The sequence below is a fragment of the Xenopus tropicalis genome, chromosome 2 (genome assembly GCF_000004195.4).
Source record: "Xenopus tropicalis strain Nigerian chromosome 2, UCB_Xtro_10.0, whole genome shotgun sequence".
NCBI lineage: Eukaryota > Metazoa > Chordata > Amphibia > Anura > Pipidae > Xenopus > Xenopus tropicalis.
This window is the reverse complement of record NC_030678.2, coordinates 106,076,676-106,148,764: the sequence shown is the minus strand read 5'-3', so window position 1 is coordinate 106,148,764 and position 72,089 is coordinate 106,076,676. Positions and strand designations below refer to the sequence as shown.

The 72,089-nt window shown below is 39.8% G+C and overlaps 2 protein-coding genes across 3 annotated transcripts in view; both read left to right on the top strand.

The window, feature by feature from the left end:
• Nucleotides 1-16,568: 16,568 nt before the first annotated feature.
• On the top strand, nucleotides 16,569-45,655 carry prps2 (phosphoribosyl pyrophosphate synthetase 2). 2 transcript variants are annotated; one of them, NM_001011074.2, is given in 8 exon segments: nucleotides 16,711-17,024; nucleotides 36,723-36,906; nucleotides 39,058-39,156; nucleotides 39,949-40,073; nucleotides 42,026-42,199; nucleotides 42,610-42,769; nucleotides 43,624-44,612; nucleotides 44,960-45,633. In NM_001011074.2, coding segments are annotated over 7 exon segments (957 nt in total). In that variant the 5' UTR covers nucleotides 16,711-16,902; the 3' UTR covers nucleotides 43,717-44,612; nucleotides 44,960-45,633.
• A 26,343-nt stretch (nucleotides 45,656-71,998) lies between these two features.
• tlr7 (toll like receptor 7) overlaps nucleotides 71,999-72,089 on the top strand; it is an 8,644-nt gene continuing 8,553 nt past the window's right edge. Inside the window, exon 1 of the mRNA NM_001127411.1 lies at nucleotides 71,999-72,042. Coding sequence (NP_001120883.1) covers nucleotides 72,022-72,042 — 21 coding nt within the window. The 5' untranslated portion in view covers nucleotides 71,999-72,021. The remainder of the gene's footprint in view (nucleotides 72,043-72,089) is intronic.

The window sequence follows — 72,089 nt, the reverse complement described above, 5'->3', positions numbered from 1 at the left end:
TATTATATTATAATTACCACATTATGTGCTGCAATGTCCCAATTTCTCAGCAGTCAGCAGTTTCTCCAGCACATCTGTGAGGTATTTGGGTGTATTTTGTACAATTTTTCTGGTGTGTAGTACCAAAAGACTAAAGTTTTGTAAATACTTTCTACATATGATACATTTCGCCTAGCATTATCCCACATTTTCTCCCACTCCTCCAATGGTATTTCTGTTGCACATATCCTTTACCATTTAAGCATGTAGCTGTATTTTGGGATCTGTAGGTAAATCATTTAACATGATGTAGAGAATGGAGATTAGGGCTTTCTGTGGGAGACCTTGTCTACATAGATTTTCAAAACGTGTGAGGGGGGGTCTTTGGGCTTGCTTGGATATGAAAGGTTGAATAAAGTGGGTTATTTGTATATACTCATACTGAAAGGCATGTGGAATCTGGTGTTTCTGGCGAATTGCTTCAAATGTAAGAAGCTTATTAGTGAGTGGGTTTAGAAAGTCTTGTATAGTATAGTATAGTAGTGCTTTCTGCTTCCAGTGCATTTGGAACATAGTTGACATCCCTGGGGGGAAAGAATGATTAGCTATTATTTTGGTTAAGAGTGTTTTTTGGCTAGGTGGTATTTATTCTTGCAGCATTGCCAGACGTGCAGTGTGAACTTAATTGCACTCAGAGCATCAGACTGTACTTTATACATCCCAAAAATAGACACTAGGGTGGATTGGCTTCACCCATAGTGATTCAATTTGGGTCCACCTTGTAAATGTATGGAGGGTTGTCCAGCCAAGTAATTGGCGCAAGTGGGCCGCTTCGTAGTATTTTAGTATATTGGGGGCTGCCAGGCCTCCTTGTCTCTTGCTTGCCATCATAACAGTTTTAGTAATCCTATGGCTGGACTTTCCCCATAAGAACTGGAGTATAGACCTTTGTATATCTTGTAGTGCCGTTTTTGGGACAGAGATGGGAAGGGTCTCGAATAAGAATAATAATTTAGGCAGCACAGACATTTTTACCGTTGTGATCCTACCCAACCATGAGATTGCCTGGGAGTTCCATTTATTGAGCAGATTCTTAATAGTCTGTATAAGGGGTGGATAGTTGTCCACTAGTGTCAGGGGCAGGCACTAGTGCTAACATTTCCTAAGTGCTAATATTTCGCTAGGAAGAAGGAAAATGGCAGTTAAAATGGTAGTTAAACAAGGCAGTTCATGGAATTAACTCACATCTCTTTTCACTTCTACAGGTAATTCCCATCTGTGTAACCCTCTGCTGTATACTGCTATATAAGCCATTATATTGCAGCCTCCCTATTAATGGTAATTCTCATCTGTGTAACCCTCTGATGTATACTGCTAAATAAGCCATTATATTGCAGCCTCCCTATTAATGGTAATTGTAATTCATCTTGTATCTGCTATGCCAATAACTTTTTCTGTTAGGTCTACCTTGATTTAGTACTTGTGATAGCTGTGTCAAACTCACATCTGTGGCCACTCCTCAGTGAGCAAGAGATGTTTATACAGCCCCAAAACCTGGTTCTGGTGCTTGTAAAACTCTCCCCCTTCCTACACAGCCTATTTACTTTGAACCCTGATTAATTGATTAGACTCTGGCTTTCCCCAATCAGCTGCATATAAATTCAGATGCAGCCATGGGGATGGCACTAGTGTCAGGGGCAGGCACTGGTGCTACCTAGTGCTGGGCGGTATACCGTAAAATACCGAATACCGTTTTTTTTTTAAAAACCGATATTCATTTTTGAAATACCCCCATACCGGTGATGATCGGGTTGCGCCCCGTGCGTACGTGACGTCAGTACGCACGGGCGCCCCGCGCGTACGTGACGTCAGTACGCACGGTGCGCCCGTGCGTACTGACGTCACGTACGCACGGGCGCAACCCGAAGCGGCAACAGAAGCGGCACGGTCCGCATCGCTGGCCGCAGCGCTGGCCAACTGTATGGGGGGCTGTATGGGGGGTGGTGCTTATAAATAATAATCGTAATTATAAGGGGAAAGTTTCCTGCTGGTCACAGCTGGTTACATGCTCCCTCTACTTGCGCCTCACTGGTACAAACCTCCCAAAATTGCACATTCCAAGTACAGAACTGCATGAAGCAGTGCTTCATATACCGATTTAGAACCTCTGAGGAATTGTACCAACATGAGCCTTTCCATATATTTTCAACTTTGTTCCCTGTGGATTAAATACTAATTGTCTCAATAGCAATATTTAGGGGCCCTGGCCACCAATGTTAATTGGAAAAAAAAATACCGTCAAATACCGTGATACCGATATAATTTTGAAAAATACCGTGATATAAATTTTTGGTCATACCGCCCAGCTCTAGTGCTACCATTTCCTAAAAATGGCAGATAAACAAGGCAGTGCTAATATTTCAAGTGCTGGGAAGAAGGAAAGTGGCAGTTAGACAAGGCAGTTGGACAAGGCATTGACAAGGCTCCGAACTATCTCCAATCAAAATTGAAGAACATTGAATCGCAAGAAAACAACTTTGAGTGTTCCTGGTAGTTTGTTATTTCCTACCCCAAAATGTTTTATCCTGCTTTTCTCCTCTTCGCAATTTCATGTTTCTTAAAACATCTCCAGCCACATCCTCCATCTAGTCAGAAAGGTATAGAAATCACTGCCTCTCCTTCCCTCTCAGCACATGAAGTTTTTAAAGTGCTTTGCTCCATAGCTCCAGTTAACTCTTTCTCCTCACATAAAACAAGAACATACTAATCCCACTCTCACCTTGTATTCCTCTCCTTCCTGTTACTTGCTGCTGGTGACATTTCCCCCAACCCTGGCCCTTACCCCATCCCTGTCCTGTTAGGGTCACATTCTCCAAACCCACCTTGTACCCCTTCAAAGTACAGAACCCTTACCCCTATACCCAAAGCCTCTGTTCAAATTTCATGTGCCCTCTGAAATTCCCGCTCCGTCTGCAACAAGCTCACCTCCATCCATGACCTTTTCATTGCTAAATCACTTACCGTATATACTCGAGTATAAGCCGATCCGAATATAAGCCGAGGTACCTAATTTTACCTAAGAAAACTGGAAAAACTTATTGACTATAAGCCGAGGGAAATGCAGCCGCTACTGCAAGTTGGAGGGATATCACCTCCCTCCCAGCAGCCGATCAGCAGAACAATGGGAAGGGAGCAAGATAGCAGCTCCCAGTAGGTATCAGAATAGCACTCAATAGTAAGAAATCCAAGTCTGGCTTGGGACTTCTCCAGTTACATGGAAGTGGGAGAAACAATAGGTTAGCTGAAAGCAGTTCTAATGTGTAGCGCTGGCTGAAAGCTCAGACTCAGGCACACTTTACTGCTGTGCTGCAAGTTGGGGTGATATCCCCCCCTCCCAGCAGCCGATCAGCAGAACAATGGGAAGGGAGCAAGATAGCAGCTCCCAGTAGGTATCAGAATAGCACTCAATAGTAAGAAATCCAAGTCCGGCTTGGGACTCCTCCAGTTACATGGGAGTAGGAGAAACAATAGGTTAGCTGAAAGCAGTTCTAATGTGTAGTGCTGGCTGAGAGCTCAGACTCAAGCACAATGCACTGAGATAGCGCCTACACACCAATATTACAACCAAAAAATACATTTGTTGGTTCAAGAACACAATTTTATTTGCTATGTAAACAGTGTAATTTAGAATTAAAAGTATACCATAAAAATCATGACTGTATTTCTTTAAAATTTACTTTGGGTTGTGCGAGAAAGTGCTTGGCAGCATCTAGTACACAATCTCCAGCCTGGGTCTCCCACTTCAAAGGCAGCAGTGCCACACACCTACTGCTTTCTGTGCCACTCCAACCTGTTCATTAGATATATGCCTCATCCATTATTAGCACTGCTCACTGTGACACAGGGACAATTACTGTTTTGATATATTGAACATATTTCCAGGCTCATGCTGTGTGTATAGAGAAGGGGGGGACGGGACACTGAGCCCCCCCCCATCCTTTCCTCTCTGTGCCGCCTTTCATAATACACACACAATTTTAGCTGCTACACACAACAGCGCATCGTTACACACAGCTAATGGCCGCAATATGCATTTATCCCCTACCCCATGAAGCGCCACATAAGATGCCGCCATGTATGATGCCGCCGCCGATGCACGTTGCATCGGTGCCCTGGCGATGCTCATACCTGTGAGGAGAAGCCCATTTTCAACAAAGCCGCGTGTACGATGCCATGCCGATGCGCGCCAATACAGCCGCTGCTGTCAAGAAGCCGTGCGCACGTTAGGTCGTCACGTGCAACGCTCACATTTCACATCTACCGTATATATGCAAGTATGAGCGCGAGTATAAGCCGAGGTTCACTTTTTAAGCACATTTTTTGTGCTGAAAATCTCGGCTTATACTCGAGTATATACGGTAACTTATTTGCAATAACAGAGACTTGGTTTTCCTCTACTGACACTGCCTCACCTGCTGCTCTGTCCTTTGGGGGGCTACACCTTACTCACACTCCCAGACGTGGAAACAGGGCGGGGGGTGGGGTAGGACTCCTTCTCTTCCCCAGCTATTCATTTAAAGGCCTTCCACCTGCTTGTCTTTCATTCTCCTCATTTGAGGTTCACTCTATTAGGCTCTTCTCCCCTGCTTCGCTTCGCATTGCGGTCATATACCGACCTTCTGGACCAACCTCACAATCCTTTGACAACTTTTCTGCCTGGCTTTCTTACTTCCTTTCCTCTGATTCCCCATTCATTGTACTAGGTGACTATAACATACCTGTTAACAATCCTCATGCCCCTGCTGTCTCTAAACTCTTTTCACTAACATCCTCCTTTGGGTTATCTCTGTGCTCTGACTCCCCCTCTCACTCCAATGGAAACTTCCAGGATCTTATATTTACAAAATGTTGTTCTATCTCAAACTTAACTAACTCCCCTTTCCCCCTCTCTGATCACAATCTGCTCTCATTTGAACTCTCGCTAACTCCCTCTACACCCTCTGCTGTCCCCCAAACCGAGACCTGCAATCCCTAAACACGTCACATCTCTCTTCTTCCTTTGACTTTGAACATCCTAACTGTCTCTTGTCCTAATCAGGCTACCTCTGTCTACTACAGCACACTCACCACTGCCCTCAATGAGCTTGCTCCTGCCAAGATAAAATGCATGAGGCCCAAACCACTCCAACCCTGGCACACTGCTCATACCAAATCCCTCCAAAAACAATCACGTGCACTTGAGCGTTGCTGGCGCAAATCAAGGTCAGAATCAGATTTCTGCAGCTACAAATCTGCTCTGCTCTCCTATAATACCACCCTCCGCCAAGCTAAACAAACCTACTTCACTGCACTCATTAACTCCCTCTCTAAAAAACCTGCACAACTCTTCTCTACCTTTAACTCTTTGCTGTCCCCTTCTCCACCACCTCCGTGTGCTTCGGTCTCTGCTCAAACTATTGCAGAGCACTTTAAAAATAAAATTGACACCATCCGAAGTGACATTGCACAACTTAATCCCCATAACCATTCCCCTCCCTCCCTACTTGCTACCCAGTCTCTTCTTGGATCCTTCTCCCCAGTGACTGAAAGGAAGTCGCAAAACTTTTGGCTTCCTCTCACCTTACTACCTGCCCATTTGATCCCATTCCTACCAAACTTTTACGCAATGCCTTAACTCATCTATTCAATCTCTCGCTCTCTACTGGAATCTTTCCCTCCCAACTGAAGCATGCACTTGTAACCCCTATTCTGAAAAAACCCCTCCAATCCTAGTAACCTCCAACTTATCTCTCTGCTCCCATTCATCTCCAAACTACTCAAGCGCCCAGTCTACAACCGACTGATGCTATTTCTCTCTGACAATAACCTCCTGGATCCCCTATAATCTGGTTTTAGACAACAACACTCCACCGAAACTGCTCTAACACGACTAACAAATGACCTCCTATCGGCTAAAAAACACTACTCGCTACTAATACTTCTCGATCTCTTTGCTGCTTTTGACACTGTGGATCACCCTCTTCTCCTCCAGTCTCTCCGCTCTCTTGGCCTATGTGATGCTGCCTTATCCTGGTTTTCATCTTATCTCCCAGATTGATCCTTCAGTGTCTCTTACAATGGGGAATCATCTTCTCCCTTGCCTATTTCTGTCAGGGTTCCTCAAGGCTCTGTCCTGGGCCCCTTACTATTATCCCTCTATACCTCCTCACTTAGCAAATTAATCAATTCTTTTGGCTTCCTCTCCTAATCTCAACCCAGAGCTTCTAAATCGTGTCTCTTCCTGCCTGTCCGCTATCTCCACTTGGATGTCCCAACGTTACCTAAAATTAAACCTCTCTAATACTGAATTGGTTCTCTTTCTTTGAAATTTTTTTTTTAACTCTGTTCAGTTCCATAATGCTGTCTCTCTAAGAACACTTAATATGAGTTCATATTTCTAGCACCCCAAATCATTTATCATTTCCTTAATCATAAAAAAAACTATTTATCTTCAGAAAGGGTTGTTTCTGGGGTCTATGCTGCCCTAGGGCAGCCTTTCAAATGCTGCCTCCCTCGCAGAGGTGTGAAGAGGGGGCCACATTGCTAGTACAGAGTAGAAAATGTGATTTAAAATCAGAATATCAGCTCTTAAAGCTACCAGGAGCAGCTTTTTGCCGCCCATAGTAACTTGCAGGCTTATGGCAGCAGCACCCCTGTCTTTAGAATATTCAGCTATTGCTGATCTGCAACTGCTTCCCAGTGGACTCTTATAGTGGACTCTTATAGTGAATATCACAAGCATCAGGAATGTGTATCAATTGACTTCTTATTGCCAGTGGAAAGAAACTGATTTTTCCTGTGACAGTTGCTTGAGCTGCCATAGACAGCTCTGTTCCACTGACTGTGACAGGGACAATCAGCTATAATTAAGGCAGGCAATTTCATAGCTGGTATTATAAATCATTAGCTGCCCTTGCAAATACAAAAAGAGGATTGGTGGGGAAAGGTAAATGTAGCCACTGAAAAAGTCAAAAAATAGCTCTCAAGCCACCACGTGCAGCAGAGCCAGGACATTGGTATGTGGGTTAAGCGACTTGTCCAAGGTCACAAGGTGCACCTAGGGTGGAATTGAACCTGAGTGGATCACCAAACTGAAGGCTGATTCCCTAACCACTAGGCTATCTGAGTCCTCCCACTTAAAGGAACAGTAACACCAAAAAATGAAAGTGTATAAAAGTAACTAAAATATAATGTGCTGCTGCCCTGCACTGGTAAAAGTTGTGTGTTTACTTCAGAAAGTCTACTATAATTTATATAAATAAGCTGCTATATAGCCATGGAGGCAGCCATTCAAAGGAGAAAAGGCACAGGCACATAGCAGATAACAGATAAAACACTATTGTATTCTACAGAACTTATCTGTTATTTGCTATATAACCTGTGCCTTTTCTCCTTTTTTCCAGCTTGAATGGCTGCCCCCGTGGCTACACAGCAGCTTATTATATAAATTATAGTAGTGTTACTGTAGCAAACACACCAGTTTTACCAGTGCAGGGCAACAGTGCATTATATTTTTATTACTTGAAAGCTCTTCATTTTTTGGTGTTACTGTTCCTTTAATGGAGGATCTTTTTGGTCTGTTGTCTTAGATATGACAGTTGGTGTGTCCTAACTGTGTGAAGGAAACATGCAGGGTTAAAGCCTGCTGCTTGCACCAAGACCTGTATGGGGGGACTGTTAAATAAGTAGAGAGAATGAATCTGGAAACTGTGCTGCACTATTCATAACTGAAAAATAGGCACAAGATCTATTTGAAAAGTGTTTGACCTGAAAGCAGGTGCTTGTATGGCTATTCAAGCTGGACCCAATAAAGCCCTATGTGGGTTATATGAGAGACTTTCCATACAAGGCTGGCTGGCCACTCATGTATGTTTTCTGCTTTATAAATGTGTATATTGACAGACATATTGGTAGATAGTTTAGAAGCAGGATGGGCAAACAGGAACAGAGCTGCCAATCAGTGGGAATTGCCAGAACATAAGAGACTTTTATCAGGGCTGCCATCAGAAACTTTGGGGCCCCATACAAGTTATTTACATGGGTCCCCCCATGAACACAAGGATGGCACTGGGCAGTGAGTGTGGCAGTGAGTGACACACAGGGAATAGCATATGGATGAAAAGCCTGTTATGACCGCCATTACATGAGGGATATATGGGGATAGGAGAGAGGGTGGGGTTAATAAATGAAAATAATGAAGAAGGCAGTAAATGACACATAGTGGTTGGAAGAGAGTGACATATAGGGAAAGGAGGTGGCACATGAAACACATGAAAGATCCAGCAAAGGGAAACGCAGGGAAAAACACTTGTCTGTAAGAGCCATGAACAATTTTTAACTCTGTTCAGTTCCATAACGCTGTCTCTCTAAGAACACTTAGGGGTATATTTTTCATGCTGTGTAAAAAATGGAGTGAAGCATTACTGGTGATGTTGCCCAGGGCAACCAATCAGTAAATAGATTTTAACAGAAAACCAAAGAAAAGCATCTGATTGGCAGCTATGAGAACATCACTGGTAATGTTTTACTCCACTTTTTATACAGCATGATAAATATACCCCTTATGAGATTAATTCTAAACCAACAGCTGCCTTACAATCAACTCCCAGCATTCATTTTTAAGTTCTACAGATTGTCTCTTGCATTTTTTTGTCAACTCCCAGCCAGTCCAGCCATTATCAGCTTAATATCTACAGTTCCAAAACTTAAGCCCCCCACAATAACCAATTCCAGCTGAACATTTCTACCATAAGCTTTAACAGAGTTCATATTTCTAGCACCCCAATCCTTTATCTAGAAAGATTAATATAGGTATCCCCAAAACAATCAGTTTCCACCTCAGACTTAACTCTTGGGTGTACTTCTAATTTATATGAGCTGAACATTAGATCTATTACAGCTATGTAAAACTTTGCCAGCACTCCTACAGTTCTGATATACAGTAGTACAAGACTATAAAAATAAATGATATATAAAGGAATATATGTGTGCTTATCTTACTAATAAGGTAAAGCAGCACCTTCTCCAGCTCTCTGCATTGCTTTCCCTCAGTAATTTCAGCTCCGTGTAGCCACTCCCTCTGCTGGATGGGCTAATGTTATACTGGGAAGGAAGACAGGGAAGAGTAGCAGGCTACGAGCAGAAACTAAGGAAGATTGTACTTAGCCTGAAAGGTGGAATACATTAAGCCTGGATTATTATTGCCTTATACTTGCACCCCTTCACATCACAACTCTCCTTTCCCCACACAGCCCTCCTAGTGATACGCTGATGTCTGATCTCAACCTGCAAACTCCCTCATGTTCAGTTTTCAGTTAGAAACTTGTACAGCATTATATTGCAAACAAGTTCAAGGTAAATGTACAAAGAACTTAGGTTTGGGGAGGCTTAGCCTCCCTAAGCCTCCATTAAAATCCGCCTATGGGCAGGGCTCTCTTCACCTCTTGTATCGGTTATTGATTGCTTTATATGTTACTCTGTATGTCCAATGTATGTAATTGTACAGCGCTGTGGAATATGTTGGCGCTTTATAAGTAAATGTTAATAATAATAATAATAATACAACTTGTTATATGTGTTTGTTAAATGAATCCCCAGGTATTTGAGGGAATGTTCTTTCCATCTGTAATGAAATTTTGCTGAGAGTGAATTTTTCGCTTCTTTGGCTATATTGAGGGGGAGAACTGTTTTATGCATGTTTAGTTTATACCCTGATATCTTGCTGTATGTCCCTAGGAGGTTATGGAGGTTAGGTAATAAGATTGCTGGGTTTGTAAGGGTTAAGAGGATGTCATTCGCAAATAGGCATATAACAAATTCTTGATCTTTGATTTTGGGGCCTGTGATATCTGGGTGGTTTCTTATAGCTGTGGCAAGAGGTTCGATGCTTAAGGCATATAAAAAAGGTGACAGGGGACAGCCTTGGTGGGTGCCATTTCGGATTGAGATAGTATGAGCAGTCACTCCTGGTAATTTAAGTGTTGCTGTGGGGGATGAGTATAGTTGTTGGATCGCTGTAAGGAATAGTCCTTGTAGGCCTATACCCTGAAGGAGCTCTAACATATATTCCCAGTTGAGCCGATCGAACGCCTTCTTAGTGTCTAGGCTCATTATCAATGCGGGAGTGTGTTGTTTATTTATGACTTCTATAAGGTCTATTGCCCTCCTTGTGTTATCTCCTAATTGTCTGCCTTGGATAAATCCAACTTGGTCTGGGTTGATAAGTTTTGGCATCATTTCTGCTAATCTATTAGCTAATATTTTGGTAAATAGTTTTAGATCTGAGTTCAGAAGGGCTATAGGTCAGTAGCTGCCGCATATACTGGGATCTTTCCCTTTTTTATGTATGAGGGTTATATAAGATGAAAGCTTTGAATGGGGGGTTGTCTTACCCGTCATAAAGGAATTAAATAGTTTTGTAAGATGGGGTGTTAGAATAGCTGCAATTTTTTTGTAGAAGGAATATGGAAAGCCGTCTGGACCTGGGGACTTTGTTGTGGGAAAAGACTGAATGTTAGCTTGTACCTCCTCAGTGGTTATAGCCCTATTCAGGAGTTGTATATCTTCCTGTGTGAGTTGCGAGTGAGTATTGTCTTTAATGAAAGTTCTTCTCTGTGAGGCTAAACTTGTGCGTGATACCCTCTGTGGTTCTGGCAGATTGTACAGATCGTTGTAGTAGATCTGAAATGCTTTTGCAATCTCCACCGGGTCATATAGTAGTGTATTATCTGCAGTTTCTATGGCCAGAATGGCAGATTGTGTTTGTTGGTCCCTTAGTTTCCTGGCTAAGAGGGCATGCGGCTTGTCTCCATATTTCTGAATTTCTGTTTAGTCCAGCGCAATGCCTTTTCTATAGCCTTGGATGCTAAGGTCCGTAACTGTTTGCGTATATTGGAAATTTCCGTCAAGAGTTTTAGTGTAAGTTGTTGAACAGCCCGTTTCTCTGCCATTTTAAGCCTATGTTCTAGAGTTTGTATAGTATGAGAATTCCTTTTTTTTTAATGTTGGTTGCATATATATTAGCAATTGTGAGAGGCTTTCCTGCTATGGATCCCTCCATTATAAGGAAGCGGCCCTTAGGGTTAGATATGGTATTGGCAACTTCAAATGGGCAGTTTTTATGGATAAAAGTTATAAGGCCTGCTTTTTTAGTAGAGTTACAGGCCTGGTAAATTTTTGGGTATTTATGAGTTTTGAGCGTTTGATTCTCGGAGGCTTTGAAATGAGACTCCTGAATTAGAGCTATATCTGGGTTAAGCTTACATAATTCTCTGACAACCATTGACCTTTTCATAACACTGTTCAAACCATTAACATTAAGAGTCAAAATTTTTACCATTGTAAATGTTTAAAGAAAAAGCAAAATAAACATCTATTGTGACACCTATTGGGTATCATTGTATCAAGATGGAGATCACCCCAGGTGATCTCCAAAAAAGGGTTACTTAACATTTTTGGGTGTGGGCTCTGTGGGCTGTAAGGTGCATTTCAATAAACAGACGTGGTCCTGTCATGTCTGCTCTTTAGGGGGGATTGTAGGACCAACGTGACAGCACCCTAGGCTTGTGGTTGATGGCACCCCTGGAAAAAGCTGTCAATGCAGAGAGAAACTGCAACGTTAAACTGATCTTTTAGTAGACTGAAAGTATGGAGAAAATGCCAGGTCCAGAGTATCTAGATAACAGGTCCCATACCTGTATTCAGATAATATTGAAATATTTGGTCCAACAAAAACAAAGGACAGAACAATTGATTATTCTGTATCTTTAGATGAAGGTTTGGAGTGGAGATGGCATAGTATGCTTTAAAAAATTAAATGGCTTAAATAATTTAGTCTAATATAAATCATATACTTGTAAAACATATCTGATACTCCTTTCTATAAAGTGCTAATACAGTCCCAATAAGTTCATCCACATGCTGTGGCCTTCCAAAACAACATAACCTCTGTAGGTATAGGATCTCTTATCCAGAATGCTTGGGGGCCTGGGGTTCTTCACATAAGGGAAGTTTCCTCGCAAAGGAACCTTGTGTATGCCTTCTCACTGGCGGTTAATATTATTGCCAGTGAATAGGCATTTCTGGGAGATTAGTTGTCAGCAGTAGCAGAGATATATTGTGGACAACTAATCTCCCTGTGGGACATTAGCCTAAAGGTAAGGGGGTTGTTTGATTATACTTCCTTTAACCAAATCTATAATGGATCAAACACTGATGTTACATGTATGAAACCCATCTTGATTGCAAGTTAGATTAAACTAATTATTTTATCTCAACTGAACATCGAAAAGAAGTTATATATCCAGTTAAATCTAAATTAGAGTGTATTTGGCAAAATAAATTAGGTTCTGCTTCCCAATGATGCAGCAAAGTAGGGTTAAAGTGGTTATTTTTTCACATATCGCTAAGTATAACAAACTGATTGAAGATAACATACTGTGACAATACATGAGAATACATGAATGTGAGAATCTGAGTTTTGGGTGGTTGGGTGCACACATTTTAATTAACTGTCTCATCTTACTAGTAAAATTTTTTTTATGTAAACGGAGAGGAATCTAATTAGAAAAAAAAATTCCAATCTAAAGTTACATTTAGTGAAAGGGGGCCAGGCTGGCATGGCAGGAGGTGCTGCCAGGTTAGTATTTTAAGTATCATAAGAATGAATCTTCTGAATGTATATTATATAGACATAGCTATCTCTATCTATGAGTTTGTTTTAAAATAAAAAATGTTATTCAAATACGATAAGGATGTTAATCTCTGTGAATAAAGTTGCCAGCAAGCTTGTTCATGGGGATCATTGTCTTTATAGCTGAGAGTGATCATCTTTAACTGCCAAACAATAACGGTGGCTTTGTCAGATTGATTATATAGAAAGACCTCTAAAGGGGCCTAAGGAAGAGGCAGTGAAGAAGGAAGATGAGGGTTCCAATAAGAACTGGACCACCCCACCCCAAAGTCTAATGTCTTGATACATTTCCCAGGCAACCCATTATCAGTGTGGGAGCCAGACTGCCCTGTCGAGCACTATGCAAAGGAGTGTACACTGTGTGAAATTTGTATTGAGTGCTTATTTGGTACCCTGAGTACCCCTGAAACTATAGCAGGGTAAACGTTGTCCAGTCTGAAGGTCAATTTGGGAAAAATTGGGGATTTTTATTTGCTTAAAAAAAAAAAAAAGGCCATGCACCTCAACAATAATTCATTAGAATTACAAGTTTATACAGACCCTTTTTTTAGGCAAAATCTGTGGGGTCTGTATATTTTTTACATTATGATCTAAATAATCCTGTTTAGGTGCAAAACAGTAATTCTGTGTGTTTGTCTGTTATGTAACTCAGGTATTTTTTCAGAATGTTATGACAAAAATAAAATGAGCCATTTAAAGATTCTTCATGTCAAGCTTTTTAATTTGGGTTACTGTATTTTTTCTTTGATTGCCTTTGAAGGGTCATATTGGACATATTGTTCTCTGAATAATAATAGCTTTTTGAATCTACATAATTTATCAAGCATTCTCTTTCAGAAATGGAGCATCCAAAAATATTCTCAGTTTTCTCTGTAAACTGTAATCAAGTGATTTTCTTTGATTAAATGTTATTCATTTTGCTTTATAAAACTTCCATACACAGATCTGGCTCCAGCATCCTCCAAATCCTTATTCCAAAGTGAATCAATGCCTTCTATATTTGACTTATAGAAGCAGAGACAAACACATTTCCCCAATTCTACTTCTATTTTGCACATTATTTATTAAACAAACATAAATTGATGGGTTGCTTGAATATTTACATACATTTTTTCCAATACGTTAGGTGGCCAGTTTTAAAATACATTAGTATTAGCCTTAAATTAGGTTAAAGCAGGTTATTTGGCCTATGTTAGCTTTTAAAATTATGTCACAGGAGCTTTGTACCCTGTGCATAACCATCATTTAAATCCTTAAAAGACTTCCAAAAATTATTATATGAACATAATACAAATATAAAAGAGAGCTAAGAAAATATTTGTCAGCTGTTACTGTTGGCCATGGGCAAATCATCACTGAATGAAATGTTAATTCTTGGGATTTCCTGGGCTACCATTCAAACTACCATCAAACAGGCCTGAAGAATACAAGAAGTTGAAAGGTGTTCCTTGTGGGTCTGGTTAGTGTCCACAGTGTTCTTCTGACAGTGAGTGATATCAGTTCAGTCAATGTAATTGATAAATATTCACACTACAGGTTTAAAAAGATTTTAAATCCACATTCAGGTAACCAAAGAGAACTCTTGTCTACACTTTGGCTATGCTATGAAATCTTTTTTGGTACTGATTTCTGTAATTCATTGTGGTAATTTTGTTCTTCAACTGTAACCACAAGAAGCAAGGACTTGATCCTTGTCTGCTTTGTAGATACCTTTGGGACTTTTAGAGGAATCATTAAAACATGTTTTTTTCTGTTATACAGATGATACTCACAGGGTTTTATTAATTTTAATGGCGCACTAATGACCCTCACTCCTGGACTCTGTCCCTGTACCCATCAAGAAGACGGGAGTCTCATATACAACAGTGAGCACAACTGCTAATTTTCCCTCTCAAAACCCTACACTGTGGGGGAAAAAAAATATTGAGGACTTGACATAGAGCACTGCACCATTTTTTATTATTTGTCAATAGTAGTAAATTAAGCCCTGGGTACCATAAACAGAAGCATTTTTGTTTCCATTGTATCTTCCTGACCTTTATCCATGATGACAAACAGAAATTACAAGCAGTTCTGGGGTTGGAGGGTTAATTAGATGATACTCTACCACTCCAGGATAATGACTACCAAGTTAAAGGAGAAGAATATCACTGGTGGCTGCCAAATGTTAAGAGAAGGAAATGTACAATCGCTGGGGGGTGCCAAACGTTACCTGATACCCTGGGCTGGTGCCCCTGTCAGCAGAAAACTGCACCGGCTCCATGTACCTGGGTGCAAGCAATCCTCTTCCTCCTGTATTCGTTCTTTGTGATCCCAGGGCCAACACATGCGCAGTACAATGAAAAATGTTAAAGTTTGGCTGTCCATTCCACTGCACATGCGCAAGTGGCACAAAGACAGATGAAGAAAGAAAACCTGTCTTGTCTTTTGGACAGGTGTTTCCATGTGATACTGTCATGATTTTTATGATATCCCTTTTATATCTAAATTACACTGTTGACATAGCAGTGTATCATTCAGCAGAGAAAAGTATTATCCTTTCCATAGATCTTCCCATTCATATTTGTTCACAAAAGATTTACTGGACAAGGGGTGTTTCCCAGTACTCACTGCCTGGCTGTCCCATCTGTCCAAAAACACAGCTTTTTCAGTGCCCAAGCAGTGGCATTTAAAGATCCTACTGAGAAGCACTTAGAGGTTAGTTTTCTGGTCAGCAGGATTTACCTTTAGGCCTGTTATTGTCAGTAGGGGAGCAGTGCAGTGCCCAGGCTCTCCTGGATGAAATTCATAATGCTAACCTGCATGTTCCTATTTGTCTAGATCACAAGTAGCTATGATTTGTTTTCCTTCAAACATTACTAATTTGTGACTCTACCATGCATTCTTAGTGCCTCGAGGTTTCCCCATGATTGTGGTGACAATGATAGTAGTTCTTTGACTTCAGATCCATACAGTAGACATACTTGGCTCTTCACCAGAACTCACTCTACTAGGGCTCTAAATAATATGGTCTTGTGCAGTGGCATATAGATATATATGAGTTTGATTTTTGTTAATGTGCCTCCCAAATGACTTGAGAGAAAGAGACAATGTATACACATGCTAATTCTTGTGCAATCCGGTTAGTTAAACAAGTTAACGTGTTATTTATATAGCATTATCATTCTCCGCAGGACTTTAAAGTGACAGTGACAATTAAAACTACTTCAGAAGTTATCATGTTGATATAGTGTGGTTAATAATAATAACATTTTTCCAAGTGACAAATTGTACTAAATGATCTTATCATGGAAAGAAGCCTCTGACACACATATTCCTTGGACTTTCTCATGATATCCATCCTGCAGCAAATTCCAAAATCCAAAGTGTACATTGGACAGGTAAGTCGATTTTAAGTACTTGAAAACTTAAATAAACTTAATTTTTTTTTCTGCAATCATATCGTTATTCAAAAACTTCTAGTGCAGCGAGTCACCTAAACACCCATCAGTAATATTCAGTCGAATGTTCAAGTTAGAGTAGTATTACGCACCTGTTATTTGTATACTTTGGCCCAACAGCTTTTACTTTTTATTTAGCCTATCAAATAGCTAGCACTGATTACTGGGAGCTGCCATAACATTTGTTTTGCTCTCCTATACTTGTTCCAGTTTTATTCGCTTTTCTGGCCCCAATAAACAAGTTAGCAAACATTTCCTTCAATTACGGACACGTCAGTGTGTTGGGAAGTTGGAAGTAACTTTCCTCAGACATTTCTTGCAGTTCTGCTGTGCGGGCCACATACGTGCCCAGTTTCCGAGCAGACGCGCCAGTTCTGAGGGAAGGCATGCTATTAGTAGAGGTGACCTGTAACTTTACGCCCCGCTATGGCTCTGCTACTACTCGCACTCGTGACTGGAGCTCAGGGAGGAACGAACCCACCTTTTTGGGGAGGAGACAGGGAGCCGAGGGCCGTCTGAGCAACAGGACACTGAGGCGGCATCACTTCCTTTTCGCGGCAACTCCCCCCTCCTGCCGCTGCTTCCACGGCAGCCACATGACACTGAGATACAGAGAAACTGAAGGAAAGAAACAAGAACCGTAACGAAGCGATTTCCCCCGGTCACAAGCAGCCCGTGCTGTGCAGCTCCCGCCCTTCTCTCTCTCTCCGCTTTCTACTATCGCTCTCTCCTTTCCGTCTCCCGCAAGTCGCCATGCCTAATATCGTGCTCTTCAGCGGCAGCTCACACCAGGATCTGTCCCAGAAAGTGGCGGAAAGGCTGGGACTGGAGCTGGGGAAAGTGGTGACAAAGAAATTCAGTAACCAGGAGACGAGGTGAGTCCGGGGGGGAAGGGGCTGACTGTCAGTGAGTAGCGGCGCTTCATGCCATGTTCTTCTCAGGAGGTCACAATACATATAATACATATAGCACATGTGCACCTCATAGCGCTACTAAATTTGGTGCTTAGTGTAGTGTGGGGCTTGGACATTTCCCCCTGTGACACATGGAGCCCAGTCACGTTGTCCTAGCTGCCAGCTCCATTCATTAATGCACTTCTTCCTCCCTATACGGCAAAACCAAAACATTCCCTGTTAAACTGCAGCTGCTAAGGATTGTGGGAGTTGTAGCAGCGCAGGATGTGCTATGGAGGGAGCAGGGATTAAGTGGGTTATTTTCTTGTTAACTTGGAGGTTTGTGCGGTCAGTTCAACAGTGTTATATCATTTGTGAATGCAGAATTTGTATCTAAAATGTGTATTAATCGTATAAGGAGATATCTTATTAAGTGGATACTATTGCTAGTGCTAGTTATCATAAATAAGTATTCTGAACATTCACTTCTTATCAGTCATTTATATAGCGGCAACGTTTTCATCATCATTCACGTCAGTCCGTGCCCCAGAGGTGCTTACAATTTAATCTCCCTATTACACACACACACTAGCATCAGTATTATCAGAAGCCAAGTAACCTTCCTGTATGTTTTGTGAGTGTGGGCGGAAACAAGTATACAGAGGAAACCCATGCAAGCATTTGAGAACTTTAATTTTTTTTTTTAACCATTATTTCTGTTCTATATAATAGAGGTCAAACTAATGGCTAATGGGGTGTCAAGTGTTGCTGGGAGTTGTAACTAGGTGAAAGTCTACATGTAGAGTGTTTCTATTTTTCCATTGTCTTCTATTTTCTTAGGCATATAATTGTCCCTAAGGTAGCTATGGGTACATGGCTGTTGGACCTGTTTCCTGGATCGAGCTGGCTGATGCTGGAATTTGTCTTCTGTCAGCCCCAGGGGGTTTGCTGCACAGCGTCTGGTTGCTAATGCTGTTCTCAGGAGAGCCATGTATATGCAGTGGCGTTAAACAGTGATAACAGTGCTTTAGAAATTAGTACACATGGTGCTACTTGTAGTCAGCTACTTTTTGCAACTACAAAACATTGCCTCTGCTAAAACACACATAGAGACAATTATCAGTATTGTCTATTTTGTAGCCATGACAAGTAGCTATGTGTGTCATTGCCCTTAAGGAAGTTTGGTACATGATGAAGATTAACTGAGTCACAGATATTAAGAAAAACATTTACTTACTGGCAATACCAGCCCATACAAATGGTTTTGGGTTTTATAGATTAATTGCTGCCATAAGACTGTCTGTTTTGCCCAGTTTAACTTCTTTATTGTGGGCAAGTTTGTCATTGATTCGTCTATTTACCAATCAGACTGTTTGTACCAGCTTGATAGCTACCCTGTTGCCTTGCTAGCTGCAAGGATGCAAGTTGGATTTTTTGTTTGGCTTTAAGGGCTCTGGCACACGGGGAGATTAGTCGCCCACGACAAATCTCCCTGTTCGCGGGCGACTAATCTCCCCGGATTGCCATCCCGCCGGCAAAAATGTAGGGATGGCACATGCCTCGCGAGGCAACTTCGGCGATTTGCCGAAATCGCCTGCGCAGCGTGTGCCATCCCACCAGCGACTTACATTTTCGCCGGTGGGATGGTAGTTCGGGGAGATTAGTCGCCCGTGACAGGGGAGATTTGTCGCGGGCGACTAATCTTCCCGTGTGCCAGAGCCCTAAAGGAGAATGCAAGTCAAAATTTAAAAAGCATACTGCCCAATAGTCCTCCTATTGTTTAGTAAAAACCCCACACTTTTGGCTCACCTAATCAAATATTTACTCAGTCACACTTACTTCACATTTTCTAGAACAGGCTGCCATCTCTAAAAAGGTATTCTCCCTTCCTTTCCCTCCTTGCTTCATACTGCACATGTGTTTCATTCCCTCCCCCCCTCCCCTCTGGCAGATCCGCTTCTGATTGACTGGTGGGCATGTGTAGCTCAGAACAGCAGACAGGATCAAGTTACACACATGCTCAGAGAATAGGAAGGCTGCCGCTGGCAGCCTACAGGCAGGACAGAGAGATTTCAGTGATGTCACTGTAGTCTTCACACTGCTGTTGGCTGCCAGAGAAGCAAGCAGGGATCTGGGCATTTAGATATGCAGTAAGTACTTAAAAAGAATGCCTTTAGACTTTTAATTTATATTAACCTTTCATTGTCCTTTAAGGTTATGTTGTGAACTGTACAATTACAAAGCTTGCGTTTTTAAACTCTCTTCTATACATTGGCTACAATATACATTTGACAACCAAAGAAAATCATTTTTGAAGACTTCTAGTAAAATTATAACACACTCCTCCCAAAGTACTATTCTTGTCACACCACCATATTGTTGACTTGCCAGGGATCCCTTGTGGTTGGTTTAGGCTGTGTGCATGCAGCCAAGTTTGTTCTAAACCCCCCAGTTGATTAAACCTTTTTTTGTAGCTTTTTATTTTAAATAATTTTTAAACTTACAAGTACCCTGAGTATTTGTCCATCTTAGAGCCCAGGCTACTTATTCTAAAAATTAAGATGTCTGTTCTAAAAACCGCATAGTTTTAATCCTTTTAAAAATGAGAACTTAATTAAGCACTACGATCCAAGAAATAGGGTGCTTTTGGGGGTTACTTGTGAAGTAATGTCTTCTTTCTTTCTTTTTTTTTTTAATCTGTGTATATTGAGAGTTCCTAATGCAAGCACTGCTCATTTTTACTGATCTTTCCATGGCATTGCGCAACCATTCATTTACTGAAGTGTCAAAGGTGATGAAATGATAATCTCTCAACCAGTGATTTGTGAGGGTTTGGGGTTTAGTCAGATAACAACTGAGGCTGTTATGTGTTGGTTAATTTCTTTGTAAAAGCAGAAATTTTGACAAGTTTAGGCAAGCTGGCCACAGGACCGTTTCCGCAGGCAGAGAAGAAGCCAATGCAAGGTGTTCCGCTCCTTCTTACAAGTGCACTGATGGGAATAGCATCAACCTGAGCACTCAAGGACCAAATTTCTGTGTAAAAATGCATACTTTTGCATTTACATATGGGAACTCAGGTAGAGAATTGGCCCTGTGGTCCACTAGCCTTAGGGTAATGCCAGACATAACAGTTGTGTTTCTTTTTTGTGTTTGTATTCTCCCAAGTGATTTTTAGCCTTGGCGACGGTAATTGACCCCATAAGTTAGTGTCTTTCAACAAACTAGCTTTTATCTTAAGGCTGGCAGCACACAGGGATATTATTTACCTGCGATAAATCTTTGATACCGCAGGCAACTAATCTCCCCGAATGCCTTCCCACCGGAAAGTATGTGAAACGCTGGTGGTATAGCACATGCGTTGCTTTGGTTTACCATAGTCGCCCGAAATTGCCTCATGAGGAAACTTTGGCCTTGGTAGCAAAGGTTTATAATGGGTGATTAATGTCCTTGTGTGCTTGCCCTCTTAGGGTTGCTCTGATACTGCCCCCTCCTTCTCCTATCCTACAGGTTAGTATATAAACATTGCAGCTAGTTTTGACCCTAAACCACCTGCGTCCAACACAACGCCATAAGGCAGCTGTATTTATACTAGCGGATATTTCTCCTGCTATGCCCACCTAAGGCATATTGGGATATTACAATGACGGGTGTAGGAGCCATCTGAGTGAGGACCACATCAACAAGCCAATGTGTTCCCTAATCTGACAGGAAAATCAAACCTGCCTGATTGACACAGGCCAATTTTCAGCCAGTTATCATTCGGTTTGAAGGACTTGAATTGGCAGCTTAAATTTGCCTGTGTATGGCTTTTACTTTTAGAATGTTGCATTCTTCCTAAAGTGCAGTGTTTTATCCCAATACAAAGTATATGTCATAGTTGTAATTTACAGGGTTATATCATAAAAGGTACAAAGCTTACCCACATCGGCTAACCCATATCAACCAATCAGATATTAACATTTAAACAGCTGACCAGCAAATGTTACCTGCTGACTAACTGCTAAAGGTTACTTGCCCATGGCAAGCTTTGCATCTGTTTTTACATTAACGCCTTTGAATGTAGGCACACATAACAAATTCAAAACCACATGCATGTGTTGAGATTAATTTCTTTACCATATGCTGTTGCATTTTCCTGGTGACTCTGTGTGGTATAAATTTGCAGTCTTGCTTGGTGATATGAATAAGGCAGTGCGCCACATGAGCACCTTATGGTTTGTGTTGGTGACTCAGCACCAGTGTGCCATTCTTAACCTGGCCATACTTGTCTGATTTTGGTCATACACCAGTTTTATCTGTACTGCCCAACCATCTGAGTATGTTTGGCCAGTTGAAAAGACCATTTAAAACAGTTAATCCTGCAATCCTGTTCCAGTTTTATAGGTTGTAATGGAAAGTTCTTCTGGGAAGGAAATTAAGTTAAAGTGATTGTCATGATTTTTATGGTATAATTTTTATTACTATATTACACTCTTCACATTGCAAATCATTCTACCATTTTACGTTTTTGAACCAATACATTTATATTTTGTTTAGTTGTTATATTGGTGTGTAGGCAGCCATTTTAGTGCATTGTGTCTGAGTCTGAGCTTTTAGAAGGAGCCAGTGCTACACACTAGAACTGCTTTCGATAACCTATTGTTTCCTCCTACTCCCATGTAACCGAAGGGGTCATAAGCCAGACTTGGATTTTTAATATTAAGTGCTCTTATCATATCAAGCATTAGGTGGGGCATGGGAATTTTTTTTAGCAATATAGGTGTCAGGGAGCTGCTTTCTTGTTACCTGCCCATTGTTTTGCTGATCTGCTGTTGGGGGGAGGGAGAGGAGGGGTGATGCTACTCCAAGTTGCAGTGCAGCAGTAAAGAGTGACTGAAGTGTATCAGAGCACAAGTCACATGGCTAAGGGCACATGAGAACGTAAGAATATGTTTAGCCCCATGTGAAATTTCCCAATATAAAAAATCTGTTGGGTCTTTTGAAAAATGAATATCAATGCACAATTCTGTTGGAGGAGCACTATTAGCTGATGCATTTTGGGGGAAAAAATGTTTTCTGTGACAGAATCCCTTTAAAGGAATACTGTCTCGAGAAAACATTTTTTCTTTGTTTTTTTTTAAAAATGCATCAGTTAATAGTGCTGCTCCAGCAGAATTTTAGAATTTCACATAGGGTTAGCCATAGTCTTCATGTCCCAGGGTGCCACAGCCATGCGACTTGTGCTCCGACGTCAGTTACACTTTACTGCGAACTGCAAGTTGGATTGATATCACCCTCTCCTTTTTCCCCCCCAGGGGCAGATCAGCAGAACAATAGGCAAGTAACCAGACAGCAGCTCCCTGACACCTCTGCTAAAGGATTCAGCTGCCTGAACTGATAATGCCTCCATGGGCTAATAGCACTGCTGGTAATGTCCTGAATTTTAGCAAGTGAGTAAACCGGCAAAACTGCCTATACTGCCTCCCAATAATATAGGGTGGCTTTAAGCAGTTTCTGCCAGCTAAAGTACACTGCCCCATGTGCTATTAGCCTCAACTAGCTTGTACACTAAATGAGATATATATATATAGTATGCCCTTGTAAATAATGTTACATTGGCTTCTATAAACAATAATTCCAGATCCTTAATGCATTATGCATTGAGGGGCAGAAGTAGTGGCACCCAGAATACATAAAATACAGTGAAAAGCAGTTTTGGAAGCAGTCCCAAATACATTAAAGGACAATGAAAGGTTAATATAAATTAAAAGTAAGTCTAAAGGCATTGTTTTTAAATACTTACTGCATATCTAATTTCCCAGATTCCTGCTTGCTTCTCTGAGATATGGTGCTGGCAGCCTACAGCAGTGTGAAGACTACAGTGACATCACTGAAATGTCTCGGTCCTTCCTGTAGGTGCCAGCGGCAGCCTTCCTGTTCTCTTAGCATGTGTGTAACTTGCTCCTGTCTGCTGTTCTGAGCTACACATGCCCACCAGCCAATCAGAAGAGGATCTGGCAGAGGGGGGGGAGGGAATGAAACACATGTGCAGTATGAAGCAAGGAGGGAAAGGAAGGGAGAATACCTTTTTAGAGATGGCTGCCTGTTCTAGAAAATGTGAAGTAAGTGTGACTGAGTAAATATTTGAGTGGTGAGCCAAAAGTGTGGCGTTTTTACTAAACAATAGGAGGACTATTGGGCAGTATGCTTTTTAAATTTTGACTTGCATTCTCCTTTAAAGGAGAAGGAAAGGCTAAATCACTGGAGGGTGGCAAATGTTAGGCACCACACCCCCCACTTCCCCCCAAGTAATTGTAATTGCTTACCTGATACCCCTGGCTGATGCGCCTGTTAGAAAAAAACTGCACCGACCGGGTATATGCGAGCATTCCTTTTCCTTCTGTCTCCTTTCTTCAGAATCGTGGGGCTGACGCATGAGCAGCTGATTGAGAAGCTCGCTGCATGCACAATAATTGAACAAGGAAAGGTTGCCCATATGCACCCCAGCTGGTGCAATTTTCCTTTAACAAGAGCACCGGCTGGGGGGTTGCAGGTAATCGATTACAATCACTGGGCATGCCTAACATTTTGACGTCTCCAGTGATGTAGCCTTTCCTTCTATTTTAAATACAGTGAGAAGCTGTGGGAACTTTAGCCCTAAATACATTAAATACAGTGAAGGACAGTGAGTTCTGACAACCAAGACCCCCTTTGCCCTTCCAAAAAGCAGGTTTCCTGAGGGCTGGAGAGAGAATCTCAGCATTGTAAAGTTCAGAACGTAGTCACAAAACATTTTCATTGCTAAACATGTTCACTATCCCCACTTAGTGGTAGGCATGAGAATAGCATCTAAGTAGGAGAAACCCTGTTTAGCTATTATGTGACTGATTTGTTTTGAAAGTATAGGAGCAGGAGAAACAATAGCTTATCTGAAAGTAGTTCTATGCTGTAGTGCTGGCTCTTTCTGAAAGCTCAGACTCCGGCACAATGCACTGAGATGGCTGCCTACACACCAATATTACAACAAAAAAATATATATTTGTTGGTCCAAGAATTGTAGAGTGAAGTATTTGTAATGTAAACTGTTAAATTTAGAAATAAAAAGTACACCATAAAAATCATGACAATCCCTTTAGCAGAGCTGTGTGCAATGTAATTGTAAGGTGTTTATTATGAATCAACATAACAATGTCACGGAGGCCATATACCTCTATCGCCCCTCGTGCAGTGTCCGTCCATTTAGAACTCCTTTTTACTTTTTTCAGGGACCTACAAAAATGGTGTTAAATCAGGGAAATGCATTATACATTTGTGGGACCATAAAAAAAAAGTGTAAAGTGCAGGAAATATTAAAATCTTTTTTTTTTTTTTTTAACACTATATGACATGAAAGTAAAAGTCTGCTTATGTGGAAAAGGTCTACCACAGTGCTGTCTAACTGGCGGCCTGCGGGCCGCATGCGGCCTGTGAACCCCCCCTGTGTGGCCCCCCCACCTGTCTGGCTGCTTTGATGGCTTACCCTTGTATAAGCTTTACATGGTATCAGTACTGAGACTAACGGGCCCCCTGCATGGTTCTCACCTCAGATTCAAGATGTAATCCCTCTGTATTGTTTAAACATGTAATCCCCTGTACTGTTCACATCTTTTAATCTATGCATTGTTCAACCCCTGCAGTGTTCACACCTCAGGCTGTAATCACCCACATTGTTCAACTGTTCACACCTCAGGCCTGTGTGTAGGCAGCATGGGGCAGGGAGGGTATGGCACAAACAGGCAGCATAGGACAGGGAGGGTATTGAACACACAGGCAGGGTAGGGCAGAGTATGGCACACACAGGCAGAATAGGGCAGAGTATGGCACACACAGGCAGCATATGGCAGGTAGAGTATGGCATACAGGCAGGGTAGGGCAGAGTATAGCACACACAGGCAGGGTAGGGCAGAGTATGGCACACACAGGCAGCATATGGCAGGTAGAGTATGGCACACAGGCAGGGTAGGGCAGAGTATGGCACACAGGCAGGGTAGGGCAGAGTATGGCACACACAGGCAGGGTAGGGCAGAGTATGGCACACACAGGCAGCATATGGCAGGTAGAGTATGGCACACAGGCAGGGTAGGGCAGAGTATGGCACACACAGGCAGCATATGGCAGGCAGAGTATGGCACACACAGGTAGCGTAGGGCAGACAGAGTGATACCCTATGCTGCCTGTGGGAGGTGAACCTGGCAGGGGTTTGTTCTGGGAGTTTGTTAGCAGTTGGAAATAGCCAGTAAATGGTCCCTAAGGTGTGTAATTATGTACTGGGGGTTGCTGTGCTATCCACAGGGGAAGAGTCATATGGATTTTAGGGTGTGTCTTAATATGACATAATATAATTCTTTCACATATGAATGATGGTTGATATCCCTGCAGTGAGGACCAAGCATTTGGGTTTTTGCTGCACTACCACCATTGTGATAAAATGGGTGAAGTTTGAAGTGGGTGTGGTTTAAAAGGGGGGAGTGGCTTCCATTAGCGGCCCTCCACCATGTATGCGCAAGAAATTCCGGCCCTCGGCACCGCAGAAGTTGGACAGCACTGGTCTACCACATGCAGATGTTGTAATCAGTAAGCTTTTTCCAAAGAATCAGTGTGCATGTGTGCATCAGAAATAACTGCACTGCAGCTCATCACATAATATCCCCATATATAATATTTTTATTCCCATTTTTTTGTGTGCTTCAGTTTAGGGGTGAGGTTTCAGGATGGGGCAGGGGACAAAGTGTAGATAACAGGATCACTATCCTGCTATTGGTGCCTCTGGCCATAAGAGCTTGCACTCCAGAATGGACCAATGTGTTAGACACCGCCCAGTGAATATCATCGCTAACTTGACTAGACCCGAGGCCAGTGCTTCTATCCACTGGAAAGTGCACCGGTCCAGGTGCTGCATTGGTCTTCTGCATTGGTCCGCCATCTTGCATGATGCCCCAGTGATCCTTTGTGCTGTCCTGATTGCATGCACGTGCAGTAGAGTGAAATTCATGATTTTAAAATTGAAGTCCAGTCTTTACTGCACATGTGTGGTTTCCAGGACACCTGAAAAGGATTGCTTGGGGCATTGGATGTAAGGTAAGCAATGATGTTCACTGAGGGGGATGTCTAACACATAGTCACCCCCAGGGAATTTCCCTTTACTTGTCCTTAAAAGGTACTTTTAAAGCCACCAAGGTACCTCACCAGATTGTTCTGATGTACAGCACTGTTGCAGCTGACACATCGGAACACCAGAGCTATTGCCACCTAAAAGGTGGTGGTAGCTCTGGGATCCCTAAAGTTGCCAGCATCAGCACAGCAATATTGCGCCTAAAGAATAAGGTACAGACAAAACTTTTACATGCTCTAACTAAGGCACACAACTGCAGCAGTCGATATGCACTTTCCCACATGCTATTGGTTCACATTTAGATTAATGGTAAATCTTCATCAAGTGACAGATAGTGTCAGATAGGGATTGCTTTGGATTTGTTGTTCCCCCCCTAGATTGTTTTGCCTGTATTGATGTAAAAATGGACCAATTATTTAGTTTAGGTAAATGGACCAATTATTTAGTTCAGGTGTGTAGGATCCTTAGAAAGATTAGTGTACATGGGGGGGGGGGAAGTATTACCTGCGATGTCATCACGAACTTCAACATCTGAGGTATGCATCTGTTTTGAAACAAGTGCTATGGACTGATGACAAAAAAATTTATCTCTTTGGCCAAAGTCATCAGAGATTTGTTTGAAGGAAGAAAGGAGCAACAAAAGGTTTTAAAATTGCCCTTACAAACCACTAACATAGAGGGATGTTTTAGCTTTAACTTTTAGTATGTTATAGAATGAAGACTTCTGAGCAACTTTTCAATTGGTCTTTATTTTATTTTTATTTTTTGAATTATTTGCGGCTTCCTTAAACTATTTGTGGTATTCAAATGGGGGTCACTGACCCCAGCAGCCAAAAAGTATACAACCGCTTCATCATTGAAACACTGTAGGTAGACCTTAACCATGCAAGACCACTCAATATCTCTGAATTAAAGAGTGGTCTGCAAGGAAAAGGGGGCAAATGTCGCCAACAAGAACCGAAAGACTCTTAGCTGTATACAGAAGATGTTTAAAAGCTGGAATATGTGCAAGAGAGGGGTATTACAAAATACTGACTTACTAGGGTTCCATGTTTTTTGCATTACGGTTTTATTTGCTCCTATGTTTTTAAGTTTGGGAAATAAAATGTGACTGCATTATTCCAGCAGTTGCTTACTACTTTCCTATTACAAAATTAACTAAATATGTGATTTGGCAAGGGGTGCCCAAACTCTTGCTGTCGCTGATAACAGATAAGGCTGATGCCACACCAGGCGTAGGGCTGATTTTTTCGGCAAGCGGAAAAACGCTTGCCGAAAATTCAGCCCTACGCCTGCTACTTGTGCCTGCACCCGAATGAATGGGATACGCTCGGGTGCAGGCACATGTAGCCGATATACGCATGAAAACGCGTGAGAATGCAAAGTCTCGCGTTTTCATGCGTATATCGGCTACATGTGCCTGCACCCGAGCGTATCCCATTCATTCGGGTGCAGGCACAAGTAGCAGGCGTAGGGCTGAATTTTCGGCAAGCGTTTTTCCGCTTGCCGAAAAAATCAGCCCTACGCCTGGTGTGGCATCAGCCTAAGCTGTGTAGAAAACAATGGGTTTACTGGTTACACAGGTCGATGAACAGGAGCTGAAGGCTATTTATGGCTCTCAGAAAACTGCTCTTATATAAAATAAGGACATTTGTTCGAAATAAATAGTTTTTGTAAGTGCTCAATCAACAAACTGTAAATGTAAAAAATATATATATTTTTACTTTTGACTGGTCATTAGAGTTCTCGATGTGTTTGAGTAAAGAAGAAGCTGGGATTTGTTAGCAGTATCTCAAAACTCTCTCCTATGCTTAATTGAAGATATCAAAGCATTTAGCAGTGTTTATAGTACAGGTATCGGACCCCTTATCCGGAAACCCGTTATCCAGAAAGCTCTGAATTACGGAATGCCCGTCTCCCATAGACTCCATTTTAATCAAATAATTCAGAATTTTAAAATTGATTTCCTTTTTCTATGTAGAAATAAAACAGAACCTTGTAATTGATTCCAACTAAGATATAATTAATCCTTACTGGATGCAAAACAATCCTATTGGGTTTAATGTTTTATTGATTTTTTAGTAGACTTAAGGTATGGAGATACAAATTACGGAAAGACCCCTTATCCGGAATACCCTTGGTCCCGAGCATTCTGGATAATGGGTCCTATACCTGTATATGTTTGTTATGTAGTAATATTTATAACCATGGAAATGTGTACCAAATATTTGTATTATTTTACTTTTATATTTTCATTATTACTTGACATTTTTGGTGAAAAATATCTTGTGATCAAATTCAGCAGAGCTAGTTATTTAATAAATTGCTGCAGCTCATAAATCCTTAAGCTTCATGTTTATAAAATCAGGACTAATTTGTTCAGCTTTTGTAATGATTTTAGAATGTTTTTGCACATAAGCATTTCCTTTTCAGAAGAGCATTAGATCAGGAGGTTTGCACTGAATGAGTCAATGGAATGCTGGCCACCATTCATGCATGAGTAGTGCTTGCTTGGTTTGTTCTTGTTCCAGCAGCAAAACCATGGCATGTTTGGCTCGCCAAGCAAAACGTCACTAAAAAATAATGTTAGGTTTAAATGGAAATATTTCATTTGTGTGAATGGTTGTGTTATTATGGAAACACAGCTTGGTTTTGTCATTCAGAAAGAGCATGATTTTTTTTTTTGTCATGTAATACACGTTGTGCTAATTGCGTTGTCATGTCGTTTCAAGCAGCACAGAGACCGGACTTTACTGCTGACATAATGCAGCAGGTGTGGGGGTGGGGGAGAAAGATTTTGTATTGTATGCACTGTGTACCTGGCAGGTGCATGTTAGGAGCTTGGTTGCCAAGGTGCATTACTTAAATGGATTTTCTGCAAATTGAATTGGAAGGGTCAGATGGAAAATTTCAACTGCTGTAACAATATGGTGCAATTGCATTATTTCAGGCATAGTGTTTTTTGTTTTTATCTCTCCCATAAATCATTGCATAATTTCCCATGCTCGCACTTTCTAGGCATTCTATTTCAGTTCCTTCAATGTTATATTTCAGTTCCTATTCGATCTTTATAATTGCTTGTGTTGCAATTTGTAAAATTTTATTCCATAAATTAATTGGTCACCAGCCTTTTAAATAAAGCACATAAACTTTGGTGGATGGTTTACTCCAGATAATACTGGACTAATACAGCATGGGTTATTTCAGTTAGACTTCATAGTTTCCATGCCTTTGGGTCTATTCTTAAAGACTTCAAAACTATTAAAACTATTTCTGTTTATTTGGACATGTTCTAGACCAGACTGGGTTTAGTTCCCTGCAGGGGTTATTTGTGGAATAGAAAGTTCCTTCGTCTCACCACTCATGTACTACCAGCATACAAAATTCTTAATGCTAGAATCAGCATGGCACATTCTGACTTTAAAGAGATCTCATTGCTAATTGTCAGAAACATGATTCACCTCCCACAAAATCTGGTATGGACTGGTTTAATAGTCAAACAAGCAAAATTAAAAACACCCATACACAACTAGTTATCCTTGGCTAATGGTACACAGAGCATGAAGTCACATTTCATGTAGGGAAGAAGCACACCTTCATGCCAGCAAATGCCTTTAACACATTTATTGCAGAAATATATAGCAATACAGAAAAAACTTCTCTATACTCCCAATACTTTAAGTACCATACAAATCATGTGATACAAACATATGACTTATTTAACCCTTTCCAGACTGTATAATTTAAAAAGTCCAATACAGCCACTCCATGTTTTATTAATATAGTTCTCAAAAATCCAGTTTCACTGCAATCCTTATAATTCATTACCTGTAAAAATGTAACAATAAAGTATCACATTCAAAACAGCAGCTGATACGTTATATATCAATAAATAAATACAAAGTACATTTCATAAAAAGCATTGTAAACTAAAACTTTCATTTAATTCTTGTGGAGAAAGAGAGTTTAATTTTTTAATCCACACTGTTTCTCTTCTTAATAAATGTTGACTCTGATTACCACCCCTGAGCCAAGTAACTTGCTCAAGTATTGCCCATCTCATTGTGCAACTGTATGCTTAGCATAATAAAAATTTTTGTTATTAAAATTGTTTTGATAGCTCGGATAAATTCTTTTTATAGACAATATCATCTTGTTTATCTTTTTCTTTCTATGGCGTATAGTTCCATATGTTACTCTTAAGTTCATTTAACTGGGTTGTTATGGTTTTAGCTGTCTGTCCAACATAGGATAATCCACATAGACTACCCCAGAACAATTACAGTGAAGTGTCCCTTGATCTCTATTGGCGTACTTTTGGTAGGATGCGCAATAGTTTCACCACGTATGATGCCTGTGCATTGTACACGCACACCACAACCAAACACCCCTATCTTTAAAGGAGCAAATAAACCACTTTTTTATCCTTCTGTAATACATTTTTAGGTGCCATCTGTCCTATTGTTTTACCCCTTCAATAAGAAAACAACTAAGCCTCTCCAAACTTCCCAATCCATCCCCATCCAAAATTCTTTTGATATGTGGAGATACAGTGCCAAATGTGGAAGCAGAAGGGACTTTTCTGCCTTTGATTTTAGAACTCTTCCTCTTACCCTTCATTATAGCCCCTCTGCAAATTTTTTTTTTTTTTTTTTTTTTTTTTTTTTTTAACTATTGCATCTGCCTCAAGTTCATATAGGCTATCATTTGATGTAATGCATCTCACTCTGTTTAATCGACTGTATGGAAGACTTTTGAAAACTCATCACAGACATCTAAGGAACATATCTATCTGGAAGCTGGCAGAAACATGATTCACCTCCCTTGATATCTGGTATGGAGTGGTTTAATAGCCAAACAAGCAAAATAAAAACACCTATACACAACTAGTTGTCCTTGGCTAATGGTACACAGAGCATGGACAATCACCACTCACCACATGTCATCGTTCTACATGCTATCAAATGAATAGGGTCCTTTCAGCTGGGTATTCTGATCATCGACAGGCAGAGAGGGGTGTTTTGTCCATCGCTGTTTTCTGTCTGAAGGCAGGAGCTGACAAGAAGCCTTGTGTGTTATAGGTCTTACAGGGGATAGGAGATGGGTGGCCTTCAAGAAGTGGAATAGGGACCATTCTCTATGGTTAATGCTGCAGGACTTAAGTGCTTCAATATAATAATCAAACATTTCCATTACTTTGTCCCTTAATTGCCCTTTTGGAATATGGCATATAAGCATATTATTTACAGTTACTTTTTAACTGGCTGGAAAACACCTGATCATGGCAGCTGGGCCTGTAATTTACTTCAGTTGAAGAAACAACCAAGAACAGCAGGGACGAAAGGCTAGAGTTTGCATTTCTTCACCAAAATCTGTCGTGTGTGCCAACGTGGATGATTCCCGTGTGATGAATCATCATACATGGGCAGATTTTAGCTGCTTAAGCCCGACTTGCCAACTTATCAGCCCATGTTTAAGGCCTTCTGACAGGCCTTCCCTATTGATATGTGGGCAAAAATTGTCCAGATGTCGATTGGACAGGCTCAATTTTTTTTATACACTCTGGCTTTTTCTATGCCCATCATTGACAATATCACCCACCCAAGATGGGCGTATCGGGGGGGAAAGATTTGCTCCTTTGGTGAGCTCACCAAATGAGCAAATCTTACCGTGAAATGCCATCTTGCGTTAGCAGCCACTGGCTTACAGGCAGGCTCTTACAAGCTTGTGCACAAATGTTTACATTAACATGTTTTTGAATTTAGTACATCTGTATGTGATATTCACAATTTGAATATTGTCATGTTTTGGGCCACAACCCCATATCAATATAGGCCCTGCATGGTCTGTAACCCCTTCTACTTTTTTATGTTTGTGTCTGTATTCGGCATGCTAAGCCACAAAACAGAACTGTAAGTTTTTCTATAGGAAGGTCCACAAATTTTATCCCATCCAAGTTTTTATAACCAAGAAGTGCATTATCTCTGTGCAGTTGCAAGAAAATCTGATAGCTGTTTTCATGCACCCAGCTTATTTTAATTTCGCATTGATAGGAATGCCTCTCAATTAAAAGATGGCTGCAGTAATGCTGTGTGAAAATAATGTGGACACATACTATTTAATGCCCTGAGAGCTTTGCTGTCCTGGCATCAGTACAAACAGGACGTAGCGTAAATATTTGAAATTGCATGTCATAATTACAGAATTGCACGTCATAATTACATTCTGTACTATAACCTTCACTTTGGTGTAATAGGTATTTAATCAGAGTAAAAATCATTTAAAACTGCTATTCAGTAATCAGCACTTTGACATTATGCTAGTTTCAGCATCATTAAAAAGCCAGGTATTTTTTAGCACCCTGTCTCTTGCGTGGCATGCAAATGTGTGTAAGTAATAAACACTGATTAACTGTGTCAGGTAATGGCAGAAGCCGCTTTTGAAATGTTCTTCTTTTTATCCATTGTATAAACTTCTTTTGCTTGCTTTGGATAGTGAAATTTAGTGAACGAATATACTCCACAGAGATAGATAAATATAAGTTTAAAGCTGGCCATACACTATAAAAGGTGAGGTGGCCAATCAAGTGGATATTTCCCATGATATTGGGTTAATGCAATCATTTGGCCCTCAGATTACAGCGAAGGGCCATTGGAGCGAGGAACACATCAACAAACTGATGCAGTCCTTGATCCAACAGAAACATCAAACCTTCCTCTTCCATAGCTGGGTGATTTTTGGGCATATATCAGTCAGGTAGGCTTGTTGGAGTACCACATACATGAGCAGATAAGCTGTTGAATCGGTCTGAAGGACCCAAATTGTCATCTTTAATCTGGTACCTTAAGTCAGTGTCAATATTAATGGACTTTGGTGTTGTGATCATCACTAAAGCTTTTCCCTTGGTGGCTTTTTATCATCCCAAAAATACAATTGCTGGTCCAGGGTGTTACTCACGTCAGTCAAGGACCTATGCTCAGTAATGGTCTTTTTAAATCAACTACAAGTACTGCTAATATGTTGTAGCCCCCCCCCCCCCCCCCCCCAGCACTGCCTGACCAAATAGCACTCCTACATTCATCATTTGTCTGTCTGCTTCAGGTAATACATGCTCACTTGTGCTTATGCGTGTGTGTTGTGAGTATGTAAAAGGCAAAAAGTTTGATAACAATTTGCATACAACACACATACAAATGCACAATTTTGGCTAGTGTACATACGCATGATTCTTTTTATTTTATTGTTTAGTGTTGTTTTACACTGAAGTGTTATTACCTAGTGTGAGACGTTTTTTATTTTATTTGAGTGATTGTATTGCATTTTTAAAGAATTTACTGGACTTTTACTGCTGCCGTATTGTTTTTTTAAACCTTTTGTGTGCAAAATGTTCATTTTGGGGCCCCTATTTGCCACATAGTTTTGCAGTCCTTTGCATATCAAGTGGGTTTTTGGAAATTTTGTAAAACCTGCAAGCTTTAGCAGAGTTTTGTAGTTTGGTAGTTAGTTTTTGTCAGTGGAGGAGACTATTGCTGATCCCCACTAACTGCTTCCTTGTAGAGATTAGCAGCACATAGCAGGAAGAGCCTGAGCAACTCTAGGACTGCTTTATGGCTATCCATACTACGTGTTTGCATATTATGAATTGTATAGTCTGGCAATAAATGTTGATTAATAATTTTTAAACAGAGTAACTGTATCTTTAAGCTGGTAATTTAATGAGTATCAAAGACAATCAAGAGAATATTTATATACTACAGTTCTATGAATATGCAAGTCACCTGTTGGTTTCACTGTTTTTCTACTCTGTATAGAGTGTTTAAACATGTTTAATTTGGGATTGTGTACTTAATGCTGCTTTGCATTTATACTGTGCTGACTTGGAATGTGTACGCTGTTCCCAGATCATTCTAGTTCTACTGAAACACTATTTGTTTGTTCTGCTTTGGTCTGTTCCTACAGACAGGAAAAAACTTTATGAGAAAACTTACAAATGTTTGGGAAAAAATGCTAGCGTTTTTTTTAATGAGTTTGTAATCTTGTTGAAATGCCATTAGCAATCTAAGTAATATTTGAGGTGTGTTAGTGTTTACTAAATCACACCGTGTTCTGTTTCACAATAAGGCTTAACCAGGCTAAGCGAGAAAATGAGTTCAGTTTTATAATTCTCTAAGGTGAGGAATAGGAAGGTTGCTGTGCTAAACCTCGGCCATCCAGATGTTGCATGAGCTTTAAAGAAGGAAAGGTAAAAATTAAGTAAGTTTTTAAAAAAGGTCAAGATGTATATACAGCCATAAGCATTCACGGAAAAGCTGCACTGAGTACTCTATCAAAAGAGACACAAGATTTCTTGTCTTCTTTTTTTGTAAACATGTTGTTTGGTATCAGACTTTCTCTCTCAGAAAATTCCTTCTCTCCTGGGCCACGAGTCTGCACAGCTCTCTCCTCTCTCCCTTCTCCTGCACCCCCTCCCATCAGAATGTGTGATCTATTCTATCAACCCCTAGAGCTGCAGCAGGAAGCTACCGGAGACCAAGCTAAAATGGCAGCTGCTATATTAAAGAAATGAACGGAGCTTCTAGGGCTCTTTATGGTAAAGTTTTCTGAAGAATAAAAATTAATTAATAGCATCCTAGGTGGCACTAATGTGGCGTATCTGAAGCAGTAAAATGCCGAAATGACTTTCCTTCTCCTTTAAAGTGAAAATATACCCTTTTTTGACATGAGCCACATAGATACTTGATAGGTCCCATACATGTACAAATTTTATTTTCACTCCATTCTGCTCATAACAAAATAAATGAGGGACAGATTTAATGAATGACTTTATGGTATATTATTTAACAGTCTAGCATTGTTTCCTGTCAGCTGGTATGTACCTTTTACTTTCATTGTGTTTTTATTGCAAGAGTTCTATGACCTGTACATTACCTGTGACATTGCTGGATGAGTCATAATGGAATATCTGTAATAGCGCTCAACACATTCACATTCAATCACATTTAATTTTTTAGGAAGGTTTCAGCGCAAAAAAATGTCCATAGACTCCAGTGGGCGCAACAAAATGTGGAATTTCGCTGCTAATCCATGCCTGCTGAAAAAATTTGCTCGTTACTCGTAAACATTAAAAATTGCTGCGGTGTGTTAAGTAACAGCTACAAATGCAGTCAGCATAGCCAAATTTAGCTAGTTTCATCAATTCTGGCTGATGCCTGCTCATGTGGGTCCCTCACCCATTCTGATTGGACATCTTGGTAAATCCGTAAAAGCTGTTGATCACTTTTTTTTTTGTAAGTGATGACAACTGAATGGCCCTGGTGCTACTTATTTTGTGTATCAAGGTCACTGCAAAAGAAATTATTTTAGCCTTTTTTAGGCAGTTTTGATCAGATGTGTAGCCAGTGTAATATATCAAGTTTATGTCACGTTCCTAGATTAACTGACAGTTTACAGTTGTCCTTCATTTTTAGTGGAACTGAGAAATATTTACTTTTATTTCTCCATTTTCTTCCCCAGATAAATCCCAAAACAGATGTTTGTCTTACTAAGGAAATGGTCAAACGTGAAGGTTACTGTTTAGCTTTGGCTTCCCTGCTGCTATCACTGTGGGAAATTCAAAACACTTGCATGTTTGAAATTGTTTTTTGATTCAGCCATGGCAAAACTATATGGTAGCTAAGTATTGAAAAATCCTAGTGCTTCTGTTTTTCAAACTGTAGTCCTTACATAGCCTCCTTCATCTATATGGTAGAGAACAATAACTTCAATTCTTCACATAAGTTTATTTACAACATGCTGCATACTCTTCACTATTACAGTGCATATACTTCCTAACACATTTCAAACAAATACTGTTACACCTACCTCTACTGTCCCCAACTTGCTTAGGGCAGTGGCACACAGGGAGATTTGTTGGCTGAAAATGACATCACAACTGTTACTTTGCTTGCGCACATTCAAATGTTAATATATTTTTGGTAATTGAAATGTTAGCAAAGGGAATGGCAATTTCGGGAGATTTGCAGCCCATGGTAGAGCATGATCTTTCATAATTAAACATCCTTGTAGCTTATCCTATCGCTCTTATGGGGCTTCAGCAACCTCTGATGGGATCATGAGAAATTATATTTATTGACAGTTTTATAATGACATTGGAAGTTTTTCTGTTTATGTAAACAGCAAGGTTGGTAATTTTGAAAAGTTGCAGTGAAGAAGTACAGCTATTTTTTTTTAATGATATTTATCTGCTAATTGTACTTTTATTCGTTAGTCATATGCAAATGGAGAACCAAGAAATGAATTTTGGATCAGGGCCGATACCTTTTTTCAGTTTCTTAGGCCTAATGAATCACGTTAAATATTTCTGCTGTTCACCAAATGACTAGTGATGAGAGAATCCGTCCCGTTTTTTTTGCCGAAAACTTTGTGTAACAGCAGAAATGTTGCTACTATACAGGGTCTTTTTTGTACCCACTGGAGTCTGGACATTTTCCTGCCAAAACCTGGTGAAAAATTTTAACTATAAATGACCTCAACTTGTTTTTCTCTTGTAGTGTGGAGATTGGTGAAAGTGTAAGGGGAGAAGATGTTTATATTATACAGAGTGGTTGTGGGGAAATAAATGACAACCTGATGGAGCTCCTGATCATGATAAATGCCTGCAAAATTGCTTCCTCGTCTCGTGTCACAGCCGTTATTCCATGTTTCCCTTACGCCCGGCAAGACAAAAAAGATAAGGTATGTAAGTGCATTAGATTAACTTTTCTTCCACTTACTTTTATCCTGTGACAGCTTTATGAACTACTTTGCATTTACTTGCGTTATATATCACCAGCCTTGTCATCATTTGCCTTGCAAACTTGTTACTGCACAGGTCATTAGCTTTTTCGAATTTAATAGACTGAACAAAACAGACTCTAGGTATCATCAAGCATTAATGCAGTTAGAATAAAGAGTCACATAATGAGTTGGTGGATAGGAACAAACTTCCTCCATATTACTGACCTACATTACAAATCCACTATGTTTTGTAACACTTGGAGCATAGATCTGTTCAGGGGAATGGTTAGATACAGTTTTATGCAATATCAGCTCATGCTGTGGACTAATATTGGACTTCTGGTTTTGCTGCTCTTAAAATGAGAAGAAGCTGAGGAAGACACTGTAATTGGACATAATTTTACATTTACATACCTTTAGTGTTCTGATGTATTCATAAAGTTTGTCACTCTTTATTTGCTGAAGTCAAAAAGGAAATATGATTAAAGGACAACAAAACTGAAAAACAAGTAAATGTAAGCTATGACAAGGCAGGCCATAGGGGGGTCCATTAACCCATTTACATTTCACTGCATAGACAACTATCAATCTTAGGGACATATTGCTTCTTATGCTATGTCTGTACCCTATTTTCCAGTTTTCATTTAACCACAAACTCCAGTAACTGCAAACAGTTATTGACTTCCTCTCTCAGAAACATCCTTAGTTCCCGGGGCAAGAGTCTGCTCAGTTCTCTCCTCTCTCCCCTCTCCTGCTCTCCCCTCCCACCAGAATGCTAAGAGCTTCTAAAACGGTTTACTCAGGTATGGTAATGGTCTCTGCAGAATAAATATATTGTTCTAGGTGGCACTAATGTGGCAAATCTATTGGCAGTAAAATGCCAAAATGATTTTCCTTCTTCTTTAATATTAGATCATAATAGGTTACCACTGAACATACTTCATGGTAAAAAAAAAAAAGATGAAGTGCTTTCTAAATAGTGTTGTACAGGTTATTTTACAATATCATTGTAGCCCCAGTAAATATTTTGTTTCAGAAACTTTTTTATATATATATATATAATAATATGACATCCCATAGCAAAGAAAACATGGGAACAGACTGGAGTGTCAGTGTAGTAATGGGCGGAACACTCCCTACCAAGGAAAATGGGATGCAGTTCTACCTCAGCCAAGGCTTTTGCTGCCGGCTGCATGAGAAACAATACAAATGTTGTGTGAGCTGAGGGGAAAATTAGGTGAGGGTTACATTAGCAATAGGAAATGTTGTAAAATGTGGTAGAACATGAATTGAAAATATGTAGTTATTCACCAAATCCAGTGATAATACTGAGGCTACATGCCATATAACTAGGAAGGGGAAGAAAAAGTACTTCATGAGGAACACTATCAAACAAAATATAAATATAAACTTCACCCCACGGAAGTACATAGTACAGGTATGGGACCTGTTATCCAGAATGCTTGGAGCTTGGGGTCTTCCTGTTGCTTGGATACATTAAGCACACAAACCTGATAATTAATAATTAAACCTGATAGGATTGTTTTGCCTCCAAAAGGGATTAATTATATCTTAGTCAGGATCAAGTACATGGTACTGCTTTGTTATAACAGAGAAAAAGTTAATAATTGTTAAAAATTGCAGTTATTTGATTATAATGAAGTTTATGGGAGATGGTTTATGGGTGATTTGGAACTTACTGGATAACGGGTGATTTGGAACTTACTGGATAACGGGTTTCCAGATAATGGATTCTGACCCCCCACCCCCAAGCAGTCTGGCTCTGTGTGGAGGCTTTTGGTTCAGTATAATGTTTTAATCTTTAAAAAAAAGATGACTTGATTATCAGAAACAGTTCAGTATTTTTAATTGGTTATGTTTTAGAATGGGTAATTTTTTCCATGATAGTTCACTTTTTACCTTAAAGACTTATGGCAAGTCTAATTCACTACCAAATAAACTTGTTCCTAATCAATGTAAATTTTACATACATAAAATGATTCAGTTAAATCAAATTTGACGTGTAAGCTGCTAAGGACTTGAAAATGGTCCTCTATGTGCTTCTGTTTTTGTTCTTAAACTCATTGTACCTCTATTCCCCTTATTCAGAGTCGTGCACCCATATCTGCCAAGCTTGTTGCAAACATGCTCTCAGTTGCTGGGGCTGACCACATAATCACCATGGATCTCCACGCTTCCCAGATACAGGTAGTTATTTTAAAAGTGCTATTTTTGGAGTAGCCCTAGGCTTTCATTTATAGAGACTCTAATCCCAATATGGTTGTTTTTCCCAGACCAATATGTAGTAAATAGTTGACATTTTCTTCTCCTACTTTCCCATCTTTGCTATAACAACTAAATGGGTGGCCCAGTCAACTTAGTCCACTTTCTGACTAGGTATTATGATATCACAGCAGTTAATCATTTCTCCAGTCATCCAGCCAGTAATCCAGCAAGTAGCTTCCCTTAGCGTGTTATTATTTTTATTGTACAGAAAATTCATTGTTTGCTAAACTGGATTTTTTCCCTGGTACTTCTAGTTGTTCTGGAGGGACCTTTACTGTAAACCAAATATCTCCAGACAAAATGTGTGAATTACACATTTTGAAATAAGGAATTTTGCATTTAAAGACTAGAAATCATACATTGGTACATAAGGACAAGGCTTGGAGTCACTCTTAATAGATAGTGAGACAGACTATACTACAGCTTATTTTGTCTAAGGAACATGAGCACTGGACTGAAGGTTTCAGTCGATGTGTGTATCGGCGCAGGCAGCTGCAAGCTTTGTTTTTTGGTAAACTAAACAAAAAAGAATAATGTCATTAGATGGGGGTAATTGTGTCTTTTGCTGTATACTTCTATACTACATATCATAATTGCCACCCCCTTTTAAATATATGTTCCTTTTAGTTAAGTGGTACAGTCCCTTTAAATAAAACTAATATGTTGACTAGCATTGTTTTTATCTTGTGTGTGAGAATGTGATTTTCCTTTTAGGGTTTCTTTGACATTCCTGTAGATAACCTGTATGCTGAACCAGCTGTACTTCAGTGGATCCGAGAAAATATTCCCGAGTGGAAGAACTCAATTATTGTTTCTCCTGATGCTGGCGGTGCCAAAAGGTAATAGTGGAAGCTGGAGGGTATCTTTAATAAAGAGATGAAAACAAAAATGCTAAACCTGGCTTCTCCTTAAAAATGTGCTTAATTTAATTGTATGATACTGTTAGGGCTGTGGCAGACGGGGAGACTAGTCGCCCGCGACAAATCTCACTTGTCGCGGGCGACTAGTCTCCCCGAAATACCATCCCACCGGCGAGTATGTAAATGGGATGGCATACGCAAAATCGTGGAAGTTGCCTGGAGAGGAAACTTCTGCAATTTCGGGGAAATCGCGGCGCCGCGTATGCCATGCCACCAGCGATTTACATACTCGCCAGTGGGATGGTATTTCAGGAAGACTAGTCACCCACGACAAGGGAGATTTGTTGTTGGCGGCTAGTATCCCCGTCTGCCACAGCCCTTATACTTTATTTCTACTCTTTTTTTCCTCTGAGCAAATATGTAAATATATGTGAAACTAAATTGTTTAGTTTTCTTTTGTCATGTTCTCTTTAAAGTCTCCTTATTCAAAATATAAATTCTTATTTAGGTGCAGGTAATCATCAGAGAAACATTTTTGCACTGGTTTGTGTCTGGCTCTCCCTTTGTATGATAGGGGTACATATTTATTGCAGACTATTAGTTCAAAGCTTTTGATGTTGTGCATGTAAATTTCTTATGTATTTTGAAGTAGTAGCGGCATTTCTATGTTTAACCTCTTCTTATCCATTGTGTAACCATAGCCCTGTTAAGTTTATTGGCAGTTTATATAATTCATACTTAACAGCTTCCAAAATACATGTATTTCCAAACTGCAGACTAATGTTGACTATATACACTAATATCTGCCAAGACACGTAGATCTCTGGCCATCAAGGAGGTAGGGAAAGGTGGCCATACATGTTAAGATCTGCTTGTTTAGAAAGGTCACCAATCTGCCTGTGTATTCCCACTTTTAGATTGTACTGATCCATCCGATTTTCAAACAGACCAACAATTGGACTACATAGAGATATGCAGACCCTTTGGGAGAGGACCATACTTAAGGCCTGATGTACTCCTCGCCCTTTAACCTGGCACATTTGCAGACTGAAAACTGTTTGAGACAGCCTGTTAATAAGCCCTCTCTGTATATCAGCAAATCTTTGCCCCATATCTAGTAACCCATTGCAAGTCAGCAAGTGCCATTTACTGTTGTTTAAAAGAAGATATAAGACTAGTTGCTGTGGGTAACTAGACCTTGTACAGTTCATAAGCTTTTCTAGATTACTACCAGTGATTTAAAGGGACAGTATACACCTAAAACACCTTTGTTAAAGAATGTTTTGCTAATAAATAGAACTTGTGTTCTTTCAGTTTTATTATTTTAATTATAAACAGGGTAATTTGCTCAGAGTTTCTTAGCTGCATTTAAACAAGCACCTCCCTTCCCTAAAATACAGCCTTTATGCATCATTGGAGGGACTTTTTTTTTATTATTGTTTTTTTGTGGTTTTTACACTTAATGAATTAAAAAAAATTTTAGTTTTTGATCAATTATTAAAACACAATTTTTAGTGCTAGTTAGTAAAGCTGGCCCATTTTGTGTTACCACCAAACCTTTATGAGGGTATAGGTATGATTAATTTTTGCTATGCTTTCAAGACTTAGGTGTCTACCCTATATATTAAATACTGAAACATTTGCATGCTGTCTAAGTGCCATCTAGTGGTAGGCCTTAACGGAGCACCAATTAATAATGTGGGAGGTATAAATGTGATTCTAGACTGATATTTCATTAATTCTTTAGTGTATTATTTGGCGTTCAGCATAAATTAAAAATATGATTTAAGAAATCCTGAAGCAAAACAAAACTCACATACCCCTTTATCAAAGCATACCATTTGCATTTGTTTGCTTTAGATATCAGAAAACTGTATTTTTTTCTTTTGTTCCAAACAGTTCTTATTTTTTTCCCCCAAACTCAATCATAGGGTGACGTCTATTGCTGACCGGCTAAATGTGGAATTTGCCCTCATCCACAAAGAAAGAAAGAAAGCTAATGAGGTGGACAGAATGGTGCTTGTTGGAGATGTAAAGGATCGTGTTGCTATCCTAGTAGATGATATGGCTGATACATGTGGCACCATATGTCATGCTGCTGATAAGTAAGTCCTGTTAAGAAACACCTTTTCAGTGTTAAATAAAAATAAAATTGTATTTAAAGAAGAACTAAAGCTTAAAAAAGAAGTAAGCTAGAAATACAACACATTTTTATGTTTGTTAGCCCGAGGAGGCTAAGTGAAGATCTGTGCCAGTGAAGATGTCCCCAGTAGCCCCCTGATTTTTTATTTTCTTTGATTCATAGCACATGCTCTGTGCTTCTGTCAGTAACCTGAGCTTAGGGAACTACTTACAATATACAGTATATATACAGAAATACAAGATTTAATGCATAAAAGCATATACAAACATGAATTTTTATTTTTTATGTAATTTTAATGTCAGTATGTTGATAGAGAATATCCTTCCAGAAGTCATTGTTCATGTTATGTCTGTTTTATTTCATCTTCTGCAGATTACTTTCTGCTGGAGCAACAAAGGTCTATGCAATTTTAACACATGGAATTTTCTCTGGTCCCGCAATCTCTCGAATTAATAACGCAGCATTTGAGGCTGTAGTGGTAACCAATACAATTCCACAAGAAGATAAAATGAAACAGTGCTCCAAGATTCAGGTATTATGCCCATATAGTTGTTGCACCAATATTCATATATGTGCCCTAAAGTTGAAAGATTTTGGCCTGAAAAATGCGAAAGCTGATATTTTTTTCGGTCCAATCTCCACTCTGTATAGGTGCATTCACACCGATGCTGTGCTTGTCAATGGAGCTACAGGAAGTTGCTGATTACATTAGATCAGCTTCTCTTTACCTGCAGGCGTAGAGAAGCATTTGACATGTGTGCCTTTGCTGTGGGCTTGCTGTGAAAGGAGAAGGAAGAAAGTAGTTTTACTTTCATTTCTTTCATTATTATTTTCCTTTCTATGTTTTAAAGCCCTCTCTTCTGCCTCTTTCCTTGAGAATGGTTGATTGAAAAATGTAAAGTCCATGCTTCTAATTGCTCTTCTAAAAGCTAATCTCAAACAGGGGTAGTTTTTATCCTGGTGTATTTAAAGGTATCTACATTATGTGAATTAATGTGCACTTATTCAGTGTTTAGACTGCTAATTGCAGGCATTCAAGTCAACAGCTGTCCTTGACCCTACTTGTCTGTACTTTCTATGTACGCCATGTATTCAGTTAGCTGGCTCTCCATTGAGCCCAAAGGCCTGGTATAAGCAGTCTAAAAATGCAAATCAAATATCTCTGTAGCTGCTAAAAATGGAGCTGCACCCTGAGTAAGGGGAAAGAGCTACTGATATCATCAGTTACAGCTACGAAGTGTATATTATGGATAATGTAATCTTATGAGACAGATTTTTCTGTCCGTTACATTTTAATAAAGGACTTTTTTTTTTTTTTTTTTTTTTAATGCTACAAAACTGAAACTTACTGTGTTTGACTATTTCTCTCTGTTTGTGTTTCAAAAGGTTATCGACATTTCTATGATACTGGCAGAGGCAATTCGAAGGACACATAATGGGGAATCTGTCTCGTACCTTTTCAGCCACGTGCCTTTATAAACTCTGTGTTGTTATTCCCCTTTCCCATGTCATTTTTTTTTTTTTTTTTTTTTTTTTTTTTTAAATATGCTATGTTAACCAAAAGCCAGAAAAATGACTGTTTAACAGTCCAGGATAGTACTTTTCTCCTCCAAGGGAAAAGCACTGTCTAGCTCTAGCAAGAGAAGAAAAAAGATAAGTAGTTTCCCAAATGCTTTCTGACAGTGCTGAATATAGCCCTGGTTTCCATTTGGTTACACTGTTGCTAAAAAAAAAACCCTCTATGGACTTCTGAGTAGAATTTATTGCTGTGTACTTGCACAAAACTATCACTGAATAAATCTTGTGAGAGATAAGACACTTTGAATGTTACTTTATCTAGTGAAAGTGTTGGGGTGATAGGATGGTTTGGGAATGAAGAGATGAAACCTATTTTGTATGCAGTATAAACCTTATACTCTCGACTGTTCTTAGACAGGGGTTTAATATATCTTGTTTCTTTTATGACTTTGATTAGTAGCAACTCTGCTATACAAGTGTAAATCGTATGTGTTACGCTGTGGGGTTTTTTTTCTGTGTTTAAATGTTTTGTTTTTTTCCCATCTCTGTTTATAGTTGAAATGGAAATATTTTCCATGCTGCCTCGATTGCCTAGCTTTTACACATGCTGCTGACTTGCTTATTGCTAATGTTAGTACTTCCCCTAAGGCAAATGTTTTGCTGTTATGCAATGGCACTAATGCGAATACCACCTTATGATAGCCATGATTTTAAAATAAAAAAAACATGCTGCTCTCCACAAAGAACACTTACTAAACTGGATACAATCAGAAAATAGTGTTCTGGCCGCAAACTTATTATTTTGTCAGATGCTGTTCCAGTCTAGCAGTATATCTATTATAACCTCATATAAGCACCTATTTAACTCAAATTGTTTCCCCCTCCCCAGAGGTGCAGGCTAATAGAGCCAACTCTGGTTGGGCTTTTTTGTTATTGTTTTTTTTTTTTTTTTTAAACAGCGCCCCAATCTGTGCTAGGCTGCCCACATCAGGGGAGCTATAACTCGCTCATTATGTGCATGCGTGTGGAGTAGGAGGGTGAACTGCTTCCACTGCTCCTACATCAGGAGCATGGGCATAATGAGCGAGCTGGGCAGCCTGATCATTATGCACATGCACAACAAATAACATGGATATGCAGGCAGCGTAGCAATAGCGGGGGCTGTATTTTTTAACTACTGTTTTCCCCACCCAGAGTGCAGGCTCTATTAGCCCGCACCTCTGGAGGGGGAAACATTTTGAGGGTGATAGATGCGTTTTAAACCAACTTCTGTAATTTTATAAATTATGTATGTAGCATGTGAATTTTCTAACTGGAATTGCTACAGGTTGCTGCAGGTCTCCAAAGTTTGCTGATTTTTTTTTTTTTTTTTACAAAGCATCTGTAAAACTAATACAGGTGTGGGATCTTTTATCTGGAATGCTTAGAACCTAGGGTTTGTTGGATGACAAATGTGGAGCACCATGCTTTACTACTAAAATGTTACTACAAGGTACTCTATATGGACAATAAGCAAAGGAGACAAACGTTATTCATAATTTGTTTGAAGAGGACATTGTAGCAAATGGCATTGTCATATTTCAGAGCATTTTGGAGAACATGTTTCCAGGTAATGGGTTCCCCACCTGTACAAAAGTTAGTAACCCAATTTGGTAAAACAAATATGTATGTATTTCGAATACTTCTCTGTTATATACCTTTTCAAATGCATCTTCATTGTAAAAAGAACTGGATTACAAACATGTGCAAAGGCTGTGACAAAAGTCTTTACTAGATTTTTTTCATTCAATTTTTTTTTTTCTCAACAATAGGTCTTGGTTGCAATATTTTTTTAAAAGTACTGTTTGCTTAAATATCAACAATAAATTGTGAGAGTTCTGTGTGGACCAATTTATTTTAAGTGTTGTTGCTTATTTAAATATTTAGCAATGCTCATTTTATAAACCAGTCCCTTCAAAGCAAGCCACATTTCATTTTCTGTTAGTTGTCTATATATACATACATATATACAATAAAAGCCAGCACTCACATGACGTTTCCTTACATGGTTTTTTATTTATCCAACGTTTCAGTTCCTTACAGGAACTTTCGTCAGGGAGAAAGGGGGTTCAAGTTTCCCGAAATGTTGCCCAGAATTGGCTTTCCCTGACGAAAGTTCCTGTAAGGAACTTGAACCCCCTTTCTCAAGCACATTATCTTGGCCATCTCACTTAATATAAAGCACTTTGTTTGTCACTTCCATGGAGACCGAACACACAAAGGAGAGGGAGAGAGAGACAAAAAAAATAGTTTTGAGCGCAAACAGTGCTCTTCCTGTGGGACAAATCGGTGTGTGCAGTACTCTGTCTGTATATTCTCTGTATTATTGTGACCAGAACCTGGCCAGTTAGCTACATTTTTAGGGTTGTCCTCCTCTGAGCACCTATATAATATTAAAAAAAATGTTCCTGCTAGTTCTCCAAACGTTCTGTTGAGGTGTATGGTTAAAAAATGCATATGTTTGTTAAGGACCAGCACTTTTGTATTAGACAAAATGTCTTTATTTCAGATATCACTTGTGTCCAACATTTCGGTCCACATTAGGACCTTGATTCACAATAACAAACTAGAAAGGGAAGTTTGAGAACAAACTTCATGTTATGTTGAAAAACGTGATGTCACTGAATGAAATCCTGATATGTTGTTGGCTCCGCCCACTTTTTTAAACTTTGGACCACAGTTATATAGTAAAAACCACTGTGCAACGTTTGGGGACCCTGTCAAACGAGTGACATCTGATTGAAAAATGATAGAAAAAGTTACCCAGTGACTATATCTGCAAACTTTAGGGACCCTAGGATTAATGGTTAAAGAATGGCAGCAGTTTAAATTTAAACCAATAAAAGTCAATAGGTAAATTGTGATTGATGGGTCTGCCCACTTTTTCTAACCTTGAATCGAAGTAACTCAGTGACAAACAGTGGGCACCCTGGCATAAATAGTGCGAAAATGGCAGCATTTTAAATTTAAACCAATAAAATTAAATGGATGAAATCTGATTGGCTGTTAGTGGGCCAATCTACTTTTATTATTTTTGAACTGCAGTCCCCCTGTGACCAACTTTGCAAAGTTTGGGGCATAAAAAATTGTGAGACTGACAGCATTTTACACTTCACCATTGAAAGTAAATAGGTGAAATGTGATTGGCTGTTGGTGGCTCTGCCCACTTTTTTCTAACTTTGAACGGTAAATACCCAGTGACTAACTCTGGAAAGTTTAACAACCCTGGAATTAATATTAAAATAATGGCATCAGTTTAAATATAAACCAATGAAATTGAATGTGTGGAAATGGATTGGCTGTTGGTGGCTCCTCCCACTTGTTCTAACCCTAAATATGTAGTCAGCCAGTGACTGACTGTTCAAAGTTTGGGAACCCTGACATAAATAGTGTGAGAAAGGCAGCATTTTAAATTTAAACAAAAAAAAAAATAGGTGGTCTGATTGGCTGATGGTGGCTTAACCCACTTTTTAAAACCTAAAAATGCAGTCCCCTAGTGACCCTGGTGTTAATACTGTGAGAATGGCAGCAGGTTGAATTTCCCCATTAAAAATCAATAGTTAAAATCTGATTTGCTGTTGGTGGCCCCACCCACTTTTTCTAACAGCCGTTACCTGGTGACTAGCTTTGCAAAGTTTGGGGACCGTAGTATTAATATTTTAAGAATGGCAACAGTTTAAATTTAAACATATGAAGTCTATAAGTGAAATCTGATTGTCTGTTGTTGGCCCGCCCACTTTTCTAAACATGTAACATAGTCACTCAGTGACAAACGGTGCAAAGTTTGGGGACCCTGACATTAAACATGTGAGAATGGCAGCAGTTAAAATGTCCCCACTGAAAACAATGAAAGAAATGTGATTGGCTTTTAGTAGCCCCACCCACTTTTTCTAACCTTGAGTACGAAGTCACCCAGTGACTGCAAAGTTTGGGAACCCTGGCATCAAACCAATAAAATTCAATAGGTGAAATCTGATTGGCTGTTGGTGACTCCGCCCACTTTTTTCAAAACTAAAACTGCAGTCCCCTAGTGACCAACTGTAAAAAGTTTGAGTACCCTGGTGTTAATTCTGTGAGAATGGCAGCAGGTTGAATTTCCCCATTGAAAGTCAATAGGTAAAATCTAATTGCCTGTTGGTGGCTCCACCCACTTTTCTAATCTTGGACCACAGTTACCTGGTGCCTAATCCTGCAAAGTTTGGGGACCCCGGTTTTATTACTGTGAGAATGGCAGCAGGTTGGATTTCCACCAAGTCAATAGGTAAAATCTGATTGGCTGTTGGCATCCAACAATCATCATATTTTCATTCAGGCTGAGCCCATGACTATGTGATTCAAGTTTGGGGAGTTGTAAGATTGGCAGCAGTTTCAATTTCCCCATAAAAGTCAATGGGTAAAATGTAATTGGCTGTTGTTGACCCCTCCCACTTTGCTTTTTTTTTTTTAAAAAAAACTTTTCAAAACTAAAACTGCTGTCCCCTAGTGACCAAGTGTGAAAAGTTTTGGGGCCCTGTTGTTAATACTTTGCGAATGGGCAGCAGGTTGAATTTCCCCATTGAAAGTCAATAAGTAAAATCTGATTGGCTATTGGTGGTTCCACCCACTTTTTCTAACCTTGAACCGCAGTTAACTTGTGCCTAACCCTGCAAAGTTTGAGGACCCCGGTGTTATTACTGTGAGAATGGCAGCAGGTTGAATTTCCACCAAATCAATAGGTAAAATCTGATTGGCTGTTCACAGCTCCGCCCACTTTTGGGCATCCAACAATCATCGTATTTTCATTCAGACTGAGCCCATGACTATGTGATTCAAGTTTGGGGAGTGTCACCTCAAATTTGTAAGATTTGCAGCAGTTTCAATTTCCCCATAAAAGTCAGTGGGTGAAATTTGATTGGCTGTTATTGGCCCCTCCCACTTTGGGGTCTTCCAACAAATGTCGCTGTTTCATTCAGGGTGACCCCATTATTATGTTATATTGCGGGGTGTAGCTTCAAAGCTGTAAGTGTGGCAGCATTTTGAAAATCTTCCTTATCAAAGTCAATGGGAAAATTGGGGTGTTCGGAGCGGCGCCACAAAAAGACGGGGGGGGCGGGATTGCTTAGAAAAGCACAAGCAACCTGCTCCGATATGGGGCAAAGAAGTGTGGGGAGTTTGGGTGTTGTGCCCCTAAAACTGTAGGAGGAGTAGCGTTTAGAAAATGGGGGGCGCTAAGAAGAAGATAAAGCAGAAAAATAAGCTTAAGTCAAAGAACCGTATGTTGGGGTTTTCAACCCAACATAATAATTTGTGCAATCTTAAATACCTATTACCACTGTGTAAATGGCACCACAATAAGATCAAATAACCAATTCATGCCTCGATTGGGTTGATTTAAATGTGCTATTTATCAAACTTATTCAGGTACATTTCACAAGTCTGTCCACTTGGTGTCGCTCATATAGCTGTTTAACCTTTTCACTGCCAGCCAGTTTGGACTTCTACTGTCAGTTTTTAAACATTTTGCACTGTTTCACTTTAGGGGCCTTTCCTTGGGGGGACTTTTAGTTTACCCAGGAAAACAATATATCATTTTTTTTAAAAAAATATGGTAGAATGTTTGTGTAATTCCAATTCTGTAACAAGATATGGGCTTCTAAATGTCTAAAAATAAAAAAAAATTATATTTTCCATAACATAAACACATATACCAGAAACAAAAATTATTTTATGCATGAAAATACAAGTCCCATGTCTCCTGAACGTGCCAATACCAAATATATATAGTTTTATGGAGATTTCTCACTTGTATAGGTCAAAAACTCCCAGCAGTACACTACCAAATTTCCAAAGCACTGATCCAGAAAGCTGCATACTTCAGATTTCAAGGCCAAAAATTCAACTTACAAGGTTTATTCCAGAAAATTATACATTTTTTGAAAGAACAGATTCTGGGCAATCCAGAATAAGTAGAACTGTCTGTCTACTCCAAACTACCAAATCGCAATATAGGTTTTTATTAAAATTTGTGAATGTTTTTAAAAATCGCTTCAAAGATTCCAGTCTATAGTATATTATCTTCTACAGGTCATAAAGTGACCAGATAAAACACCCTAAATATGAACGCCAGGGGTCCCCTGAACAGTTTGATGCCCAATATGTATAGGTTTACCTAAGTATGTGGCATGTAGGGTCCCCAATGTGAACATACCCCCATATGATCTATCATTTCTGTAATTTAAGCTCCTGCAAAATTAACACATTTATATGCTTTATGTGGGATAATACTACAAAATAGTAAGCTCACCACAGGAAGCCATATATTTTTGGAAAGTACACATTCCCCTGAATCTAAAATGGGTACCCATGTCTTTCTACTCCAAAGTACCAAGCCGCAAAGCTTTCCTAAGTTTTTATGACATTTTCAAAAATCGCCTCAAAACTTCCACTGTACAGCATCTTATTTTCTACAGGTCATTAGGTACCAAGAGAACCCCAGAGGTCTACTGAACAGTTTGATGCCCACTGTACATAGGTTTATCAAAGCACATGGCACTTAGAGACCCCCCAAATATACCTTGTGCACAGTTTGATGCCCAATATGTATAGATATACCAAAGTCTGTGGTATGTACTGACCCCAAAATGAAAATAGCGCATATGGATTTCTCAGCTGGCAACTTAGTCTTTGCATACAGAGCCCCCTGTCAGCGTATTATGTGCTGTAAGACCCCCAAACTATACAGAAAAACCCAGAAAACCATATACTTTTGTAAAGTACACATTCTCATATAGCTGTTTAACCTTTTCACTGCCAGCCGGTTTGGCTGTAAGACCCCCAAACTATACAGAAAAACCCAGAAAACCATATACTTTTTTAAAGTACACATTCTGATGAATTTAAAATAGGTAAAGTTATTTTTCTACACCAAAGTTACACATGGCAAAGCTATGCTAAAAACAGATCAGGAACACTAATACAGGGATAAAAATGCAATAAAACCACAAAAATTGTGCAAATCAATGAAACAACGAAATAAGTCACACAACAGTGTAATTAGTGGTTAGAATATCTGATCCAATAGTCACGCTGTCAAAATAAACAGTTTTTATGGAAAAGAAACTAAAAAAAAAAAGTAAAAAAAAAAAACAGTTTGTGTATACATGTGTGTACACATGTAAAAGTTGTGTGACAGTGTGTAAGTGTGTATATGAGTGTATATAAGTGTGCAAAATGAAAAAAAAAGCTGTGCTAAATTGTGTGCTGTATTTGTGTGTAAATGTATGTAAGTGTGTGTAAAAGTGTGTATAAATAAAACAAATTGCACCTACCTGTCCTGAAGCAGGGATCGCTTGCCTGGTCCTTCTGGCTGCAGTCCTCGGTAGGAAGTCAGTGGGAGGTGGTGCTGGGGGGGGGGGAAAGGAGAAGCAGTACAAGCAGCAGACGCGATCACATTGTTGGTCCTGCGACAATCGCATCGCAGGACCAACCCCCTCGGGAGTTAGGGGAACATAAATCCGCCAGTGCAGAGAGAATTGCTTAGGTACCAATAATGTAGGTACTACGCTGTTGGCACTTAACTGCTTTTAAAATAAAGTAGTACCTACGTTGTTGGCAGGGAAAGGGTTAAGAAAGGGACTCTACATTTTATTATGTTGCTATATTAGACATATCCTAGCAATAGTGCATTTTATCACACTAAAACACCCAATTGTTTATATAATATAAAATCTTATTACACTACAATGTGTTTAGTGATCTTGAGTAAACTTGATCACTGGAACACATTGTAATATGTTTTTAATAATAATTAATATTATTAATTATTATTATTATTATAATGTTGCTTGTAATTTGTCCACTTGGTGTCGCTTACATATTCATCCAAAAAAGTGACAGCGCATTCAATCATGCTGTATAGAACATATTCTACTAAAATACCCACTTGTTATAAACAAGTGAGTATTTTAGTAGGATATGTTTTATACAGCATGATTGAATGCGCTGTCACTTTTTTGGATATGTAAGCGCCACCAAGTGGACAAACTACAAGCAACATAATTATTATTATTAACATTTATTTATAAAGCGCCAACATATTCCGCAGCGCTGTACAATAAGTGGGTTTCATACATTGGACATACAGAGTAACATATAAGGCAATCAATAACTGATACACACAGTCACTTCACATCATCATGATTTTCCTCAGGGAAAACAACTATATAAACTAGAAAGGGAAATTTGAGAACAAACTTTGTGTTGGGTTGAACAACGATAAGTCACTGAATTAAATCTGATCTGTTGTTGGCTCCGCCACCTTTATCTAACCTTGGACCACAATTATATAGTAAAAACCACTGTGCAAAGTTTGGGGCTCCTGGTTTTAATAGTGTCTGAATGGCAGCAATTTAAATTTCCCCACTAAAACGAGTGACATCTGATTGGTGGCTCCACCCACTTTTTCTAACCTGGAACTGCAGTTACCCAGTGACTAACTCTGCAAAGTTTAGGGACCCTAGGATTAATAGTTAAATAATGGCAGCAGTTTAATTTTAAACCAATAAAAGTCAATAGGTAAATTGTGATTGGTGGTTGGTGGGTGTGCCCCCTTTTTCTAACCTTGAGTCGAAGTCACCCAGTGACAAACAGTGGGCACCCTGGCATAAATAGTGTGAGAATGGCAGCATTTTAAATTTAAACCAATAAAATTCAATGCATGAAAGCTGATTGGCTGTTAGTGGCCCAACCCACTTTTCCTATTTTTGAACTGCAGTCCCCCAGTGACCAACTGTGCAAAGTTTGGGGACTCAGGCATAAAAATTGTGAGACTGACAGCATTTTACATTTCGCCATTGAAAGTAAATAGGTGAAATGTGATTGGCGGCTCCGCCCACTTGTTCTAACCCTGAATATGTAGTTATCCAGTGACTGACTGTGCAAAGTTTGGGAACCCTGACATAAATAGTGTGAGAAAGGCAGCTTTTTAAATTTAAACAAAAAACAAAATCAATAGGTGAAGTCCGATTGGCTGTTGGTGGCCCCACCCACTTTTAAAAACCTAAAAATGCAGTCCCCTAGTGACCCTGGTATTAATACTGTGAGAATGGCAGCAGGCTGAATTTCCCCATTGAAAATTAATAGTTAAAATCTGATTGGCTGTTGGTGGCTCCACCCACTTTTTCTAACGCTGAACCGCAGTTACCTGGTGACTAGCTCTGCAAAGTTTAGGGACCTTAGTACTAATATTTAAAGAATGGCAGCAGTTTAAATTTAAACATACAGTATGTAGTCTATAGGTGAAATCTGATTGGCTGTTGTTTGCCCCGCCCACTTTTCCAAACTTGAAACATAGTCACCCAGTGACAAATTGTGCAAAGTTTGGGGACCCTGACATTAAACATGTGAGAATGGCAGCAGTTAAAATTTTCCCCACTGAAAACAACGAAAGAAATGTGATTGGCTTATGGAGGCCCCGCCTACTTTTTCTAACCTTGAGTGCGTAGTCACCCACTGACTCACTGTGCAAAGTTTGGGAACCCTGGCATCAAACCAATACAATTTAATAGGTGAAATCTTATTGGCTGTTGGTGGCTCCGCCGAACTAACACTGCAGCCCCCTAGTGACCAACTGTGAAAAGTTTGGGGACCATGGTGTTAGTACTGTGAGAATGGCAGCAGGTTAAATTTTCCCATTAAAAGTCAATAGGTAAAATCTGATTGGCTGTTGGTTGCTCTGCCCACTGTAGAAAAAACAAAAAAACTTGAATACGTAATCACCCAGTGACTAACTGTGCAAAGTTTGGGAACCCTGGCATCAAATCAATAAAATTCAATAGGTGAAATTGGATTGGCTGTTGGTGGCTCCGCCCACTTTTCAAATCTAAAACTGCAGTCCCCTAGTGACCAAGTGTAAAAAGTTTGGGGACCCTGGTGTTATTACTGTGAGAATGGCAGCAGGTTAAATTTCTGCCAAATCAATAGGTAAAATCTGATTGGCTGTTCACAGCTCTGCCCACTTTTGGGCATCCAGCAATCATCATATTTTCATTCAGGCTGAGCCCATGACTGTGTGATTCAAGATTGGGGAGTGTCGCCTCAAAGCCGTAAGATTGGCATCATTTTTATTTCCCCATTAAAGTCAATGGTTTCAATTTGATTGGCTGTTGTTGGCCCCTCCCACTTTGGGGTCATCCAAAAAATGTTGCTGTTTCATTCGGGGTGACCCCATGATTATGTTATTCAAGTTTGGGGGGTGTAGCTTCAAAGCTGTAAGAGTGGCAGCAGTTTGAAAATCTTCCCTGTGAAAGTCAATGGGAAAATTGGGGTGTTCAGAGCGGCGCCACAAAAAGACGGGGGGTGGCAGGACCACTTAGAAAAGCACAAGCAACCTGCTCTGCTATAGGGCGAAGATGTGTGGCGAGTTTGGGTGTTGTATCCCTAAAACTGTAGGAGGAGTAGCGTTTAGAAAATGGGGGGGCGCAAAGAAGAAGAAGCAGAAGAATAAGCCAAAGTCGAAGAACAGTATGTTGGGGTTTTCAACCCAACACAATTATTTATTATATATAAATGTGTGTATATATATATATATATATATTTTATTTTATTTTATTTTTTTTTTTATAAATGACTTAAGTTGTTTGCATGAAAAAATATACCAAAAATATTGATTTGGAAAGGCACATGTCTTCCAAATATGTTCTAAAAACAGTAAAAGCCCGACCTTTCCGCCAGCCCCCATACTCCTCATGGGAGACTACAATGCCATTCTAGACCCTACTTTAGACAAATTGACACCAGGCCCCCAACCTACACCCAAATTCCCGATATGGGCACAGGCTATGAACCTTACTGACCACTGGCGTTGGAAATATCCAGACCAAAAGGTATACTCCTGCTTCTCAGCCACATACAACACCCTATCCCGCATTGACATAGCCTTTGCTTCCCCTGACCTCCTCCCCAGGGTGACCTCAGTGGAATACTTACCTAGGGCAATCTCTGATCACCCAACAAAAACACTATGGCGACTTAGCCCCTTGTGGCTAACGCATGAGAATGTTAAAGAAGCCAACGACAGTGCCCTAAAAGAGTTTTGGGAGTTAAACCCTGGGACTGCTTCCACCGATATAGTGTGGGAGGCTGGGAAAGCCACTCTTAGGGGTGTTCTCACCTTTGCAATCACAGGGGTCAGGAAAAAGGCAAAAGAGGAGTTAGAGGAGAGACAAAATAAACTAAGGGAAGCAGAGGAACAATTTGTTGCCCATACAGGCCCAGATACCCTACGGACTTTTAGGGCGGCACAAACCGCACTAGAAGAAACCAGGATTAAGCTAACACAGAAAAAGCTGCTCTATGCTACACAAAGAACATTTGATCAAGGGGAAAAAAACAGTAAGATCCTTGCCTATCTCTCAAAAGCCCAAGCCCCCCACAACATCATGAATGGGGACATGGTTACGGATACAGCCAACATAACCAACATTTTCGCACAATACTACCAACAGCTTTATACCACCAAAGCCAATTATACCCCATTGCAATTATCCAATTACGTGGACACTATTCCCATTCCCCGACTATCCCCCCTACTCAGGGCCCAACTCAACAGTCCCATCACACTTCAGGAGGTACAAGAGGCAATAGCCTCGCTCCAACCCAACAAAACACCAGGCCCAGATGGATTCCCCACTGACTGATATAAGGCGTCTACAGAACTCATCTCCCCCTGGCTACACAAAACCTTGCTTGACGCGACAGAGAAAAATAAACTTCCCCGTACCTTTAACGCTGCCCTCATTGTGGTAATCCCTAAAGAGGGTAAGGATCCACTGGAGTCCGGCTTTTACAGACCCATCTCCCTCCTCAATGTGGATGCAAAAATTTTTGCAAAAATCCTCTCTAACAGATTGAAACTAGTAATCGAGGAGCTAATTGAGCCCGACCAAACAGGCTTTATGCCAAACAGATCTACCAATATAAACATCCGCAGGTTATTTACTAATATCCATGCCAACCATATTAATAAAGGTTCACGTGTAGTAGTCTCGCTCGATGCAGCTAAAGCCTTCGACTCTGTCGAATGGCCTTACCTCCTGAAACTTCTCGAGAAGTTTGGCCTTGGCGCTCAGTTTAGTAAATGGGTGGGGATGCTGTACGAAGCACCAACAGCAAGAGTCAACGTAAACAGACATCTATCCCCAGAATTCTCTCTATCCAGAGGTACACGACAAGGTTGCCCACTATCACCTCTCCTGTTTGCCTTAGCAATAGAGCCCCTTGCCCTTCTGATTCGACATTCCCCAGCAATTACAGGTCTCAAACTGGGGGCTGTGGAGGAACGTATATCCTTATATGCTGATGATGTCTTACTGTATTTGGACTCCCCCGGTGCCTCACTACAGACAGTTCTACGCATAGTGAAACATTTTGGGTACTTCTCCGGTCTGAGAATCAACTGGGACAAATCTAGTGTATTCCCTATAGACCCAAATATGAACCCCAATATGTTCCCTCCTACCCCCCTGCAATGGGTTGAAGCATTTAAATATCTGGGCATCCAAGTACGGAAGGAACTGAGCGACTTTATTCCTAATAACCTAGATCCTATTCTTAAAGCCATGAAAGAGAAACTACAGGTATGGGCCAACCTCCCCCTATCTATCTGGGGCAGGATCAACCTGCTAAAGATGATATTCCTTCCTAAATTTCTCTATATTTTCCATAACTCACCTATTTTCTTTTTTTTTTTTCAATAACATTTTTTATTGTTCTTGAAGTTCCAACAATACATTGTTTAGTGTATTAAGGTCAGGCAGATAAGAATAAGGCAGTTGCATTGCAATAATACCACTTAACTGATATTGTTAACATACCAATGCAAATAAGAAAGTGAAATGCCTGAAAACATGAGAGAGAAAAACCAAAAGGAAACTAGATACTGCTAAAAGCAGCACAGTAAGTAGCAATTTTGAGCACAGCCTGTTGGAACCGCAAGAGTTTTTTTTGTTTTTTTTTAAGGGGTTGTAATTTTAATAAACACAAAAATAATAATTACTATAAGGTGATAGTAAGTAATGAAGTAGAGAAATAGAGAAATAGGGTAATAGGATAGAATAGGGTATAGCGAAGTAAAGAAATATATAAAGAGGGGAAGATAGTTCAGTACCGGTCTCAAAACATACAGTAATAAGTCAAACAAGTAGATGCTTTAAGTTATGTTATGCAGGCTCCAGATTCTGAGCAGAGGGAGGTTGCGCAGAGTGTGCTCCATTTGAGTAGGAGCTGTCATTCCAAATTGACCACTTAGAGTGATATTTGTGTAAAAGATTATTGTTTCTAGCATAGTAGAATTCCAAACTGTTGGTTTCATTTATCAAATTGGTTAGTTCTGTAGGTGACGGTGGTAGGGTAGATTTCCATGACCGTGCTAGGACCAATCTGGCTGATGCCAAAATATGTGTGATTAAGGATTTTTTTTTCAATTCTGTGTTGTCCAAGTCCAGGTTTAACAGTGCCAGTCTTGGTGTGCAGGGTAACGGAGTGTGAAACAAATTTTGTAGCATATCAAATATGAATTTCCAGTAAGAAGAAATTTTTGTACAGTCCCACCATATGTGGAGAAAAGAACCAATTTGTCCACAGTTTCTCCAACACAAGTTAGAAGCTGAGGAAGGGAAAATTCTGGACAACTTTAAAGGAACCATATACCATCTGTACATAAGTTTGACACTTGTTTCTAGCAACCGAACTGAGTTAGTTGTGGATGTGATAAGTAAAAAAGCGTTATTCCAGTCAATTGGATCAATAGGTGAATTTGTGTCTTGCTCCCAGTTATTCAGGTGGGAAATAGTATTGTGTGCATCTATTGGCAGGAGAGTGGAGTAGAAGTGGGATATCCTCGATGGCTGTTTCATTACATTAGTAAGGGTTAATTGTTGCTTTGAAAGGTTCTTAGGTCTGTCGAGTTGGTATGTTTTCAAATAGTTGCGTAGTTGTAGATAGGTGAAAAAGGTATTTTTAGAAAGCTTGTATTTCACCTGTAGTTGGGAGAAGGTTAGTAGTGTGTGTCCTTGATAGAGGTCTGCTACTTTTGTAAGTCCAGAACTTATCCAGGATGTTAGGTTCAGATTTGGTATTAACTTCTGAAATCCCACTAATGGGTGGAGTGGGTATAGGCCTTCCGAGACGTGGTCTGTAAATTGGTAGTTGTCCCAAATCTTAAGAGAAGCTTGAGTGGTGAGAAAAAGTTTACTTTGCTGGGGTCGTGTTCTCGGATGTATCCATCAAGTGGGAAAATTGAGCGGCTTGGGAGAGGGCCATATCGGATTCTTGTTGGACCCATTGGGGTTGATTGTCAGGTAAATATATTTTTCTTAAAGTGGGGTAGGCCAAGGCCTCCGTCGGTTTTATGTTCACACAATAACCTTACTGAGAGACGTGGTTTACAGTCCTTCCATATAAATTTAGAAATCAACTTTTGTAGGGATTGAAAGTACTGGTTGGGTATCTGTATAGGGATAGTGCGGAATAGGTACAGAATTTTTGGGAGCAGGTTAGATTTAATCGCTGCAATCCTTCCTAGCCAGGAGATGTCTTTATACATCCATTCTTGCGTAGATTTGTGAAATTTGAATAGTATGGGATTAAAGTTTTCTTTAAATAGATTTTTCACAGATATGCACAGTTTAATACCCAAATATTTTATAGAGGTTTGCTGCCAATCAAGTAAGTAAGAAGCTTTTAGCTGTGTTAATGTATGGTTGTCAATCCATATAGGGAGTGCTTCAGTTTTTGAAGTGTTAACCTTATAATATGAGACTAAGGAGAATTGGGATAGTGTGTTAAATAAGGCTGGCAACGATTCAACTGGGTCAGTGAGAGAGAGAATTACGTCATCTGCAAATAATGAAATCTTATAGGCATGGGACCCTATTGTGTAACCCTTAATGGCCGGGTTGGTTCTAATGGCTTCCGCCAGTGGCTCCATGAGCAGTGCAAAAATTAAGGGCGAGAGCGGGCATCCTTGCCTAGTCCCATTTGTGAGATGGAAAAAAGGGGAATTATATCCACTAGCACAAATCCTGGCCGTAGGTTTACTGTATAACACCATGACACTATCTAGGAAAGGCCCCTCAAACCCGTATTTACTCAGTACTGCTGATAGAAAGGGCCATGCTATCCTGTCGAAGGCCTTTTCAGCATCTAAGGAAAGGAGCAGGCATGGAATCTTGTTTTTGTTAGCATGGAGGGCTATGTTAATTAATTTCCTTGTGTTATCGGGTGCTTGTCTTTTTGTAATAAATCCAACTTGATCATTACCTATTAGCTGATGAAGTATGGGATTCAGTCTAGTTGCCAGGATTTTAGCATAAAGTTTTATATCAGTGTTTAGCAGGGATATTGGACGGTAGTTAGCTAAAGAAGTAGGGTCTTTCCCTGCTTTGGGGATTGTTATAATAGTAGCCTGAAATAGTTCTTCTCTGTGTGTTGTTGGGTTTTTCAATTCATTAAATAAAGGGGTGAGCATTGGGAGAATAGGTTGGGCCATAGTTTTATAAAAGTTATTTGTGAATCCATCAGGCCCGGGAGATTTATCAAGCTTAAACATCCGGATAGCCTGGGTGATTTCATCTGCAGTAATGGGGTTGTTAAGTGCGGCTAAGTTTCCTTCTGTTATCACTGGCAGGGAGAGGGTGGAAAGGAATTGTTCTATGGTTGAGGCTGAAGGTTGTGGGGTAGAAGCATCCCTTTGTAAATTATATAATTTTGAGTAGAAATTAGCAAATTCTTCTGCTATGTGGATAGGATTAGTAATAGTTTTACCATCAGCTGTTTTTATGATTGAAATTCTTGTCTTAGCTTTAGCTTCCCTTAACTTAAGAGACAGCAACCTCCCACATTTATTATCTAACGAGTAATATTTTTGTCTTAGCATTGTAAGTTGAAAAGCAACCTTCTCAAGGTTAATATCATTAATCTGTTTCTTTAAGGAAGCCACTTTTTGGGAACATGCTTCAGTCGGTTTTAACTTTAGATTTGTAGTTTCTGTACTTAGTTGTAGATTTAGTTCCAGTAGTGTTTTTGTCCTTTTTTTTTTAATACTTGATGTTAATGCGATTATATGGCCTCTCATGTAGGCCTTATAGGCACACCAAATCACTTCTGGGTTATATTCTAGCAATGAATTGTTATTTAAGTATTCATTAGTAAGATTGGTTAGTAACTCTCTATTTGCTTTGTTGGAAAGTATGGAATTATTCATTTTCCAAGAGGAGAATGGCGGAGGGGTAGAATTTAGTTTAAGTATTATACCAACCGGAGCATGATCTGACCAAGTGGCTGTCCCAATATAAACCTTTTTTGTAGTTTGTAAGAGCACCTTGTCAAGAAGCAACAGATCTATACGGGAGTGGGAAAGGTGAGGAGGAGAAAAATATGTATAATCCTTTTCGCTTGGATGCCATGCCCTCCAAGCATCATATAACCCGTGTATCTTAAGAAGTTGTTGGAATCTTCTGGATAGATTATATGCTGTTCTCATAGATGGCCCTTGCAAAACAGGAAATTTATCTGTATAAGGATCAGGGACCATATTAAAGTCCCCTGTTATAATTAAGTGTGTGGTATCATTGATTGCAGAGGAGATTTGCCGAAGCGTTTTAGCAATAAACTTGGTTTGTTGGGTGTTTGGAGCATATAAATTAAGCAAGGTATAATTTTTTGAGGCCACCTTGAAGTTAAGAACAATAAACCTACCGTGAGGGTCTGACATTGTGTTGGTTACTGTGATTGGTAAATTATTTCTAATCAGAACCGCTACTCCGTTCTTTTTTACAGGAGCATTTGCGTAGTATGCTTCTGAAAAAAAGGAGGTTTGTGAGAAAGGATGATATGTTGCTTTAAAATGTGTCTCCTGTAAACATAAGATATCAATATTCTTATCCCTTGCCCAGTTCAGAACCATTTTACGCTTTGCAGGGCTGTTAAGGCCCTTAGCATTAACAGTTACTAGGTGTAATTGCATGTTAAACTTAAGAATACAACCATAACTACAAAAAAGCAAAAGGAGAGACCGGTACTGAAGGAAATAAAGAAAGAGAACTATCTAATAAAGTAAACATAGCACTAAATAGAATGCCCAACGACAGCACTTAGGGCTTGTCAGGGCAACTAAGCAGTATTAAACTTTCTGCTTATTCTAGCTGCACATTCCAGCCCGTGGGGGAAAGTGCCTAGGTATCGTAATATTCCCAGCAGCTTGGTCTGTACAAATTCTAGGAGTTTAGTTAGGATAAGGTAAGGTTAGGTGGGGATAGGAAGGGACAAAAACACAACAAAAAAAAAAAAAAAAAGGGGGAAGAAACTGAGCTGAGTCCCCTCTTACATTAATAAAACTTACAAACTATTAAACTATTAATTGAGACCAAAACAAAAAGTTCTTTACAACTGTGGAGGTTTTGTGCTCATGTCGGGTTGGATCTCTGCTGTTGTTTCTCTTTTCTGGGTGAGACAGTGGTCCAGTCCAATGGGCGCTTTTTTGGTATTTTAGGTGCTGAGATATCCATCTGTGTATCTGTTTCTGTTATTCCCCAATCTGTAAGAATGGTTTTGGCTTCACTTGGTGTGGTGAAGGAGAATTGTTGGCCGTTGCGCAATATTATTAGTCGCACAGGGAAGCCCCATTTGTAAGGGATACCTTGTTTCCTTAACACATCCGTAATTAGGGAAAATTCCCTTCTCCTGTTTAGGGTGTGAACTGATAGATCCGCATAAATGTGTAAGGATTGGTATTGATCCGGAATTTGGGTGTTCAGTCTAAAGAGTCTCAAAAGGGCTTCTTTTGTAGAATAAAAGTGAATTCTAGCAATCATATCTCGTGGTACTTCTGTTGGAAGGTTTTTTGGCTTTGGAATTCTATGAATCCTGTCTACTGTTAAGTGAGTAGCATTCACATGCGGTAACAAAGTTGTGAGCAAAGTTTCAAAGTAAGGGGTTAACTCTTCCTGCTTTACTTGTTCTGGGATACCCCTGATTCTTATATTATTGCGCCTTGATCGATCCTCCAAGTCAGCCAACTTGTCTTTCATAGTTAGCACTTGTTTGTTAAGGGATTCAAGGCAATCGGAGTACTGGTTTTGCACATTAGATATGTCGTCCACCTGTTTTTCTATGGCGTCTACTCTGTTACCAATATGGTGGACGTCAGATCGTAGTGTTTGTATAGCCTCCTTAATGTCAGAATGCAGAGAGATTTTTAGGTCACTTAATAGTGATTTTAGTATGCTCACCGTAATAGGAGCAGTGTCGGTAGCAGAGGTGTCTTCCGCGTCTGAAGCATTCTCCCGCCTCCGGCCCAACTGCGCCATCAGATGGTTTAAGGGTCAGTCGGTTTGTTTTAGCCAAAAATGAAGTCAGATCAGCTTGGGGATGTTTCTTGTTACCTTTAGAAGGCATTACTGCATTGAGAGAGGACTTCCGTTTAGTTAATTCTGTGTGTAGCCGGAGTAAGACCAGGTCAAGCAGCGGAGCTCCTTAACTCACATCCGCCTGCATGCGCGTCCAAGCCACGCCCCCTAACTCACCTATTTTCATTCCACCTAAATTCTTCACCTCTCTAGACAAAACACAGACAGCTTTCCTGTGGGCCAATAAACCTCCCAGATTCTCCAGAGCCAAGCTTAGAGCACCAATTACAGAAGGCGGCCTAGGCCTCCCACACTGGCAATTTTACTTCCTAGCCGCACAGGTTTACTATGTACAATGGTGGTTCTCTCCTGATCTTACCAATCCCAATGTCCCACTACAGGCAACCCTAGCTAGCTCAATGGAATCATTAAAATATATCCCATTTCGTAAATTATCAGATATTCAAACCAATCACCCAGTCATTGTGACACCCTACAAAGCATGGCAAAAGACACTAAAATTATACAAACTGGAGTCTCCAATCCTATCTCCGGGCCTGCCATTGTGGGGAAACTCCTACTTACCCAACTTCCAACAAATTGCCCCATACCGAATGTGGCCTCACTGGGGCATACGCACACTGGGAGATGTGACCAACGCTGGGGCCCTGCTACCTAGGAACCAGATTAGACATACAGACACAGGAGAGCTGCTACCCTGGTTCTCATACTTACAACTCCAACAGGCCTTCCGACACCAATTCCAAAGAACTATAGTTCCCTTTGTGCTCACTAAGCTTGAAACTACCCTCCGAAACCCCTCTTCCAAAAAGCTGATTGCCACACTATACTCCCTGTTCCTCTCCACCCTTCAATCTCCCTTTCTGACAGCTCAAAAAGCCTGGTGCCAAGACATCCCGGAGCTGGACAATGAAGATTGGGAGGAAGCGACAGACAGGGCCTATGACTATCTGATCTCTACAAGAGACAGGTTAATCCAGTTCAAAATCATACATAGACTCCATCTGACCCCATTTCGACTATACCGTATGGGAATCCGCAATTTGTCCCAGTGCCCCAAATGTGGTGCCCCAGAGGCCAACTACTTTCACTTGATGTGGTCTTGCCCACAAATACATCAATTTTGGAATCAGGTCCTAGACCATATCCAAAACACAACATACCTACCTAAAATACTCAGTCCCAAGGTCTGCCTACTTGGCATTGTGGATGACATTACCCCCAAATCAGCATTGCGCATCCTTTATAGAACACTACTGTTTTATGCCAGGAAAACTATCCTCTTTCAGTCGATGGCACATTCTCCCCCAACAATTGCCAACTGGCTCAATTTACTTAAAGCCCTTCTACCACTGATACAAATCACCTATATAGCAAGAGGATGCCCTCAAAAATATGATAAGGTATGGGGACCATGGGTCGAAGCCATGGAATAACGCCACAGGGGCCTCCTTGGGAACTTGAACCTCCACTGGTAATCCTAAACCCTCCCCTTCTTGATAGGAATCTGAACACCATTTTGAGTAGGACACTACTGATTATTTAACCCAATGTACCGTTACATTCTGGCATGAAAAGAACACGCTTGTAGAACCAATGTCAATGTTTTATGTTGTTTTATGTTACAAATGAATAAACACCTTTGAAAAAAAAAAAAAAAACAGTAAAAGCCCCATTTTACATTTCCAGATTTTGTTTCCCCAGAATTTATCCCCGGATCTACAGATGATTACTGCATTTTTTAGTTTCCCAGTTTTTATTTTTTTCCCATAATTCATGCTTCTTGATGTGGTCCCCTGGAAATCTTAAAATTAAGGTTTCACTGTATGTATCTTATAGATCACAAACACACAGCACAATACAGAATTTTCAAAGCACAGAACCAGAAATAATAATAACACACTGTTTTATTCAAAATGAGTAAATAGTTATCTTTTCCAACTATCAAACTACAAAACTTTGCTGAAGTTAGCATTTTTTCTGGTTCTGACAATCAACTCAAAACGTTTTTCAGGTATGGGATCCATTATCCGGAAACCCATTAACCAGAAAGCTCCACATTATGGGAAGACTATCTCCCATATACTCCATTTTTATCAAATAATTCACATTTTTAAAAATGGTTTTCTTTTTCTCTGTAGTAATAAAACGGACACTTGTACTTCATCCCAACAACAAAGCATCCAAGGAAAAATATTTCTGTTGGGTTTTTTTAATGTTTAGATGATTTTTTTAGCAGACTTTAAGCATGAAGATCCACATTAGGGAAAGATCTGTTGTCTGGAAAATCCCAGGTCCCAAGGATTCTTGATAACAGGTCCCATATTTATACAAAGAAAAATGTCACAAGTCTTATAAACACTTGATTCCCAGTATGCATAGGATTAAAGTATATGACTTGTATGTATGTATGTGTATTTAATATGTATAGCACTACTTACGAGAGACAGTACAATTAAGAGACCCCAAAATAAAGGTAGCTTTTGTACATTTTTATGGCTTACACTTCTGCTTCAAGCACAACACACTTTGTAAGGACTTATTTACGTACACAATCCCAACTATTGGTTGCTAAAATGCATGCAGAATTGAGTCCTCAAGAGCTGGTACATCCCTGCTGCACACTGCTTTGAATCTTGCAACGCATGCCAATGCACTGCTCAGCCTACTATGAGAAACTGCTTACATGGATGCAAGGGATTTCTGGAATCAACACCAACCTTGAGCTGCCGCTAGTTCCAGCAAAAGCATATAAGCTTACTTGTGTCATGTGAATTGTATGCTAATGTTGTTTTTATTACCACGCACTGCCAATGACATAAATCCCACACAAACTTATCTGCATTTGCAAATCACATTTTGAAGTGGGCGCTATTGAGCAGAGTCCTGCAATGAAGCTGTAATTCTGAAGGAAACCAAGCATTATTGTAAAATAAAAGAATGTGTGCTGACTAATAGTGATCTCCGTCAAAGTAGGAAATGTAACAATTGGTTAAAGAACAAGTTGACAGTCCCTACACCACTGCATATGTTCCAAACACAGTGCTTCAGCCAGAATAGCAGCTTCAGTAGTTATCTGAACAGCAGAGTACTGTACATACTCACCAAATGACTCTTGTGATTTGGGTGCAGGGGCCAAGCATAGTGTTTACATACAGTCAATGCCACTTATTCCCACAGTGGATTAATGCCACTTATTCCCACAAGAACGTGCAGAAGGAATCAGGGGGAGAAAACATTTAGGGCGAAGACACACAGGGCGGTTAGCTGCCGCGACTAATCCGCAGGACTACAATTTGTCGCAGTGACGCGATTAAGCTCTATGGGCGGTAAGGTGCGATTAGTTGCCGCAACTTAATTAGTTAAATGTTGCGTGAATAATCACCCCGCGTGTCATCGCCCATGGGGCTACTAGTAGCAGCTACTTGTCACGGCTACAAAAATAGACAATGCTGATCATTTACTGATAATTTTCTCTATGTGTGTTCTAGCAGAGGCAATTCTCAGTATTATCTATGGCAGGCTATTTTCTGGCATTTAGTAGCTGCTACCAGTAGCTCTGTGTGTCTTCACCCTTAAGGGCTGTGGCAGATGGGGAGATTAGCCGCCCATGACAAATCTCCCTTGTTGCGGGTGAATAATCTCCCCGAAATGCCATCCCGATGCCGAAAATGTAAATCGCCGGTGGGATGGCATACGCGGCGCCGTGATTTCCCCGAAATCGCGGAAATTTCCTCTCAAGGCAGCCCTAAAGCTTTATTGTGTCCATAGATAAGAACAAAGCAGGTGTATTGCAGACCTAATGTCCATGCTTCAGTTACACCATCAAGCACATGACTACTGCTTTAATGAAAATTTCCCCAAATAAACCTTGCTTGCACCAGTTTCTGCTGGTTGCTTTCCCAGACTGTGCCATCCAATCAGCAGCTAGTCAGACCTGAATGGAAATTACAACTTCTCATTCCCTGTTTAAAGGCAGACCTGCAATTAAAGGGACAGTATACTCTTTTCAGCATGAGCTCAATGAATAGAGCATGTGCTGAACATACTTTTTGACTATTGTTTTAAGTAATAAACATCTATGGTTTCTGTTATTTCTGGCACTAAACAAGAAAATGAAGCCAGTTTCACTTAAAGCAGCTGATTAAACTAATTACTAGTCCACTGAGAAGCCTCTGATAATGAAATGTTTAACAACTGCTGCTTAGAGAAGGGAGGGGTTGGTTTATTTAGAGTTAGATAGGGAGCTCCGAATAAATTGCCCTTTTTTTATGAAGGAATGGGTGGGGGTTATGACCAGTAAAAATAACTCAACTTTCAAATTAGTTCTTTATAATAGAAAAAAAAATATGGATTTTTTAAATTACAAAAATAGGCAGAATGTAATGTAATTATAATTTTGAGCAAAGATGTATTTAGGTATATACTGTCCCTTGACTATTAGGATGCAGTCACTTGTAACAGACCAGAGGATCTGTAGGGAACCCAAACAGAAGCATCATTATAGAAATGGAGAAGTATTATGCAATTCTACATTTATTTTCACGGTTGAAGTTGAGTAATGCCTTGTTCCAGTCCTAGACTGCATTTATTATTTATGTATAAGTACAATAAATATGCATGTACATATATAGGATATTGCCATAAAATATGCTGTCAGTATAAATATATAAAAAATTAACACCTCTTTAGTGGTTTGTTTATTCTGTAACAAAAAGATGGGTGAGCAGTGCGTCACAATCTTTATTTTCCCCTGAGGGTTTGATACTGTTTCCTGCTCTAGATATGTCCAATTAATAAGCGTAGAATTTTCAATCATTATTCAGGCTGAAATAAGTAATGTATTGTCTCCAGTTCATACATAAACACTGAGGTATGTGTAGAAATGGTGCCCTGTGCACACAATGGCCATTAAAGGAGAAACCACTAGAAGAAAAACCTCAGTGTGTATTTTCCCACTAAGAAATGTTTTGTTCCCAAAGCAAAGGCAAAAATATAGCTTGTTCAGCAAAGCATAACCACACAAGACAGTTTGCTTCTCTATTTTACATTTCTGGTTTCCTTTTTTTGCCTACAAAAAACATTCATAGATATTTTCTCTGAAAACTGGCGTGCCATGCTGCTGACCTTCAATTGCTTTAAGAAAACCTATACCCCTAAACAATGTAGGCCTCTATGAGAATATACAGAATTGCATAAAACAGCCCTGCTTTATCTAAGCAAACCATTTTAATAAAAATATACTTTTTTCATAGTATGTACCATTGGGTAATCCTAAATAGAATATTGCCATTTTAAGAATTAACCTTTCTGCTGCCAATATTCATTATCTGCCAAGCACATATGCCATACCATGTTTGGCAGATTAAGGTTCAGAGCGATGACGGCCACCTGGGCAACGAGCATCGCAGGACCGACCTCAAAGCAGCAGAGCATGGTCCAAGCCGTGATTGCATCTGCTGCCCATAGAAATGTAATGGAAACCACTAACTTTAGGAAAGCTTTGCAGATTGGTACTAGAAAGGTGTAGAAAGGACTCTTTACCCATGTTGGATTTGTCAGAATTTGTACTTTCCAAAAATATATGGTTTTCTGGGGATCTCTGTATAGTTAGAGGGTGTTACAGCACATAATGCGCTGTCAAGTAAAAGGCCAAATATTTACTGATTGAGATATAAATATATGCCAGTTTGGTAAGATTCTTTAATGGGCAACATTAATTATATATACTCTTGATTAAGTATTCACCCTGGAACTATAATGTTCCTTTAATGCATTTTGGTACAGGATGTTACCCTATGTTGGCATATATGCTTTTTCCCATTTGTTTGCACTTAAAAGTGGAATTTGCTTCTCTTGGGGTAGCATGCAGCGTGCAGAAACAGGGTGCCAAGTGTAAGCTCAAAACAAAACAATGTAGATTTTTATTAAAATGGTTTATTTAGATGAAGCAGGGTTTTACATATGAGCTGGTTTATGCAACATATTTTTTCTAGACACCTACATTGATTGAGGGTATCATAGTTAGTTAGATAGTTACATAGGGTTGAAAAAAGACCAGTGTCCATCAAGTTCAACCCATCCAAGTAAACCCAGCACACCTAACCCACACCTACCAATCTATACACTCACATACATAACCTATAAATACAACCACTAGTACTAACTGTAGATATTAGTATCACAATAGCCTTGGATATTCTGATTGATCAAGAACTCATCCAGGCCCCTCTTAAAGGCATTAACAGAATCTGCCATTACCACATCACTAGGAAGGGCATTCCACAACCTCACTGCCCTCACCGTGAAAAACCCCCTATGCTGCTTCAAATGGAAGCTCCGTTCCTCTAATCTAAAGGGGTGACCTCTGGTGCGCTGATTGTTTTTATGGGAAAAAAGAACATCCCCCAACTGCCTATAATCCCCTCTAATGTACTTGTACAGAGTAATCATGTCCCCTCGCAAGCGCCTCTTTTCCAGAGAAAACAACCTCAACCTCGACAGTCTAACCTCATAGTTTAAATCTTCCATCCCCTTAACCAGCTTAGTTGCATGTCTCTGCACTTTCTCCAGCTCATTAATATCCTTCTTAAGGACTGGAGCCCAAAACCGCACTGCATACTCAAGGTGAGGCCTTACCATGGACCTATAAAGGGGCAAAATTATGTTCTCATCCCTTGAGTCAATGCCCTTTTTTATACAAGACAGCACTTTATTTGCTTTAGTAGCCACAGAATGACACTGCCTGGAATTAGACAACTTGTGATCTACAAAAACCCCTAGATCCTTCTCCATTAAGGATACCCCCAACACACTACCATTCAATAGATAGTTTGCGTTTATATTATTTCTACCAAAGTGCATAACTTTGCACTTATCAACATTGAACCTCATTTTCCAGTTTGCTGCCCAGTTTTCTAATTTTGTCAAATCGCTCTGCAAAGCGGCAGCATCCTGCATGGAACTTATAGTTGTATTCATGTAAAAAATTAAAAATTATACTCCTTGGGCATTAAGTTAATAACATGCAAGGTATTAGTGGGTGACCCAGGTGTTTTTAAGGCTATTAGTTTCTGCCTAACAAGATGATATATTTTTTTTTGTTTGTTTTTTTGCAAATATCAGTATGCACGTGGGGGTGACCTGCAGAAGTCCAAAGCAGCATATTTTTTGCAAGCCATTAGTCTATTAGGCTCCCACACATGTTTGTATTTTCAGTGCATTTTTTAATGACACTATGATGATAAATGTCAAATCTGGAAAATGTCAAATCAGGGAAGTAAATTCAGGGAAATCTGGAAAATGTAAAATCAAGAAAGCAAATTAATGCAGCTTTAATGTTGCACTAAAGTTAGACTATGACAGGGCTGGAAGTAGGAGTACGTAGAAGAGGCAAATGTTGCAGTGACCCAGTGCTGCTTCTGACCCAGTGTTCTGTTCCATATTGGGTGGGGGGACAGCAGCAGCGAAAATTATGTGGATGTGGATTATGTGGACTATGGATTATGGATTATGTGGACAAAGAGTTTTGGGGTGGGGGCTGTGCATTGGGGTAGGATGGAATGCCACACCGGGGCTTGCCTTGGATGCCCTTCTGCATCGCTGGACTTTGCACTATGGGATAGCTTTTGCAAGTCCCCTCTGAAAGTGAGATGCACAACCTAATACCATAGTGGTTATTTATGATATGTATGTGCATTAGTTGGCATTCACTAAAGGCACTTCTATAGACACTTCTTGCACTTCTTCATCAGTTGCTCACAATAATGCTAAAGTTTTTACAATTCACTGCATTAAAGTTAAAAACACCCAAAGTTGCACACAGCACTTGTCACATTGTATATTTAGAGGAAAATATAGCAAATAAAAACTATAGATAAATTGGATATAATGTTAACTGATAGGAATGACTCCAGGCCATCTAAATAATACATCATGACTGTAAAATGTGCTTCAGCATTAATTCTCCAAATCACAGATACTGCTTTCCATAAACAGTATTCTTAGGTTCTTTGTCTACTACGCAGGGCATAAATCTGTCGCATCATTCATAATGTCACGTTTGTTTAGCATAACTAGACTCCCATACTCAGAAGCATTCTTACTCAGAATCATATTAATATCTAACCAAGTGTTTTGCTTTGCCTTAGTATCTATTTAAGTGTTTTGCTTTGCTTCAGTGAACTTTCATTTTATGGTAAACTGAAACTTGTAAAAAAAAAAGCTTCACACCTGCAGCAAGCACACAGGATTTATATTATATGAATTGCAGCTGAGGCTGTATGTAAAAAGAGTTACTTTCTACATTATTGCAAAATCCACTTCTCCCTGCCTATCGGTATCAGTATAGTGTGGTCCTAACACAGACCTGAGAAGTTCTATAAATATAAGTACTAAAATTACCAGTGCTGCAGTACATGGTCCTACCCTATTCCTGCACTTTTTACTTGGCCAAATTAGCTCACTGTTGTTTTTCAGCATTGGAAGAGTATGGGTCACTTGCAGAACTGTGGTGTAGCACTTCCAAGACATGATGTCCTGCTGCATATATCCCACAACTGCCTGAAAGCCAACACATATTGTAGCTAATACAATATGAGAATAACATGTAGCTGTCTCCTTTCATGGGAATTTTGACTAAGTTTTTTTAACTTGGAAATTGTGCCATGGGGCTCAGAATAGCTTATAAATCAGAGGGCTGATCGGCACCCGAATGTTAAATAAAAGTCAAATAAAAGATTGTAAACTTTTCCTAGGTGGTCAATAAAATACCTATGATGCTGGGTTATATAGTTCCAAGTAAATGCCAGGTTACAAGTCTGACATGCCAGATCCTTATATTGGCATGTCTAATGACAGGCATGCTGTCATACTATGTACCAGATTGTTTGATAGCATCATACCCTATCAAATACATAAATGCCATGTACACTGCCATGTAATGTACTCAGCAAATAGAACCAAAACACTGACCCAAGAGCTCCTATTGCCAGCCAAAAAAGGTATGTGAATGGTTCTCCCTATTCAACTGAATAGTGGTGGTCAACATGTTCCTGTGCAACTTAGTCAGCACTAATGTCAGATGCAGGAGGTATAAGATGCAAAAATTTTTAATCCCCCCTTGAAACTTGTATTAGCCATTTAACAATAGTTTCAATAATATCTACAGGTGATACGTATTCACCCTAAATATCAACTTAACTGACCTTCAAACTCGGTTTCAAGCATTATCTAGGTTAGTATATATGCATTTTCCCCATATCGCCCCCAAAATAGCCTTCAAGCTGGGCCCCCCTACCATTGCTCTGAGTCTCCTTGGGGGAACAACTGCTCTAGAATTTTATATGCAGAAGTTAAGAGATTTGTAATGGATCAAGTTGATGACAATGGATTGAAATCCAAGCTTTAATAGTGAAGGAATACTGTCTAAGCAACTAAAAAGATCAGTAAATAATACACCCCTCATTAATGTGAAGGATCTAACAGTAGTGTCACAAGTGTGTAGTAAATGGATGCTGTTAGATTATATAAAGTGTCTAAATATATATCCTTTCAGATATGTACTTTTTAGCATGACTTTAATGCCTAGTTTTCAAGACATCTGTTACTATTGCATTTGACATAGGGGGAGATATTTTATGCAAAAAAATAAGGTAGTGAGAGTGAGACCCAATGGCACTTCCCTATTTTAATAAGACATTATGCTCCTGTAACTGTATTGCAAAACAGTGAACACATTGATGGAAAATTCTTTGAAGAAGTGGCATACTTGCGTACTCTTTTGATTACTGCAGATATTTCTCAAGTTTACATCAGAAGAAGGATGCATGGAAAGACTTTTAAGGTAGTCTTAATATAACTTTTTTCCTATTCCTCAAAAGATTTTTACAA

Bases quoted from the DNA above. Each gene is read 5' to 3' on its own strand.
- prps2 (XM_012956842.3), top strand. From the start codon at position 16,903: ATGCCTAATATCGTGCTCTTCAGCGGCAGCTCACACCAGGATCTGTCC. The intron at 17,025-36,722 runs GTGAGTCCGGGG...TTTCTCTTGTAG, and splicing joins TTCAGTAACCAGGAGACGAG to TGTGGAGATTGGTGAAAGTG. The intron at 42,200-42,609 runs GTAAGTCCTGTT...CATCTTCTGCAG, and splicing joins ATATGTCATGCTGCTGATAA to ATTACTTTCTGCTGGAGCAA.